At 42.8% G+C, this 72,089-nt stretch overlaps 1 protein-coding gene across 2 annotated transcripts; it reads right to left on the reverse strand.

Annotated features, from left to right (window-relative positions):
* Nucleotides 1-15,201: 15,201 nt before the first annotated feature.
* LOC128655738 (spindlin-Z-like) lies at nt 15,202-16,051 on the reverse strand. Of its 2 annotated transcripts, XM_053709312.1 has the most exons (2): nt 15,754-16,051; nt 15,202-15,450 (listed from the first exon to the last, which is right to left on the reverse strand). In XM_053709312.1, exons 1-2 carry the CDS (start codon nt 15,988-15,990, stop codon nt 15,202-15,204), a joined length of 486 nt encoding a protein of 161 aa, XP_053565287.1. In that variant the 5' UTR covers nt 15,991-16,051. The 2 variants fall into 2 exon arrangements, with proteins under 2 accessions (XP_053565287.1, XP_053565285.1); XM_053709310.1 differs by having other exon boundaries at nt 15,202-16,051.
* Nucleotides 16,052-72,089: the final 56,038 nt, after the last annotated feature.

Genomic DNA, 72,089 nt, shown 5'->3' on the forward strand with positions numbered 1-72,089 from the left:
GTGTAATTTTTTTTCATTTTCTATCAGGCCAGTGTCACACAGCATATACTCTGGTTCATTGCTCTGTGCCAGCCAGCAGCCACCAGTGTTAATATCCGTTTATAACATTATTTTAAATTGAAAAAATATATATATATATATTTTGCTAGTGTAATCTAATTACATTTACTATCAGGCCTGTGTCTGTCAGGCTCACTCAGCATTAATATACCTCATTTTTTTTTCAGTCTTTTGGTTAATTGGTCTGTGCCAGGCAGCCACCCAGCACTCATATCTATTCTTCTTCACCTTAATTTTAATATAAAAAAAAAAAGTTTAAATTTGTTTGCTAGTGTAATCTAATATAATTTTCTATCCGGCCTGTGTGTTTTGCTGACATACAGAGCCTACTGTGTATACTTGCTGCCCTCCCTAGTCTATGAGCCACGACTCATATGTGTTTAACCTTTTTTTAATCCCCCCCCCCAAAAAATAATTTCAATCATTTTTCTAGTGTAATCTAATAGTATTTTCTATCAGGCGTGTGTGTATCCGACTTACAGAGCCTACTGTTTTTAATAGCTGCCCTTCCAAGGCTATCAGCCACGACTCATATGTATGTGCTTAACCTTTTTCTTTAAATTTCCAAAAAAAAGTCTTTAAATCATTATGCTAGTGTAATCTAATTGTATTTTCTATCAGGCCTGTGTCTAACTGTCTATCTGACTTACACAGCATACTGTTGTTAATTGCTGCCCTACGTAGCAGCCAGCCAGTGCGACCACTCATAGAGTCATATGTGCATTGCACTTCTTAACATAATTTTAATATTAAAATCTAAAATTTTAAAATATTTTGCTAGTGTAATCTAACTTAATTTTCTATCAGGCCTGTGTTTTTGTCACGTACACAGCATACTGTGTTAAATTGCTGCCCTACCTACCATCCACGACTCATATCTGCCAGCCTGTGTGCCAGGCCCAACTAGCCAATTAGTGGCACCAATCACAATTCTTGTAACAGTATATAAAAAAATAAAAATCACAATTTTTTGGACCGCAAATATTCAGTCTCCTAGTGCCATTGAATTGCATTTACCTCCTGCCTGCCACTGCCAGCCTTTTGTTCCAGGCCGTCTTGCCAACTATTTACACCAATCATAATTGTTGTCACAGACAGTATAGTTATTAATTAAAATTAAAAAAAAAATGATTGTTGATCTTAATCCTCAGTTTGCTCGTGCCCTAGAATTGCACTTTTCTACTGCCTTCCAAGCCTGTGTGCCAGGCCTAGTTGAAAAATATTTACACCAATCATATTTGTTGTGACAGTATTCTTAATAATTAAAAATTTAAATTGTTGGTAATAGTTGTTGAGAATCCTCAGTTTGCTGGTGCCATTGAATAGCACTTTCCTCCTGCCTTGCAGCCTGCTGTGAGCCAGGCCCACCTAGCCAATTGTTGCCAGCAATCATATTTCTTTTAACAGTATTGCAAAAATTGTCAATCATCACTGTTTTGACTGTCAGTAATCAGTCTCCTAGTGTCCTTGAATTGCATCTACCTCCTGCCTGCCAGCCTTTTGTGCCAGGCCGTCTTGCCAACTATTTACACCAATCATAATTTTTTGTCACAGTATAGTTACTAATTAAAATTAAAAAATACTTGATTGTTGATGATCTTAATCCTCAGTTTGCTTGTGCCCTAGAATTGCACTTTTCTACAGCCTTCCAAGCCTGTGTGCCAGGCCTACTTGAAAAATATTTACACCAATCATATTTGTTGCGACAGTATTCTTAGTAATTAAAAATTAAAATTTTTGTTAATAGTTGTTATGAATCCTCAGTTTGCTGGTGCCAGTGAATAGCACTTTCCTGCTGCCTTGCAGCCTGCTGTGTGCCCGGCCCACCTAGCCAATTATTGCCAGCAATCATATTTCTTTTAACAGTATTGCAAAAATTGTCAATCATCACTGTTTTGACTGTCAGTAATCAGTCTCCTAGTGTCCTTGAATTGCATTTACCTCCTGCCTGCCAGCCTTTTGTGCCAGGCCGTCTTGCCAACTATTTACACCAATCATAATTGTTTTCACAGTATAGTTACTAATTAAAATTAAAAAATTCTTGATTGTTGATGATCTTAATCCTCAGTTTGCTCGTGCCCTAGAATTGCACTTTTCTACTGCCTTCCAAGCCTGTGTGCCAGGCCTACTTGAAAAATATTTACACCAATCATATTTGTTGTGACAGTATTCTTAGTAATTAAAAATTAAAATTTTTGTTAATAGTTGTGAATCCTCAGTTTGCTGGTGCCAGTGAATAGCACTTTCCTCCTGCCTTGCAGCCTGCTGCGTGCCCGGCCCACCTAGCCAATTATTGCCAGCAATCATATTTCTTTTAACAGTATTGCAAAAATTGTCAATCATCACTGTTTTGACTGTCAGTAATCAGTCTCCTAGTGTCCTTGAATTGCATTTACCTCCTGCCTGCCAGCCTTTTGTGCCAGGCCATCTTGCCAACTATTTACACCAATCATAATTGTTGTCACAGTATAGTTACTAATTAAAATTAAAAAATTCTTGATTGTTGATGATCTTAATCCTCAGTTTGCTCGTGCCCTAGAATTGCACTTTTTTACTTCCTTGCAAGACTGTGTGCCAGGCCTACTTGAAAAAAATTTACACCAATCATATTTGTTGTGACAGTATTCTTAATAATTAAAAATTAAATTTTTTGTTAATAGTTGTTGTGAATCCTCAGTTTGCTGGTGCCATTAAATAGCACTTTCCTCCTGCCTTGCAGCCTGCTATGAGCCAGGCCCACCTAGCCATTTGTTGCCAGCAATCATATTTCTTTTAACAGTATTGCAAAAATTATCAATCATCAGTGTTTTGACTGTCAGTAATCAGTCTCCTAGTGTCCTTGAATTGCATCTACCTCCTGCCTGCCAGCCTTTTGTGCCAGGCCGTCTTGCCAACTATTTACACCAATCATAATTTTTGGTCACAGTATAGTTACTAATTAAAATTAAAAAATTCTTGATTGTTGATGATCTTAATCCTCAGTTTGCTCGTGCCCTAGAATTGCACTTTTCTACAGCCTTCCAAGCCTGTGTGTCAGGCCTACTTGAAAAATATTTACACCAATCATATTTGTTGTGACAGTATTCTTAATAATTAAAAATTAAAATTTTTGTTAATAGTTGTTGTGAATCCTCAGTTTGCTGGTGCCATTGAATAGCACTTTAATCCTGCCTTGCAGCCTGCTGTGAGCCAGGCCCACCTAGCCATTTGTTGCCAGCAATCATATTTCTTTTAACAGTATTGCAAAAATTATCAATCATCACTGTTTTGACTGTCAGTAATCAGTCTCCTAGTGTCCTTGAATTGCATCTTCCTCCTGCCTGCCAGCCTTTTGTGCCAGGCCGTCTTGCCAACTATTTACACCAATCATAATTTTTGGTCACAGTATAGTTACTAATTAAAATTAAAAAATTCTTGATTGTTGATTATCTTAATCCTCAGTTTGCTCGTGCCCTAGAATTGCACTTTTCTACAGCCTTCCAAGCCTGTGTGCCAGGCCTACTTGAAAAATATTTACACCAATCATAGTTGTTGTGTCAGTATTCTTAATAATTAAAAATTAAAATTGTTGGTAATAGTTGTTGAGAATCCTCAGTTTGATGGTGCCATTGAATAGCACTTTCCTGCTGCCTTGCAGCCTGCTGTGAGCCAGGCCCACCTAGCCAATTGTTGCCAGCAATCATATTTCTTTTAACAGTATTGCAAAAATTGTCAATCATCCCTGTTTTGACTGTCAGTAATCAGTCTCCTAGTGTCCTTGAATTGCATCTACCTCATGCCTGCCAGCCTTTTGTGCCAGGCCGTCTTGCCAACTATTTACAACAATCATAATTTTTGGTCACAGTATAGTTACTAATTAAAATTAAAAAATTCTTGATTGTTGATGATCTTAATCCTCAGTTTGCACGTGCCCTAGAATTGCACTTTTCTACTGCCTTCCAAGCCTGTGTGCCAGGCCTACTTGAAAAATATTTACACCAATCATATTTGTTGTGACAGTATTCTTAGTAATTAAAAATTTAAATTTTTGTTAATAGTTGTTGTGAATCCTCAGTTTGCTGGTGCCAGTGAATAGCACTTTCCTCCTGCCTTGCAGCCTGCTGTGTGCCCGGCCCACCTAGCCAATTATTGCCAGCAATCATATTTCTTTTTACAGTATTGCAAAAATTGTCAATCATCACTGTTTTGACTGTCAGTAATCAGTCTCCTAGTGTCCTTGAATTGCATTTACCTCCTGCCTGCCAGCCTTTTGTGCCAGGCCATCTTGCCAACTATTTACACCAATCATAATTGTTGTCTACTGCCTGCCACTCTGTTTGCTAGGCCCAGCTATCCAATTAGTGCCAGCAATCATATTTCTTTTAACAGTATTGCAAAATTTGTCAATCATCACTGTTTTAACTGTCAATCTGCAGTCTACTAGTGCCCTTGAATTGCATTTTCCTCCTGCCTGCGTGCCTGTGTGCCAGTCCCAACTAGCCAATTAGTGCCACCACTCATATTTATTGTAACAGGATTGGAATTTTTGTTAATCATAACTGTTTTGACTGTGATTCTTCAGTCTCCTAGTGCCATTGAATTGCAGTTTCCTTTCTCCCAGCATGTGTGCCAGACAGGCCCATTTGCCAACTAGTGCCAAACAATCATATTTGTTGCCACAGTACTTGTAATATTTTAAAAAAATTAACAATTTGTGATTTTTAAAACATCTGTCTTTTTTGTTGTTGTCAGTCTCACAGCGTATACTGTGCCCACTTTCACAGTGCCACCACTCAATTGGTGTAATAGTATTGTTAGTGTCTATTTAAAAAAATGACAGGCAGAGGCAGGCCACCCCGCAGGTTCCGTGGTCGTGGTGCTGTGATTCCTTTAGACCCTACAAATATGCACATTGTTCAGACGCCGGGTGCCAGGGGGGACGCAAAAACTTCTGAGGAGGACCTAGTTGAATGGCTAACACAGGACACCCAATCTTCTTCAGCTTCCACTGCTAGTCCTCCTAACCTTGACGCACCATCTAAGTCCAGCTGTGCTTTGGGCAGGTCTCAAGTGACCAGTGCCACTCCCCTGCCTGTCGCCACCACCAACACTAGCACCAGAGCCGCTTCACTTGATCTGTAACAGGAGTTATTGACACATCATTTTGAAGAAATGAGTGATGCGCAACCATCATTGACAGAGGATGTAGATAATAGTGATCAGTCTCAGTCAGGCAGCATTACCGACATGGAGGTACGGTGTGATGATGATGATGATGATGTTGTACCCGCTGCTGCTTCCTTTCTTGATGTTTCAGATACAAATGAAGCGGTTGATGATGATGTGTCGGTGGATGTCACGTGGGTGCCTGCTAGAAGAGAAGAAGAAGAGGGGGAAAGTTCAGATGGGGAGACAGAGAGGAGGAGGAGGAGGAGGAGAAGACAATTTGGAAGCACGGGGAGGTCGTCTCAAGGAGCTAGTGGCACAGTCAGACAGCATGCATCGTCACCAGGGGTCAGCCAGACAGCACGCCGACGCCCATCAACGCATGCTGTTGCCACCACCAGAATGCCGTCATCGCAGAGCTCAGCAGTGTGGCATTTTTTTTGTGTGTCTGCCTCTGACAACAGCGATGCCATTTGCAACCTGTGCCAAAAGTAACTGAGTTGTGGGAAGTCCAACAGCCACCTAGGTACAACTGCTTTGCGAAGGCACATGATCTCCCATCACAAAGGCCGATGGGAAGAACACATGAGTAGAAGCAGCACACAAAGTGAAAGCCGCCCTCCTCCTCCTGCTCCATCATCTTCAGCCACGTCAACCAGTGCTGTCCTCATTGCCCCCTCTCAACCATCCTCCACTCAGTCTCTCTTACGTAGCAGTTCCTGGTCATCTGCCCACAGTCAGGTGTCTGTCAAGGACATGTTTGAGCGTAAGAAGCCAATTTCTCAAAGTCACCCCCTTGCCCGGCGTCTGACAGCTGGCTTGTCTGAACTCTTAGCCCGCCAGCTTTTACCATACAAGTTGGTGGAGTCTGATGCTTTCAAAAAAATTGTATCTATTGGGACACCGCAGTGGAAGGTACCTGGCAGAAATTTCTTTTCACAAAAGGCAATCCCAAACCTGTACTCTGTTGTGAGAAAGGAAGTTATGGCATGTCTGGCACACAGCGTTGGGGCAAGGGTCCATATGACCACGGATAGCTGGTCTGCAAAGCATGGTCAGGGCAGGTATATCACCTACACTGCGCATTGGGTAAACCTGCTGACTTCTGACAAGCATGGAATGCGTGGCTCTGCAGAAGAGTTGATGACACCGCCACGACTTGCAGGCAGGCCTGCTGCTACTTCCTCTACTCCTCCTACTCCATCCTCTTCCATAACCTCTTCCTCGGCTGAGTCCTCTTCAACTTCTGCGTCTTGCTCCACATCTATGGCACCCCCCAGCTCCCCAGGTACTATGCTACATCCCGGGTACGGCAGTGTCACGCCGTCTTGGGGTTGACTTGCCTGAAAGCGGAGAGTCACACCACACCAGCACTCCTGACCGCCCTGAACGCACAGGTGGATCAGTGGCTGACTCCGCACCAACTGGAGATTGGCAAGGTTGTTTCTGACAATGGAAGTCATTTGGTGGCAGCATTGAAATTGGGCAAGTTGACACATGTGCCGTGCATGGCACATGTGTGTAATCTAATTGTACAATGATTTGTCCATAAGTACCCAGGCTTACAGGACGTCCTGAAGCAGGCCAGGAAGGTGTGTGGCCATTTCAGGCGTTCCTACACGGCCATGGCGCACTTGTCCGATATCCAGCGTCGAAACAACCTGCCAGTGAGGCGCTTGATTTGCGACAGCCCGACACGGTGGAATTCAACACTCAGGGGCCTAGATTTAGAGTTCGGCGGTAGCCGTCAAAACCAGCGTTAGAGGCTCCTAACGCTGGTTTTGGCCGCCCGCTGGTATTTGGAGTCAGTGATTAAAGGGTCTAACGCTCACTTTTCAGCCGCGACTTTTCCATACCGCAGATCCCCCTACGCCATTTGCGTAGCCTATCTTTTCAATGGGATCTTCCTAACGCCGGTATTTAGAGTCGTTTCTGCAGTGAGCGTTAGAGCTCTAACGACAAGATTCCAGCCGCCTGAAAATAGCAGGAGTTAAGAGCTTTCTGGCTAACGCCGGTTTATAAAGCTCTTAACTACTGTACCCTAAAGTACACTAACACCCATAAACTACCTATGTACCCCTAAACCGAGGTCCCCCCACATCGCCGCCACTCGATTAAAATTTTTAACCCCTAATCTGCCGACCGCCACCTACGTTATACTTATGTACCCCTAATCTGCTGCCCCTAACACCGCCGACCCCTGTATTATATCTATTAACCCCTAACTTGCCCCCCACAACGTCGCCGCAAGCTACTTAAAATAATTAACCCCTAATCTTCCGACCGCAAATCGCCGCCACCTACGTTATCCCTATGTACCCCTAATCTGCTACCCCTAACATCGCCGACCCCTATGTTATATTTATTAACCCCTAATCTGCCCCCCTCAACGTCGCCGACACCTACCTACACTTATTAACCCCTAATCTGCCGAGCGGACCTGAGCGCTACTATAATAAAGTTATTAACCCCTAATCCGCCTCACTAACCCTATCATAAATAGTATTAACCCCTAATCTGCCCTCCCTAACATCGCCGACACCTACCTTCAATTATTAACCCCTAATCTGCCGACCGGAGCTCACCGCTATTCTAATAAATGGATTAACCCCTAAAGCTAAGTCTAACCCTAACACTAACACCCCCCTAAGTTAAATATAATTTTTATCTAACGAAATAAATTAACTCTTATTAAATAAATAATTCCTATTTAAAGCTAAATACTTACCTGTAAAATACATCCTAATATAGCTACAATATAAATTATAATTATATTATAGCTATTTTAGGATTAATATTTATTTTACAGGCAACTTTGTAATTATTTTAACCAGGTACAATAGCTATTAAATAGTTAAGAACTATTTAATAGTTACCTAGTTAAAATAATAACAAATTTACCTGTAAAATAAATCCTAACCTAAGATATAATTAAACCTAACACTACCCTATCAATAAAATAATTAAATAAACTACCTACAATTACCTACAATTAACCTAACACTACACTATCAATAAATTAATTAAACACAATTGCTACAAATAAATACAATTAAATAAACTATCTAAAGTACAAAAAATAAAAAAGAACTAAGTTACAGAAAATAATAAAATATTTACAAACATAAGAAAAATATTACAACAATTTTAAACTAATTACACCTACTCTAAGCCCCCTAATAAAATAACAAAGCCCCCCAAAATAAAAAATTCCCTACCCTATTCTAAAATACAAATATTACAAGCTCTTTTACCTTACCAGCCCTGAACAGGGCCCTTTGCGGGGCATGCCCCAAGAATTTCAGCTCTTTTGCCTGTAAAAAAAAACATACAATACCCCCCCCCCAACATTACAACCCACCACCCACATACCCCTAATCTAACCCAAACCCCCCTTAAATAAACCTAACACTAATCCCCTGAAGATCTTCCTACCTTGTCTTCACCATACCAGGTTCACCGATCCGTCCTGGCTCCAAGATCTTCATCCAACCCAAGCGGGGGTTGGCGATCCATAATCCGGTGCTCCAAAGTCTTCCTCCTATCCGGCAAGAAGAGGACATCCGGACCGGCAAACATCTTCTCCAAGCGGCATCTTCTATCTTCTTCCATCCGATGACGACCGGCTCCATCTTGAAGACCTCCAGCGCGGATCCATCCTCTTCTTCCGACGACTAGACGACGAATGACGGTTCCTTTAAGGGACGTCATCCAAGATGGCGTCCCTCGAATTCCGATTGGCTGATAGGATTCTATCAGCCAATCGGAATTAAGGTAGGAATTTTCTGATTGGCTGATGGAATCAGCCAATCAGAATATAGTTCAATCCGATTGGCTGATCCAATCAGCCAATCAGATTGAGCTCGCATTCTATTGGCTGTTCCGATCAGCCAATAGAATGCGAGCTCAATCTGATTGGCTGATTGGATCAGCCAATCGGATTGAACTATATTCTGATTGGCTGATTCCATCAGCCAATCAGAAAATTCCTACCTTAATTCCGATTGGCTGATAGAATCCTATCAGCCAATCGGAATTCGAGGGACGCCATCTTGGATGACGTCCCTTAAAGGAACCGTCATTCGTCGTCTAGTCGTCGGAAGAAGAGGATGGATCCGCGCTGGAGGTCTTCAAGATGGAGCCGGTCGTCATCGGATGGAAGAAGATAGAAGATGCCGCTTGGAGAAGATGTTTGCCGGTCCGGATGTCCTCTTCTTGCCGGATAGGAGGAAGACTTTGGAGCACCGGATTATGGATCGCCAACCCCCGCTTGGGTTGGATGAAGATCTTGGAGCCAGGACGGATCGGTGAACCTGGTATGGTGAAGACAAGGTAGGAAGATCTTCAGGGGATTAGTGTTAGGTTTATTTAAGGGGGGTTTGGGTTAGATTAGGGGTATGTGGGTGGTGGGTTGTAATGTTGGGGGGGGGTATTGTATGTTTTTTTTTACAGGCAAAAGAGCTGAAATTCTTGGGGCATGCCCCGCAAAGGGCCCTGTTCAGGGCTGGTAAGGTAAAAGAGCTTGTAATATTTGTATTTTAGAATAGGGTAGGGAATTTTTTATTTTGGGGGGCTTTGTTATTTTATTAGGGGGCTTAGAGTAGGTGTAATTAGTTTAAAATTGTTGTAATATTTTTCTTATGTTTGTAAATATTTTATTATTTTCTGTAACTTAGTTCTTTTTTATTTTTTGTACTTTAGATAGTTTATTTAATTGTATTTATTTGTAGCAATTGTGTTTAATTAATTTATTGATAGTGTAGTGTTAGGTTAATTGTAGGTAATTGTAGGTAGTTTATTTAATTATTTTATTGATAGGGTAGTGTTAGGTTTAATTATATCTTAGGTTAGGATTTATTTTACAGGTAAATTTGTTATTATTTTAACTAGGTAACTATTAAATAGTTATTAACTATTTAATAGCTATTGTACCTGGTTAAAATAATTACAAAGTTGCCTGTAAAATAAATATTAATCCTAAAATAGCTATAATATAATTATAATTTATATTGTAGCTATATTAGGATTTATTTTACAGGTAAGTATTTAGCTTTAAATAGGAATCATTTATTTAATAAGAGTTAATTTATTTCGTTAGATAAAAATTATATTTAACTTAGGGGGGTGTTAGTGTTAGGGTTAGACTTAGCTTTAGGGGTTAATACATTTATTAGAATAGCGGTGAGCTCCGGTCGGCAGATTAGGGGTTAATAATTGAAGGTAGGTGTCGGCGATGTTAGGGAGGGCAGATTAGGGGTTAATACTATTTATGATAGGGTTAGTGAGGCGGATTAGGGGTTAATAACTTTATTATAGTAGCGCTCAGGTCCGCTCGGCAGATTAGGGGTTAATAAGTGTAGGCAGGTGTCGGCGACGTTGTGGGGGGCAGATTAGGGGTTAATAAATATAACATAGGGGTCGGCGATGTTAGGGCAGCAGATTAGGGGTACATAGGGATAACGTAGGTGGCGGCGGTTTACGGAGCGGCAGATTAGGGGTTAAAAGTGTAATGCAGGGGTCAGCGATAGCGGGGGCGGCAGATTAGGGGTTAATAAGTGTAAGGTTAGGGGTGTTTAGACTCGGGGTACATGTTAGAGTGTTAGGTGCAGACGTAGGAAGTGTTTCCCCATAGGAAACAATGGGGCTGCGTTAAGAGCTGAACGCTGCTTTTTTGCAGGTGTTAGGTTTTTTTTCAGCTCAAACAGCCCCATTGTTTCCTATGGGAGAATCGTGCACGAGCACGTTTTTGATGCCGGCCGCGTCCGTAAGCAACTCTGGTATCGAGAGTTGCATTTGCGGTAAATATGCTCTACGCTCCTTTTTTGGAGCCTAACGCAGCATTTGTTTGAACTCTCGATACCAGAGTTAAATTTATGGTGCGGCCAGAAAAAAACCCGCGGAGCGTTAACAGCCCTTTTACCGCCGAACTCCAAATCTAGGCCCTAATGTTTGACCGCCTGCTCCAACAAGAAAAAGCTGTTAATGAGTATTTGTATGACCGGGGTGCTAGGCCAGCCTCTGGGGAGCTGGGGATATTTTTTCCAAATTACTGGACGCTCATGCGCAATGCCTGTAGGCTCATGCGTCCTTTTGAGGAGGTGACAAACCTTGTCAGTCGCACCGAAGGCACCGAAAGCACCATCAGCGACATCATACCATTTGTTTTCTTCCTGGAGCGTGCCCTGCGAAGAGTGCTGGATCAGGCAGTAGATGAGCGTGAAGAGGAAGCGGGAGAGTTGTGGTGTCCATCACCCCCACAAACAGCCGAATCAGCATCGCTTGCTGGACCTGCGGCAACGCAGGAAGAGGATTTTGAGGAAGAGGAGTCAGAGGAGGAATGTGGCTTTGAGGAGGAGGAGGAAGACCAAGCACAACTGGCATCCCAGGATGCTCGTTGTTGTCACCTCTTTGGTACCCGTGGTGTTGTACGTGGCTGGGGGGAAGAAGATACCATCAGTGAGATCAGTGAGGAGGAGGAACGGGACATGATTAGCTCAGCATCCAACCTTGTTTAAATGGGTTCTTTCATGCTGTCGTGCCTGTTGAGGGACCCTCGTATAAAAAAGCTGAAGGAGAATGACCTGTACTGGGTGTCCACGCTCCTCGACCCCCGGTATAAGCATAAAGTGCCTGAAATGTTACCAAATTCCCGCAAGTCGGAAAGGATGGAGCATTTTCATAATAAATTAAAAACTATGCTTTACACAGCGTATAAGGGTGATGTCACAGCACCACGGGAATATAACAGGGGAAGAGATGAAATTAATCCTCCTCCTCCCACGACCACGGCGGCAAGGACTGGACGCTTTCCTGACGTCTTGTTGATGGAGGACATTCGTACCTTTTTAACTCCCATGCACCATCAGAGCCTTTCAGGATCCAGCCTTAGAGAAAGACTCAACCGACAGGTAGCAGACTACCTAGCTTTAACTGCGGATCTCGACACTCTCAGGAGCGATGGACCCCTTGACTACTGGGTGTGCAGGCTGGACTTGTGGCCTGAGCTATCCCAATTTGCAATGGAATTTCTGGCCTGCCCCGCTTCAAGTGTCCTGTCCGAAAGGACTTTCAGTGCAGCAGGAGGTTTTGTCACTGAGAAGAGAAGTCGCCTAGGTCAAAAAAGCCTTGACTATCTCACTTTTATAAAAATGAATGAGGGCTGGATCCCGAAGGGACTGACATTGGGCGATACATTTGAATAAAAAAGGCCTGATGATGAGATGAGCTGGCTTGGGCTACAACTGGTACACAGGCTGGCCTTTTTTTTTGGTTATAAAGCCGGAGAACTTGCTTGACTTATCCGCCAACAACTAGTGTTCAAGCCACAAGCTTTTAGGGCACTTGTTACATTTTTTAAAAACATAAATTTTTCTGGCCGCTGCTACAGCAGTTGCTACAACAATACCCAATTTTTTAAACTGTTACGAATTGTACAACTTAGCATTAGCTAACCACTCATATCTGGTGGACCATTAAATTTAACGCAAAATGCCACAAATTTGAAGGAGGAGGACCGACCAAGCATCTTTATCCGTCTCTTGTTGCTCTAAATTATCTCCGTGTTCCATCTATGCCATACCTGTACTCTATTGTGCAAAAGGGTGGCATATGTGGTGTTTCATGCTGTTGTGCCTGTTGCGGGTCGTGGCCCATGGTATAAAAAGGCTGAAGGAGAATGACCTGTAATGGGTGGCCCATCAAATTTTTAGAAAAATGTTCCTGGTTCCTCTCAATTATCTCTGGGTTTCTAAAATGGATGCCATACCTGTACTCGCTTGTGCAAAAGGATGGCATATGTGGTGGTGTTTCCTGCAGTAGTTTCTGTTGAGGGTGCTGGACCCTCTTATAAAAAAGCTGAGGGAGAACGACCTGGAGTGGGAGTCCAAGCATGATTTTTGGGGCTATTTCACTTTTCAATAAAATTATCTGTGGGTTTCTAAAATCAATGCCATACCAGTACTCTATTGTTCAAAAGGATGCCATATGTTCTCTTTCCTGCTGGTATTTTGTTTGAGGGTCCTGGACACTCTTATAAAAAGGACTAAGGAGAAAGAGGTGTACTGGGTGTCCACTCAATTTTTTTTTCTATTTCACATTTGCCAAAAATTATCTCTGGGTTTGTAAAATCAATGCTGTACCTGTACTCTATTGTTCAAAAGGATGCCATACGTCCTCTTTCCTGATGGTCTTTTTTTTTAGGGTCCTGGACCCTCTTATAAAAAGGCAGAAGGAGAAAGAAGTGTACTGGGTGTCCATCGAATCATTTGTTTGATTCAAATTCCCGGTTGCAACAAATTATCTCCGGGTTTCTAAAATCAATGCCTTTCCTGTAATCTAATTTTCAAAAGGATGCCATATGTCCTCTTTCCTGCTGCTGGTTTTGTGTAGGGTCCTGTAGCCTCTGCTAAAAAAAGGCCTAAGGATAAATAAGTGTACTGGGTGTCTAATCAATCTTTTTTTAGATTTCACAATTGCAACAAATTATCCCAGGGTTTCTAAAATCAATGCCTTTCCTGTAATCTATTAGTCACAAGGATGCCATATGTCCTCTTTCATGCTGTTGTTTCTGTTGAGGCTCCGGGAGCCTTTTCTAAAAAGGCCTAAGGATAAAGAAGTGTACTGGGTGCATAATCTATGTTTTTTTAGATTTCACGGTTGCAACTAATGATCTCTGTGTTTCTAAAATCAATGCCTTTTATGTAATCTAATTTTCAAAAGGATGCCATATGTCCTCTTTCATGCTGCTGGTTTTGTGGAGGGTCCTGGAGCCTCTGCTAAAAAGGCCTACGGATAAAGAAGTGTACTGGGTGTATAATCTATGTTTTCTTAGATTTCACGGTTGCAACTAATGATCTCTGTGTTTCTAAAATCAATGCCTTTCCTGTAATCTAATTTTCAAAAGGATGACATATGTCCTCTTTCCTGCTGCTGGTTTTGTGGAGGGTCCTGGAGCCTCTGCTAAAAAAAGACCTAAGGATAAATAAGTGTACTGGGTGTCTAATCAATCTCTTTTTAGATTTCACGGTTGCAACAAATTATCCCAGGGTTTCTAAAATCAATGCCTTTCCTGTAATCTATTAGTCACAAGGATGCCATATGTCCTCTTTCATGCTGTTGTTTCGGTTGAGGCTCCGGGAGCCTCTGATAAAAAGGCCTAAGGATAAAGAAGTGTACTGGGTGTATAATCTATGTTTTTTTAGATTTCACGGTTGCAACTAATGATCTCTGTGTTTCTAAAATCAATGCCTTTCCTGTAATCTAATTTTCAAAAGGATGCCATATGTCCTCTTTTTTTTTTTTTTGCTGAATAATCGTTTTTACTGGGATGGGATAAAAAAAAAATGGAAATAAGTTGTCAATTGTTGTACTATAACAAGATTTCTGACAAAACAGGTACAAAAAGTAACAAAATATTATGAATCAGAAAATTGTAACAAGAGGGACCAAAGAAAAAAAAAGACCCTACATCACTGGGCAGCTGGATAACTGAACTGCAGCACCACAATCCCCACATTATAAGACATAAGTAATACTGGGAAAAATACTTTTACTTGAAATACATACTGATAACTATGTTAAAGTAGTTAGATATACCAAACTGGACTTGTATTGATGAGGAATTAGTGCTTAAGAAATACAACAATTACATTTTTATAACCTTTTTTCCCCCCACTTTGAAAATTTACAGAATTCGCCCAGTTTGTCTCTTGCATCCATGCTTCTTTTGTTTGAATTCACCACTACTAGATCAGTTTCCTTCTAAAGGATAAATTCCATTATGAAAAATGAGTTGTAATTCACAGAACGTGGTTTGTTTCCTTTTGATGTGGAATTTTTTTTTTTGTTCTTAGCAACAAAACTGCGTTACTTCCTTTAAGGGGTTGCGGGCTTGCCTGGAATCTGAAGTGTCACATAATTGGACAGAAGTGGACAAGTTTGTCTACATATTTTACATTTAATAAATCCACCTGTTTGGCAATAAGTAAAATATTACATCTACGATGTCTTCACCAAATCGTAGACATAAATATGGAAATCGTCATCAAATTTTAAGCAATAAACAGAGGGTTTGGCTTCCACTTGGTGTATTACCATGCCAGTCCTTTTTGAGCCATCTTCTTTGGCATACTCCACTTGCTTTCCTACAAGGCTGTCCACAATTTCTCCTGGTTCTCTTTCTGCTGGAGGGGAATCATTAGAGTCTGGCATGATGCGGAGATCTCCTTCTTCGTAGTCATCTAATAGCTGATACATATATAAAACTGGGTCCTTCTTGTAGGTTATATAAAACCATGTGTTCATTATGGGAGCTCTTGCTAAGACCATTCCTCTACACTCATCCTTAGAACCATCTTCTGTTTCAAACATGTGTTCAACAGCTTTACCAATCATTGTGTCTGCCAAGTGAGCATCACTAATTCGAGATGAAGCAACTCTATCTGGAAGAACTTCAAGAGCAGACACTCGCTTGTCCTTGTGGAGTTCTAGTCCATAGACACAATCAAATCCATCATATTTAATAAGATAAAGGGATGGGTTGACTGGCACTTGATTCAATTCAGTTCCTTTCCATTGTGTTATTGGGCCACTACCTTCTTTCCAACCATGCTGTATTCTGCAACCTACAATATTCCTCTGGGGCTGGGAAATTGGTTTGCTTGGACCAACATTATTTCGATGCTTCTTGTGAGAAGTCCTTTTTTTCATCATACTGGCAGACACACCTGCATGTGCTGCATCACCTCTGGCTCTCTGACCTGCTGCCTTTCCGAATGGGGTCTTCATTCATCTGTGTATAAAAGGGCAGCAAAGCTGCCAAACTAGGGTAAAAATCCTATTCCTCCAATTTCCCTTTTTGTTCCAGTCTATACAAAGAAACTGTGTCCTTTTAGTCCACCATCCAAGCAAGATTTCTGTGTTTCAATCCACAGCAAGTGGTTCCGATGTCAGGCTACTCCAACCTGAAGAGTGCTGCATAGACGTAACATTCAGGTTACTACACAGTCCCTCCAGTCCTTGCAATTTGTTGTAGTACTCTGTCTCAATGATATATTTTTTTTTTTTTAGTGTCCTAACCTCCTCCCTTTTTTCTGCCTGCCTTATCTGTCATAGGTTTTGTCGGCAGCACTAACAGCAACTCCCGCCTCAAGCTCTCCTGCTGAACTTCCAGACCCGGCCCATACCCTCACATTCCAGTTCCTTGTTTTCCTTAGTCTTTGGAACCCCTCCCCCCACTACATTTCCTCTGCCAGATCCATATGTCCTCTTTCATGCTGCTGGTTTTGTGGAGGGTCCTGGAGCCTCTGCTAAAAAGGCCTAAGGATAAAGAAGTGTACTGGGTGTATAATCTAATTTTTTTTAGATTTCACGGTTGCAACTAATGATCTCTGTGTTTCTAAAATCAATGCCTTTCCAGAAATCTATTTTTCTAAAGGATGCCATATGTCCTCTTTCCTGCTGCTGGTTTTGTTGAGGGTCCTGGAGCCTCTGCTAATAAGGCCTAAGGATAAATAAGCGTACTGTGTGTCTAATCCATTTTTTTTAGATTTCCCGGTTGCAACAAATTATCTCTGGGTTTCTCAAATCAATGCCTTAAATGTAATCTATTGTTCAAAAGGATGCCATATGTCCTCTTTCCTTTTTTTTTTTTTTTTTTTTTCTCGGTATTTTTGTTTATTTTAGAAAATGTAATGCACTTATAGTTTCACTAAGATTATGACTTTGCACACTGCCATTTTCCATGCAGCATTTTGACATGTCGTGTGATATGACTAGAAGATTGAAGAATGGTATGTTTTGAATCTGCTGAGCATAATACAAAAAAAATAAAATAATTTAACTTGAGTTAATAACTGAAGCATGACTTCAGGAGTCAGGTGTGGTCGTAGGTAGTGGTTGTTGTTAGCAGATTATTTTTATTGCAAATTTCAATTGCCACAGCGTGCATAAAATGTGCGTCACTAGTCCAAATCTTACCTTTTTATTATCATTTAGGGGTGTCCGGCGCCATATTGGAAAGGCAAAAAACATGTCTCCGTACCCGTTGATATAAGGGGTGACTAGTGCTTTTACCAGGCTCCTCTTGGATAGCCCCAGAAAGTGTGACTATGAATCCCAAAAAGAAAATTAAATTAAGGTTGAAAACTAACTTCAAAGTAACTTGTAAGACCTGGAGCTCCTAAAACACACGTCCTACCGCAACAGCTATAGGCTCCGTCCCCCCAAATCTTACCTTTTTAATGCCAATTGATATTGCCACAGCTGGAACAACAGTAAATAACATGTGCATCACCACAGTCTCCGAAGATGTTTTCGGATGTATACAAAAACACTGATAAAGTATTCCTTTCGGGGCGCAAAGAGATGGCTACCGGAACACTCCAGGAACTTCCCAAAAGTCGCTGTCTTGTGTTTCTGGTGATGTTGGAGACATCTGGGTAGTGTAAAGGGAGGCCCAAAATCCTCTCCATCTCTGTGCACCACAGGACAGGACGTCCTTGTCATCCATAAGCACATGAAATTGCTTGCATTTTCCTTGGTTCAAGAAGTTCAGCTTTTGTGGTGATAGTACAGAATTAAATAAACTTTGGTTTCCTACCATACTCAAGACAATCTTGTAGTTCAAGCTTCAGACTTGCTGTGGGAAACAGTGGCCTGTCCATACCAGGAAGATGATTTAGACACAAGTAATGGGCTCTGATTGCAGGTGACACATGTTTATCGTCAATCATCAAAGGGGTTGCGTGCAGAATATGGCTGATGGCCCCTTATTCACATGTTTGTCCAGAGCCACAACATTTGCAAACAGCCAGAAGAAAGGTCGGTTCTCACCAGCCTTAAGTTGAGCTTCAATTACCAAATGCTGATATTCAAAAAATAGACAAACAGTGCCTTAAAAAACACATTTGCAATATGGATTCACCAGAGCAAGGTCATTGCAAGTACTTCCCACGATAACAAAATTAAAATGCCACAACTCCGCAATCTTCCCCTTCACATTATTATTGTCACACTACATTGTACTCCTATGCCCACCTCCCTGCTCTTGTTTTTGTTGAGGGTCCTGGAGCCTCTGCTAAAAAGGCCTATGGATAAATAAGTGTACTGGGTGTCTAATCAATGTTTTTTTCTATTTCCCGGGTCATATAAATGATCTCTGGGATTCTAAAATCAATGCCTTTCCTGTAATCTATTATTCAAAAGGATGACATATGTCCTCTTTCATGCTGTTGTTTCGGTTGAGGCTCCGGGACCCTCTTATTAAAAAGGCCTGAGGATAAATAAGTGTACTGGGTGTCTAATCAATGTTTTTTTCTATTTCCCGGGTCATATAAATGATCTCTGCGATTCTAAAATCAATGCCTTTCCTGTAATCTATTATTCAAAAGGATGACATATCTCCTCTTTCATGCTGTTGTTTCGGTTGAGGCTCTGGGACCCTCTTCTTAAAAAGGCCTGAGGATAAATAAGTGTAACGGGTGTCTAATCAATGTTTTTTTCTATTTCCCGGGTCATATAAATGATCTCTGGGATTCTAAAATCAATGCCTTTCCTGTAATCTATTATTCAAAAGGATGACATATCTCCTCTTTCATGCTGTTGTTTCGGTTGAGGCTCCGGGACCCTCTTATTAAAAATGCCTGAGGATAAATAAGTGTAACGGGTGTCTAATCAATGTTTTTTTCTATTTCCCGGGTCATATAAATGATCTCTGGGATTCTAAAATCAATGCCTTTCCTGTAATCTATTATTCAAAAGGATGACATATCTCCTCTTTCATGCTGTTGTTTCGGTTGAGGCTCCGGGACCCTCTTATTAAAAAGGCCTAAGAATAAATGAGTGTACTGGGTGTCTAATCAATGTTTTTTTCTATTTCCCGGGTCATATAAATGATCTCTGGGATTCTAAAATCAATGCCTTTCCTGTAATCTATTATTCAAAAGGATGACATATCTCCTCTTTCATGCTGTTGTTTCGGTTGAGGCTCTGGGACCCTCTTATTAAAAAGGCCTGAGGATAAATAAGTGTAACGGGTGTCTAATCAATGTTTTTTTCTATTTCCTGGGTCATATAAATGATCTCTGGGATTCTAAAATCAATGCCTTTCCTGTAATTTATTATTCAAAAGGATGACATATCTCCTCTTTCATGCTGTTGTTTCGGTTGAGGCTCCGGGACCCTCTTATTAAAAAGGCCTGAGAATAAATGAGTGTACTGGGTGTCTAATCAATGTTTTTTTCTATTTCCCGGGTCATATAAATGATCTCTGGGATTCTAAAATCAATGCCTTTCCTGTAATCTATTATTCAAAAGGATGACATATCTCCTCTTTCATGCTGTTGTTTCGGTTGAGGCTCCAGGACCCTCTTATTAAAAAGGCCTAAGAATAAATAAGTGTACTGGGTGTCTAATCAATGTTTTTTTCTATTTCCCGGGTCATATAAATGAGCTCTGGGATTCTAAAATCAATGCCTTTCCTGTAATCTATTATTCAAAAGGATGACATATGTCCTCTTTCATGCTGTTATTTCGGTTGAGGCTCCGGGACCCTCTTATTAAAAAGGCCTGAGAATAAATAAGTGTACTGGCTGTCTAATCAATGATTTTTTCGATTTCCCGGGTCATATAAATGATCTCTGTGATTCTAAAATCAATGCCTTTCCTGTAATCTATTATTCAAAAGGATGACATATGTCCTCTTTCATGCTGTTGTTTCGGTTGAGGCTCCGGGACCCTCTTATTAAAAAGGCCTGAGGAAAAATAAGTGTACTGGGTGTCTAATCAATGTTTTTTTCTATTTCACGGTTGCAAATAATGATCTGTGGGTTTCTAAAATCAATGCCTTTCCTGTAATCTATTATTCAAAAGGATGACATATGTCCTCTTTCATGCTGTTTTTTCGGTTGAGGCTCCGGGACCCTCTTATTAAAAAGGCCTGAGGATAAATAAGTGTACTGGGTGTCTAATCAATGTTTTTTTCTATTTCCCGGTTGCAAATAATGATCTGTGGATTTCTAAAATCAATGCCTTTCTTGTAATCTATTATTCAAAAGGATGACATATGTCCTCTTTCATGCTGTTGTTTCGGTTGAGGCTCCGGGACCCTCTTATTAAAAAGGCCTGAGGAAAAATAAGTATACTGGGTGTCTAATCAATGTTTTTTTTCTATTTCACGGTTGCAAATAATGATCTGTGGGTTTCTAAAATCAATGCCTTTCCTGTAATCTATTATTCAAAAGGATGACATATGTCCTCTTTCATGCTGTTGTTTCGGTTGAGGCTCCGGGACCCTCTTATTAAAAAGGCCTGAGGATAAATATGTGTACTGGGTGTCTAATCAATGTTTTTTTCTATTTCCCGGTTGCAAATAATGATCTGTGGATTTCTAAAATCAATGCCTTTCTTGTAATCTATTATTCAAAAGGATGACATATGTCCTCTTTCATGCTGTTGTTTCGGTTGAGGCTCCGAGACCCTCTTATTAAAAAGGCCTGAGGAAAAATAAGTATACTGGGTGTCTAATCAATGTTTTTTTTCTATTTCACGGTTGCAAATAATGATCTGTGGGTTTCTAAAATCAATGCCTTTCCTGTAATCTATTATTCAAAAGGATGACATATGTCCTCTTTCATGCTGTTGTTTCGGTTGAGGCTCCGGGACCCTCTTATTAAAAAGGCCTGAGGAAAAATAAGTATACTGGGTGTCTAATCAATGTTTTTTTTCTATTTCACGGTTGCAAATAATGATCTGTGGGTTTCTAAAATCAATGCCTTTCCTGTAATCTATTATTCAAAAGGATGCCATATGTCCTCTTTCATGCTGTTGTTTCAGTTGAGGCTCCGGGAGCCTCTTATAAAAAGGCCTAAGGATAAAGAAGTGTTCTGGGTGTCCAATCAATGTTTTTTTTTATTTCACAGTTGCAAAAAAATGATCTATGGCTTTGTAAAATCTATGCCTTACCTGTCATCTATTGTTCAAAAGGATGCCATATGTCCTCTTTCCTGCTGTTGTTTTTGTTGGGGGTCCGGAACACTATTCTAAAAAGGCCGAAGGAGAATGACCTGTACTGTACTGGGTGTCAAATCATGTTTTTGTTTTCAATTTCACGGTTCATATTAAATATCGCCGTGTAACTAAAATCATACCTGTACTCGGTTGTTCAAAAGGATGGCATATGTGGTGTTTCATTCTGTTGTGGTTGTTGAGGGTCATGGCCGTGGGACAGCGTATAAAACGGCTGAAGGAGAACAACCTGTACAGCCTTGCTCCTCTTTTTAGGCAGGCCAGCTCTTTGCATACATGCCCACAGACTCTGTAACGCATGCCTCTTTTAGGGAGAGGTGCAGCCATAATGCAGGGTCAGAACCTCTGCCTGCAACTGTTATACTCGATTTTGCGAAAGGAAGTAAGCTTACCATGGTTCCCTGCATGCACGTATTGTTGTTATATTTTGGTGAGGGTAATCATGATGGCCATGTAGACCACCACCACTGAGAGTCCTGGAAGTAACAGGGATGAGATGAAAGAGCTAAGAATAGTAGAACTTGAAACAACAGAGTTAGCCATGGGTGTTAGTGCAAAACCGCTTGGCTTTTTTTTGGCTTTGGGTGTGGCTATTCATGCAGGCCATATAGAGCTGCCACCATTCGGTGTTGTATCAGCTATTAAACTAATAAGAACAGTACTACCAAAATACAGCCAATGAAGGGCCTTAGGAAGACTGAGCCAAGGTTGGATTGTAGTATTTGGTTAGGCTAATCATGATGGCCATGTAGACCACCACCACCGAGAGTCCTGGAAGTAACAGGGATGAGATGAAAGAGCTAAGAATAGTAGAACTTGAAACACCAGAGTTAGCCATGGGTGTTAGTGCAAAACCGCTTGGCTTTTTTTTGGCTTTGGGTGCGGCTATTCATGCAGGCCATATAGAGCTGCCACCATTCGGTGTCGTATCAGTTATTAAACTAATAAGAACAGTACTACCAAAATACAGCCAATGAAGGGCCTTAGGAAGACTGAGCCAAGGTTGGATTGTAGTATTTGGTTAGGCTAATCATGATGGCCATGTAGACCACCGAGAGTCCTGGAAGTAACAGGGATGATGAGATGAAAGTGCTAAGAATAGTACTACTTGAAACAACAGAGTTAGCCATGGGTGTTAATCCAAGACTGCTTGGATTTATTTTTGTTTTGGGTGTGGCTAATCATGCAGGCCATATAGAGCTGCCACCATTCGGTGTTGTATCAGCTATAAAAATAATAAAAACTGTACTATCAAAATACAGACAATGAAGGGCCTATGAAGACTGAGCAAAGGTTGGATTGTAGTATTTTGTTCGGCTAATCATGATGGCCATGTAGACCACCCGTAACAGGGATGAAAGTGCTAAGAATAGTACTAATTGAAACAACCGAGTTAGCCATGGGTGTTAGTCTAAGACCACTCAGCTTTTTTTTTGGGTTTGGGTGCAGCTAATCATGAAGGCCAGATAGACCTGCCACCATTTGGTGTTGTAACAGGTATTAAACTGCAAAGAACAGTACTACTTAACACAACCTACTTACCATGGGTCCCAGAACATATGTTTGGTTATTATATTTTGTAAGGGTAATCATGAAGCCATATAGACCTCCACCGATAGGGTGAGTATGAGTAACAGCTATTAAAATGCGAAGGACATTACTAATTAACACAACATAGTTACCATGGGTCGCAGACCAAGAGCAGATGTCTTATTATTATATTTTGTGTGGGTAATCATCCAGGCCGTATAGACCTCACCAAATAGGGGGAGTTACAGAGATTAAAGTGCTAAGAATGGTAGTACTTAAAACACAACCTAGTTAAAATTGGTACCAGACCGCATGTCTTATTATTATATTTTTTCAGGGTAAACAGGCAGGCCATATAGAACACCCCCGATAGGGGGGGGGGAACAGGGATTAAAGTGCTAAGAAAAGTACTAATTAACACAAGCTAGTTGGGTCCAAGAACGCATGTTTAATTATTAGACTTTATTAGGGTAATTATATATCTAACAAATCTATCTATTTCTCTTCTATCGATTCTATCTAACTATCAATCTATGTATATCTATCTATCCTATCTATCAATCTATCTTCTGTCCGGGATGTTTTGAGACAGCCACTTTGGGAATGATAGTTGATTTAGGCCCATTATGGCTTAAAAGCAGACTCTGCATAAACTATGTAATTTTCCATGGGAGTTTTGCCAGGGATCCCCCTCCAGCATGCGACAGTCCAGGTGTTAGTACCCTTGAAACAACTTTTCCATCACTATTGTGGCCAGAAAGAGTCCTTGTAGGTTTTAAAGTTTGCCTGCCTATTGAATTCAATGGCGGTTCGCTACATCACTATTAATAAATCCATTTTATGGGGCATCGTTTTTTAGAATAGGGTTTTTTTTCTTTTTGCAAAAGAACTAAGTCACTAATGCCCTTTTCAGGGAATCTTTTTAGGATAGTTTTTTAATGTTTTATTCTTTGGGGGTAACTTTGGTTTAAGGAAAGAGTTTTTTTATGCAAAAGAGATAATCGCTTAAACTAGGGCACTGCCCAACAAATCCCCTTTTCAAGGCAATTTTTAGAGTAGGTTTTAGTGTTTAGTTTTTTTTTTTTATTTTGGAGTGTTTTTTAAGGGGACTTTAGTTTTAGGATAGGTCTTACTGGTTGTTGTTGTTTTTTTTGTAATGGTAGTTTTTTATTTTTTTAATAATAGATTTTGCACAAATGAAGATTAAAAAAGGAATGAATGCAAAATCATTTTTAAATGATGAATAAAGTGTATTGCAATGATTTGTTTTAATTTTACTCTACAATTTAGTGCTTTATCTATTACAAAAATGATTTAACATCCCTTTAAAGTTAGATCTATTTTGTTTTGGGGTCAATTTATTAAAGTCTGGCAGACATGATACGCTGTAGCGTATCATGTCTGCCAGACATCGCTGAATGCGGACAGCATACGCTGTCTGGATTCAGCATTGCACAAGCAGTTCTAGTGAACTGTTGTGCAATACCGCCTCCTGCAGATTTGTGGCCAATCGGCCGCTAGCAAGGGGTTGTCGATCAGCCCAATCGTATAGGATCGGCGGATTACTGTACACAGCCTCAGAGGTGGTGTATGAGTTAAGGAGCAGCAGTCTATAGACCGCTGATTCTTAATTCCTGTTTCTGGCAAGCCTAAAGGCTCGCACGGAAACAGGGTGAATTGGCCCAATTCGGCAATAATAAATTGACCCCTTAGTCTCAACAAGACATTTACTTGTCATGAAAGCTGCACTGTTATAGGTTGCTATTTATATAAAGAAATCCTAACCCCATGCACTTTTCAGAAAGACCAAACCTAAAAGTTGATCACTATCATTAGATCATCAGCTTTTTCTGATAGCAATCCGAATTTTCTATACTGTACTGTGAAATTTTATCCCCTTAAATGTGTTACCAATTATCCATTTACCTGCTGTAATGCATTGAGAGAGAGAGAGAGAGAGAGAGAGAGTGTGTGTGTGTGTGTGAGAGAGAGAGAGAGGCACATTAAGGAAAAGAAATTGTAGTGCCCCTTTAACAACAATTTCTTATTTATTAAAAGATAGCCCAAAACGTTTTCAATTTTAACATTGGTTTTGAATATAGGAAAAACAAAGTGAAATTATCCCTTCTATTTTTGATGATATGAGAAAGTAACATTATCAAATAGATGCAAAGGCCCATATTTATCAAGCTCCGAACGGAGCTTGAAGGGCTGTGTTTCTGGCGAGTCTTCAGACTCGCCAGAAACACAAGTTATGAAGCAGCGGTCTAAAGACCGCTGCTCCATAACCCTGTCCGCCTGCTCTGAGCAGGCGGACAGGAATCGCCGGAAATCAACCTGATCGAGTACGATCGGGTTGATTGACAGCTCCCTGCTGGCGGACGATTGGCTGCGAGTCAGCAGGGGGCGGCGATGCAACAGCAGCTCTTGTGAGCTGCTGGTGCAATGTTAAATGCCGAGAGCGTATTGCTCTCCGCATTTAGCAAGGTCTTGCGGACCTGATCCGCACTGTCGGATCAGGTCCGCAAGACCTTTGATAAATAGGGGCCAAAGGCTGCTTGCTACTTGCGTAAATGATAATATTAGAAAAATCAATAAACCTTCAAACACACATGCCCACTAATCTGATAATGTCCTGTGTTCAATTTCTTTAGAGAAAAGTACACTCAAATATATACACAAACATATATGGTTTTTGCAGCACAACAGTTAATTGTACACATCACATATGAGCATCGTCACACATTACTAAAGATAGATACCTTGGATACATGTGTTGTCAACTGTAGCCCCAAAATGATTGATCACTGTAATGGACTTTGGTGCTTTCTATTAGATCATTTACTGCCAGTCATCTCGTATCAGCTGAACTTGCTTTACCACACTCCAGGAGAGATTAAGATATTTGCTAATATTGTATATTACATGTTGTATATATGATTTTAGATTAACCCCTACCCGCCGCTAGGACGTTCCATGCCATCCTAACTGCACTGGGCTTTATCCCCCTTAGGACTGCATGGAACTTCCTAGCCGTTTGGCTGTCCTGAATCCAAAGAAGCTTCCAAAATTTGATCACATGCTGGAGGGCGTGCCTAGCATCATAGGCACTCCCCCCTGACTCAATCCTATCACTGAAATCAGGTGATCACATGAATGATTGTGTTTTTTTCAATTTTTACTTATTTTACTTTGGAACATGGCCACGGTAACTGTATGTCCAAACTTAGTTTTATTTTAACAAAGCAGGTGCACTGTCTCTTTAAGTACAGCAATTTTAAAGCAGCCAGCAAAACAATGCATATAAATAAAAAGCCTACAACTGTCAGGAGCCTACCTATACATAGAGTTTACCTTACTAATGCTAAACTGTCCGAATAACCTGAACCCAGTTTAGTACTTCACAGAAATAGCATATGCAAACTACAAAGCAAATCAAAACAGTGTGTCTCTTTACAGGCAGTCAGTCATGCTAACTGGTCTCCAGCCTCTCTTTCATTCTGGAAACAGCCTGCTCCATGAGACACATACTTTTCCTAGAGAGCTGCTTATAAAGGCCTGAGCTAACTTAATAGCGAGCAGCTGTGAAACTGACCCAACAGATTTAACTCTTTAGTAGCATGGAAAAATTGCTCTCTCTAACCGCCTGCTAAAGTACAAACCTTCTTATCACATATCCCATTCCCCAGCTGGACACTGGGGTGAAGCAGCTATAGTGTCTGTAAATATGTGCAACCCAGATAGTGCATCAGCAATACCATATAAAAGACCAGCCTGGTGTTTCACCACAAAACAAAAAGGCTAAGGAGACAAGAACCACCTTGTGATCCTTAAATTCCTCTCCCTGTTGTTGTGCATCCACATCATGACCAGGGTGAATCACCTGCCCAGTAAATAGTACCTAAGAGTTTCTGTAGCTAAACATTCCTTTTCTATTGTGGAAATACACTGCTCACGGGGTAAAGGTTTTCTACTTAGATACAGAACTGAATGATCATCCTTCTCTACGTATTATGAGAGTACAGCCCCCAAACCAACATCAGAGGCATCTGTTTGCAAACAGAATTCTTTGTTTAAATCTGGAGCCATGAGAGCAGGTTTTTGACAGAGTGCAGAGCGAAGATCTGCAAAAGATTCCCCAGCCTTGCTGTGCCATCTCACTGTATGAGGACTTTTTGCTTTAGTAAGATCAGTGAGGGGAGCAGCTCTTGTAGCAAAGTGAGGAATAAATAGTCGGTAAAAACAGACAATTCGCAGAAAAGCTCTAACCTGTTTGTTCCTGAGTGACCTAGGCCATCTTTGAATTGCTCCTATCTTGTCTATTTGGGGTTTCACAACTCCCCTACCAACAGTATAACCTAAGTATGTAGCCTCAGCCAAGCCAATGGTACACTTTGATTGGATTGGCTGTTAACCTTTCTAAAGGTTTCTATTACAGCCTCTACTTTTTGTAGATTAGAATCCTAATCTGGATTGTGAATAATGACATCATCCAAATATGCAGCAACATATTGTGCATGAAGTCGGAGTAACTTATCTATAAACCATTGAAATGTTGCTGGAGCTCCATGGAGGCAATGGAGGCCAAACTGAATCTGAAGTAGCAAAGGCTGTTTTCTCTTTAGAGCACTCAGACAACTGTATCTGCCAATAACCTTTAGTGAGGTCCAAAGTAGAGAGGAATCTGGCTAGTCTTTCTACAAGCTCATCTACCTGTGGCATAGGGTAAGCATTAAACTTTGATATCTCATTTAATTTTCTGAAATCATTGCAGAACCTAATAGAACCAGAAGGTTTGGGTACTAACTCAATTGAGCTAGACCAGTTACTGAGAGATTCCTCAATCACCCTAAGCTCAAGCATTTGGTAATTATGGATCCTTTGTCTGGTCACATACAAAGCTAACATTAGAAGTATCCAAAATACATGGGTTACTCTAACTAGTTACCCTTTCTATTTCAGTTACATATTGTTGATATTCTTCTAATATCTCTGACTCAGTGCACTGGGTTGCCACACCTCTGCTAGAACGTTATCCCCTTTCATTTACCAAAACCTCAGATAAAGCTTAATTAAATGTTTTACTGGTAATGTCGACATTCCTGTTTGATTTTACACCTTTTTGGTCATAGGAAGAAATTTTCCTGAGTTCCGTTCCCTAATTTATTTTCAATTGTCCTCATAACATGAAAAAACAAAAAGTAATTCCGTGGACAAAAGCCTCCATTTCATCTGGGATTTTGTCCTCAGAATTACTTTTTTTTTTTTTTTTCATATTTTGAGGACAATTGAGAATGAATTAGGGACTGGAACTCAGGAATATGTCTTCCTATGACCAATGGCTATGGCAACTGAGGTAAAACCACTGCTGAGATTTAAACTTCTATACCCTTAATAAATACCTATATTTTTAGCAGTGGGATATTGTACAGTGCACCCATGGATAAACAAGCCCCCACTGTTTTATGTTTTTGTAGCTGAGAAGGCTCAACAAAGTCTCCTGACACCAAGTTCAGAGTGCTGCCAGAGACCACCAATGCTTCTGTGTCTTTTTTATTTAAACAGACTGAAATTCTGAAAGTAGGCACACCTTCTAGGCATATAAGTCCACAAAAGTCTTAGAGGTTTTCCCATAGTCTACACTGCATCTGTTCTGACATATTCAGGCATCTTGCACTGAAATGCCCCTTTTAACCACACTCATTGATTGTGTTTTCTCCAAAATGCTCTTCCTTTACAAAAGCATAGTCTCTCTCTGCTTTCCAGGGACATGTTTCTGTTACAGGCCTCTGAATTTTACTAAGTGACAGTCTTGAAATGGACAAGAGTGTCTGATCCATTCTTGGATGGCACAACAGATGCTTTCTCTAGGTCCTTAGCAGATAAGTATATTTCCACTTGCACCACCATGGTGTCATATGTATTAGGGTTTCCTTGCCCAACCCATTTGCAAAGGACACATAGAAGTTATTTCAGATATCTGTCAAGTACTAAGGTTTCTGTGCAGGATTTTGCTTCTCTGGTCTGAGCCACTTTCTTGCCAGAATCAGATCAAACATCTGAGATTGAGGAGCCTTACTCTCATTAAAATGGCAGTTATAGAAACATTGGGCTCAAACTGTAGTTGTCACACCAATTTGAGCTAGGATTTCAGCCTTAAGTTTGGTGTAATCAGCAGCAGCCTCTTCTTCTAGTTCATAATAAGCCTTCTGGGCCTCACCAAGGAGGAAGTGATCAATTATTCCTGCTCATTGCTCAGGTGGCCATGATTCATGGATGGCTGTGCATTCAAACACTAACAGATAGGCCACTACATTGTCCTCTGATGTAATTTCCTGTAAGCAGCTGCTACCCTGCATTATGCTTACAGCTCCTGGGTAGTAATAAGGTCTGCAATCTTTTTCAGCATTTCATGGTCCCTTTTGTTAGCCTCATTTAAGGTCCCAATTTTTATAACTAAAGAGACTGCAGCCTGTTGGTTGGTTTCTTGCTGTACTGTGGTAGCTTATAGCAGAGCCTTCATAATATCCTTCATGTTTAGCGTGTACTGTTACTTTAGGGTTTCCCCTACAGAAAAGTGTGCCACAAATCCTACCACTGCCACCAACTTGTAGTAAGTTCAATGAAAAAACAGTCTCAATGGCAATATATGGTAACTGTATTTTTAAACATAGTTTTATTCAGTCAAAAAAGTATTTTTGACATTACAGGTGCACTGTCTCTTTAAGTACATCAATTTTAAAGCAGCCAACAAAACAAAGCATACAAATAAAAGCCTACTCCTCTCAGGAGTAGGGTTGCCACCTCAGCAATGTTTTCCTGGACACTACACTTATAAGTTACACATGCTGCAGGGTATGCAGGGAGTAACAAGTGCAAATCATGTTCCCCTCTGCACACCCTGCAGCATGTGTAACTCATAAGTGCCCAGAAAAACATGGCCTAGCTGGCAACCCTAGTCAAGAGTGAGCCTATCTATACATAGAGTTTCCCTTACTAATGATAAAATGGCCAGCTAACCTAAACCCAATTTAGTACTTCACAGAAATTGCATATTCCAAATACAAAGCAAATCAAAACAAGTTTGTCTCACCAGTGTGTCTCTTTAAAGACAGTCAGTCATGCTAACAGGTCTCCAGCCTCTCTTTCACTCTGGAAACAGCCTGTTCCCTGAGACACATACTGTTCATAGAGAGCTACTCTTTAGTAGCAGGAAATAAATGCTCTTTCTAACTGCCTGCTAATGTACATACCTTCTCTCATCCTGTTACAGTATATATGTATGTATGTGTGCACATGCATATGAACACATATAAACTATACATATACACAACACATAACTTTTAACTTGTAATATGAGCACTGTTTAGCGAGGCTGAGCTATCCATTGAAAGTATAGGGCAAGCTAAAGAGATGTTGGCCCCGTTAAGCATTCTCTGGTTATTCACTTTTACCATGGACCATAATACCAGATTGTAGGCCTTTGTTTTTGGATTAGGAAATCAGGAGATCACCAGTCAGGAAATCAGGAGATTATCAATTCTATTGTAATAGAAATTATTTAAAATTACACAGTACCCAGGGGTTCACTTCTAATTTTGTGTCTGCGCTGTAACAATATGTAAATATATAACATGAAAAACTTAGTTATAGCAGATAATGTGGGTTTCTGGAGCTAAAGGCAAATTTAATTTGTGAGTAAAGCAGTGGAGTCACAGAACCTTTCACAGTGACCTGTATATCAAGAAGTCGCAGGACCTGTCACAGTGGTCTGTATATCAAGGAGTCGCAGGACCTGTCACAGTGGCCTGTATATCAAGGAGTCGCAGGACCTGTCACAGTGGCCTGTATATCAAGGAGTCGCAGGACCTGTCACAGTGGCCTGTATATCAAGGAGTCGCAGGACCTGTCACAGTGACCTGTATATCAAGGAGTCGCAGGACCTGTCACAGTGGCCTGTATATCAAGGAGTCACAGAATCTGTCACAGTGACCTGTATATCAAGAAGTCGCAGGACCTGTCACAGTGGCCTGTATATCAAGGAGTCGCAGGACCTGTCACAGTGGCCTGTATATCAAGGAGTTACAGAACCTGTCACAGTGGCCTGTATATCAAGGAGTCGCAGGACCTGTCACAGTGGCCTGTATATCAAGGAGTCGCAGGACCTGTCACAGTGGCCTGTATATCAAGGAGTCGCAGAACCTGTCACAGTGGCCTGTATATCAAGGAGTCGCAGGACCTGTCACAGTGGCCTGTATATCAAGGAGTCGCAGGACCTGTCACAGTGGCCTGTATATAAAGGAGTCACAGGACCTGTCACAGTGGCCTGTATATCAAGGAGTCGCAGGACCTGTCACAGTGGCCTGTATATCAAGTAGTCGCAGGACCTGTCACAGTGGCCTGTATATCAAGGAGTCGCAGGACCTGTCACAGTGGCCTGTATATCAAGGAGTCGCAGGACCTGTCACAGTGGCCTGTATATCAAGGAGTCACAGGACCTGTCACAGTGGCCTGTATATCAAGGAGTCACAGGACCTGTCACAGTGGCCTGTATATCACGGAGTCGCAGGACCTGTCACAGTGACCTGTATATCAAGGAGTCGCAGGACCTGTCACAGTGGTCTGTATATCAAGGAGTCACAGGACCTGTCACAGTGACCTGTATATCAAGGAGTCACAGGACCTTTCACAGTGACCTGTATATCAAGGAGTCGCAGGACCTGTCACAGTGGCCTGTATATCAAGGAGTCACAGAATCTGTCACAGTGACCTGTATATCAAGAAGTCGCAGGACCTGTCACAGTGGCCTGTATATCAAGGAGTCGCAGGACCTGTCACAGTGGCCTGTATATCAAGGAGTCGCAGGACCTGTCACAGTGGCCTGTATATCAAGGAGTCGCAGGACCTGTCACAATGGCCTGTATATCAAGGAGTCGCAGGACCTGTCACAGTGGCCTGTATATCAAGGAGTCGCAGGACCTGTCACAGTGGCCTGTATATCAAGGAGTCGCAGGACCTGTCACAGTGGCCTGTATATCAAGGAGTCGCAGGACCTGTCACAGTGGCCTGTATATCACGGAGTCGCAGGACCTGTCACAGTGTCCTGTATATCAAGGAGTCACAGGACCTGTCACAGTGGCCTGTATATCACAGAGTCGCAGGACCTGTCACAGTGGCCTGTATATCAAGGAGTGGCCTGTATATCAAATATTTATATTTGGGAAATATATAATTGGAAGTTTGTATTGTAACAGTAATTCCGGATTCTGCAACAATGTGTATTTTTGTTATTTCTTATGATTGACTCCCAGAGCATATTGGCTAAAGAAGGGAACATTTTCTATTGAAAGTTTTCATAAACAGATTTGTGCACTTGATCATCTTTGATATCTATTGGGATTTTTTTGTAAGCACTTCCATATAACTTTCTCTATACATTTTTTTTGGTTCTGCATGCTCTATGTGTTTAACTGTGAGAATATATTTAGCATCTAAATAAAATTGGCAGCTTCATTTCATAATACAAACATAGGAGCTGAGCAGCACCTTTTCAAACCCTCCTTTTATTATTTTATATACAGTGGGGAAAAAAAGTATTTAGTCAGTCACCAATTGTGCAAGTTCTCCAACTTAAAAAGATGAGAGATGCCTGTAATTTTCATCATAGGTATACCTCAACTATGAGAGACAAAATGTGGAAACAAATCCAGACAATCACATTGTCTGATTTGGAAAGAATTTATTTGCAAATTATAGTGGAAAATAAGTATTTGGTCAAAATCAAAAGTTCATCTCAATACTTTGTTATATATCCTTTGTTGGCAATGACAGAGGTCACACGTTTTCTGTAAGTCTTCACAAGGTTGTCACACACTGTTGCTGGTATGTTGGCCCATTCCTGCATGCAAATCTCCTCTAGAGCAGTGATGTTTTGGGTCTTTCGCTGGGCAACACAGACTTTCAACTCCCTCCAAAGGTTTTCTATGGGGTTGAGATCTGGAGACTGGCTAGGCCACTCCAGGACCTTGAAATGCGTCTTACGAAGCCACTCCTTCGTTGCCCGGGCGGTGTGTTTGGGATCATTGTCATGCTGAAAGACCCAGCCACGTTTCATCTTCAATGCCCTTGCTGATGGAAGGAGGTTTGCACTCAAAATATCATGATACATGGCCCCATTCATTCTTTCATGTACACGGATCAGTCGTCCTGTTCCCTTTGCAGAGAAACAGCCCCAAAGCATGATGTTGCCACCCCCATGCTTCACAGTAGGTATGGGGTTCTCTCTCCTCCAAACACAACAAGTTGTGTTTCTACCAAACAGTTCTACTTTGGTTTCATCTGACCATATGACATTCTCCCAATCAGCTTCTGGATCATCCAAATGCTCTCTAGCATACTTCAGACGGGCCCAGACATGTACTGGCTTAAGCAGGGGGACACGTCTGGCACTGCAGGATCTAAGTCCCTGGCGGCATAGTGTGTTACTGATGGTAGCCTTTGTTACGTTGGTCCCAGCTCTCTGTAGGTCATTCACTAGGTCCCCTGTGTGGTTCTGGGATGTTTACTCACCATTCTTGTGATCATTTTGACCCCACGGGGTGAGATCTTGCATGGAGCCCCAGATAGAGGGAGATTATCAGTGGTCTTGTATGTCTTCCATTTTCTAATTATTACTCCCACAGTTGATTTCTTCACACCAAGTTGCTTGCCTATTGCAGATTCAGTCTTCCCAACCTGGTGCAGGTCTACAATTTTGTTTCTGGTGTCCTTCGACAGCTCTTTGGTCTTCACCATAGCGGAGTTTGGAGTGTGACTGTTTGAGGTTGTGGACAGTTGTCTTTTATACTGATAACAAGTTCAAACAGGTGCCATTAATACAGGTAATGAGTGGAGGACAGAGGAGCCTCTTAAAGAAGAAGATACAGGTCTGTGAGAGCCAGAAATCTAGCTTGTTTGTAGGTGACCAAATACTTATTTTCCACCATAATTTGCAAATAAATTCTTTCCAAATCAGACAATGTGATTGTCTGGATTTGTTTCCACATTTTGTCTCTCATAGTTGAGATATACCTATGATGAAAATTACAGGCCTCTCTCAATTTCTTAAGTGGGAGAACTTGCACAATTGGTGGCTGACTAAATACTTTTTTGCCCCACTTTATATGAATATTTATTTATAAATACTTAGAACATATTCCCCGATGTGAAAAACATTAGAACATAAAATATTTACAGTAAATACTTAGTTAAACACTTTATTAAATATGAATATTGTAGAAATATGGTTTTAATAGTTTTTAGCTACTTGACTGCAAAGGGCTCCAATGCACACACACACCCATATATATACACACACACATTTGTTATTTGCTACATATAATACCCGTTGATGCAATTTTTTTATTCATGCTTCACTAGCTCATAAGTGCTTGATTATAATATGACAGCGGTTTAGATTGTTAAATAATTTATTTCTGCATTTATAGTCCAATTAAGTTAGTTTATTAGATGCAATCCGCATCTTATCCACATGTATGTTTATTTTCAATTGCCTGTATACGTTACCTATATCCTTTAAAGTTGTGTACAATGTTTTTATTTTTAGCTTTGACATTTGACCAGTGCGGGCATCCGTAGTGCCCTTCACGCATGCGCTGTAACTGATGGGGGACGCTGCGTCTCTGCACGCACTTTAGGCAGAGATGTCCACTGGTTGAGAGAGTATATAGTGTGGTGAGTAGAATTTTTTCATTTATACTGTAACTGAGGACGGGGGCAACCCCAAAAATGTTTATACAATAAATGTATTTGTTTGATTAAATCTGGAGGAGTGTTTTACCTAAATCTGCAACACTGTTATTCAATTTGAGGAGCACCACGGTGGTTGTGATTGCTAAAGCGTGCTGGGCTCATCTGCTTTGGAATATTTTTGTTTAGCCTACAGCACCTACTTACACAAACAACTTTAATCCTTTGGATACTGACTTTTCTTTGTTTGCACAATGTTATTATTGCTACTTGCAATATGTCACAGTCCGGCACTAGTGAAGCTGGCTCTACTATCAGTGTGGACAGTGGAGGAAGTGACAGACACAGATGCTATTAAAGGGGCAGACATCTTCAACTTTACTTAGGATGATGCGGTTAGAATCCGCTTTGATGAGGTTTCTATAGGTACATGGAGGGATCCGCCTGAACAACTTTACAACCAGTTATTAAAACGAAAGAAACGCTGCATAGATTTTAAATTACATGGCTGCTACGTATCCCAATACCACAGGAAGATGTTCATTCCCAAGGGATTCAGAATTAAAAACATCCCCTCCATAGAACGCAATAATCCCACATTTTGTAAAAAATGGTGTGCAATTTTGAACAAATGTTCATTGGACCTGGTCCTACTAGTGATAGAAGAAGTAAGCCTGACCTTACAACAACTAGAGGGTGAAATTACCATGTTTGAACAAAAGCATTTATCCAAAATGGAGGATGATGATTGGCTAATTAAGCTTAAACAGCAGCTGGATACCTATGAGAATGACCTCATAAGCTTTAAATAAAGGAAATGGGATGCAGTGGTCTATGACTATAAGTAATAGAGAGTGTATAAATGGCAATCAGGCTATAACACAGAAACAAGACCCCCCCTATCGCCAAAGACGTCACAGGGTATTCAAACCAAGAAACCTTGCAACTGTGGATAGTTTGGACAACAGTTCAGATAATGAACAAGACGGCACTTCCAACACGGATAACAGGGACAACACCAACCTACAGATGGATGGAATGGCTACCCATTATAAAAATGGGGAGCGAGGTGGACAAGACGGACAAGGAGGGGGGTTACACATGTAAGGGGAAGACCCCCATGGACCTGGAGAAGAAATCGCCAGTAAACATCATGAACCTGAGTGACCACCTACTGACCCCTATGGAGGAGAGAGTGTTACAGAAGGGTTTCACCTTTGTTACTACAGCACGATTTGATAGCTTTTCTTTTAAGGTTGATGAGTACAAGTTTCAGAGGACATAGAAACTTAAAGAAATTTTTGGTGATTCACACAGGGAGATTCAAAAATTCAAACGGCGTTCCATGTTTGAATCAAAAAGCACCAATCCTAGCATACAAATTTTTATCAGGATAGTTGATACGGAATTGAAAGAGCATGTCAACAGCAAAGCCACAATTGGGAGACAGAATTTCACCAATGATTAAAGAAATGCCTTGGAGGATTTAAAAAATAATCCACGTATAGTCATCAGGGAGGCGGACAAAGGAGTAGCAATTGTCCTGCAAAATTATAAAGACTAAAAGAATGAGATTTTATCTCATTTCAATGACACCATGACGTATAAGAAATTAGGAGGCGACCCGACTAAAACCTTCAAAAAGGAGATTGACCAAAATATATCACTCCTGGTCTCACAGACATACATCTCCAAAGAGCTTGGTGACTATCTCACAGTGTATTTTCCCATAGTACCAGTCCTCTACACGCTACCCAAGGTACATAAGCACCAGACTAAGCCCCCTGGCAGACCTATTGGATCAGCCAGGGGTTCAATTCTTCAACCTCTTGCTACCTTTGTTGATAGCATCTTACAACCTTTGGTCATGCACTGTCCATTGTTCTTATTGGATTCTATCCAACTGAGATACTTCAGAAGTGTAATAACCTGGGAGCTGGTGACATCCTGGTTACTTTGGATGTCACCAGTCGTTACACTGTTATACCCCATGATGGGGGGATTAGAGCCATCAACATGCATCTTGAAAAACAACCGTATATTGGACCGCCAACATAAGCAATATTGGAATTACTGAAATTTTGTCTACAGTACAACTATTTCAAATTCGAGATAGATTACTACCTGCAAACCTCTGGCACTGTAATGGGGTCCAATGTGGCCCCATCCTATGCCAACCTGTATATGGCCCTATTTGAACAGGAGGAAACAACACTATTTTATTATCCCAGGATACTTCTATTTAGGCGCTATATTGATGACCAATTCATCATTTGGCATGGGTCAGCAGAAGATTTGGAAACCTGGTTTAACCTTTTGAATCATGAAAATGAACATCTAAAATTCAAAATGACATCAAGTGATGTGAGTGTCGATTTTTTTGGATCTGAGGATCTCCATGACAGGATCTGGTTTGACCACATTACTTTTCAGTAAAACCACAGTTCGGAATTCTATCCTGGAGGCAACTAGCTGTCATCCTCCCAGTCTCAAAAAAGTTCTTCCAATGTCACAATTTAAGAGGGTGGTGAGGAACAACACCAATAATGACAACAAACTATCACAACTTCAGGACATGCATTCCAAGTTTTCTGAAAGGGGTTATAAAGCGGCCCAGCTGAACCAGTCAGAGGCATTAACTAACGGCTAGATTTAGAGTTGGGCGGTAGCCGTCAAAACCAGCGTTAGAGGTTCCTAACGCTGGTTTTTACCGCCCTCTGGTATTTGGAGTCAGTCAGGAAAGGTTCTAACGCTCACTTTGCAGCCGCGACTTTTCCATACCGCAGATCCCCCTACGCCATTTGCGTATCCTATCTTTTCAATGGGATCTTTCTAACGCTGGTATTTAGAGTTGTGGCTGAAGTGAGCGTTAGAAATCTAACGACAAAACTCCAGCCGCAGAAAAAAACAGTAGTTAAGAGCTTTCTGGGCTAACGCCGGTTTATAAAGCTCTTAACTACTGTGCTCTAAAGTACACTAACACCCATAAACTACCTATGTACCCCTAAACCGAGGCCCCCCCACACCGCCGCCACTCTATTACATTTTTTTAACCCCTAATCTGCCGCTCCGTACACCGCCGCCAACTACATTATCCCTATGTACCCCTAATCTGCTGCCCCTAACATCGCCGACACCTACATAATATTTATTAACCCCTAATCTGCCCCCCCCAACGTCGCCGCTACCTTACCTACACTTATTAACCCCTAATCTGCCGACCGAACCGCACCGCTACTATAATAAATGTATTAACCCCTAATCCGCCTCACTCCCGCCTCAATAACCCTATAATAAATAGTATTAACCCCTAATCTGCCCTCCCTAACATCGCCGACACCTAACTTCAAACATTAACCCCTAATCTGCCGACCGGAGCTCACCACTATTCTAATATATTTTTTAACCCCTAAAGCTAAGTCTAACCCTAACACTAACACCCCCCTAAGTTAAATATAATTTTTATCTAACTAAATAAATGAACTATTATTAAATAAATTAATCCTATTTAAAACTAAATACTTACCTGTAAAATAAACCCTAATATAGCTACAATATAAATTATAATTATATTGTAGCTATTTTAGGATTAATATTTATTTTACAGGCAACTTTGTAATTATTTTAACCAGGTACAATAGCTTTTAAATAGTTAATAACTATTTAATAGTTACCAAGTTAAAATAATTACAAAATTACCTGTAAAATAAATCCTAACCTAAGTTACAATTAAACCTAACACTACACTAGCAATAAATAAATTAAATAAAATACCTACAATTGTCTACAATTAAATCTAACACTACACTATCAATAAATTAATTAAATACAATACCTACAAATAAATACATTTAAATAAACTAACTAAATTACAAAAAATAAAAAAGAACTAAGTTACAAAAAATAAAAAAATATTTACAAACATTAGAAAAATATTACAACAATTTTAAACTAATTACACCTACTCTAAGCCCCCTAATAAACTAACAAAGCCCCCCAAAATAAAAAAAATGCCCTACCCTATTCTAAATTAAAAAAGTTCAAAGCTCTTTTACCTTACCAGCCCTGAAAAGGGCCCTTTGCGGAGCATGCCCCAAAGAATTCAGCTCTTTTGCCTGTAAAAAAAAAACATACAATACCCCCCCCCCCAACATTACAACCCACCACCCACATACCCCTAATCTAACCCAAACCCCCCTTATATAATATACTGTGTATGTGTGTGTATATATATATATATATATATATATATATATATATATATAGGCTCCTTTCAACAGCTCAGCCCACCGGTGTCAGCTGCGTGCCTGGGTGCAGAAATATCAAGAAATATCCACTCAAACAAATGCACTCTCAGGGCTTTCAAAGATTGAATAACAAAGGTTATTTTTATTGAAACGTTTTCGGGTATATACTACCCTTCATCAGCTGATGAAATATATGTTAATATTTGTTTTACTGTATATTTATTGTACATATTTCACATTACAATGTTCTTTACTTACAGGACAATGTACTTTCTATTCTTAAATACATATTTCTATAAATATATTTGTATATACCTATACCTGCATATCTATTCCTAAAGATATATGGGTATAGATATGTATTTTACATGAACAGTATCAGAGAGATATGGAAAAAAATATTTAATATTAAAAAGTGTATTATTTTCTATCAGCTAGATTATAAATGTTGCGGTACGGCTTTCAACACTGAAAATGGCAATTCCAGCGTAATTCCAGGAAAGCATATTACGGGTCGTGTCGGTATAGCTATACCACAAGCATTTTATCCTGTAACACAAAATCCATTCCGCATTAAAAAAAATGAAGTTTTTGTGTGGGATTTTCATGGCGCCGGTATTACAGGTTGTGTTTTCAGGCTAAAATGCTTGCGTTACAACATATACCGACACAATCCATACCGTCATCTGAGAGCAGCAATTATGGATTCTGGGAAACAAAAATGTTTCACAAAACTCATAACTAAACTGTTACAAAGTACACTAAAACCCATAAACTACCTATAAACCCCTAAACCGCTGCCCTCCCACATCACAAACACTATATTAAACTTATTAACCCCTAATCTGCTGCCCACTCATGTTGCGACTATTAAATAAACCTATTAACCCCTAATCTGCCTCCCACCCACATCGCCAACACTATAATAAAGCTATTAGCCTCTAATCTGCCGCTCCCCGACATCACCGATAGTATAATAAACCTATTAACCCCTAAACCTCTGGCCCCAACATTGCAAAACACTAAATTATGCAAAACAGAATGAGAAGCAGTCTGCCAGGAACGAACAGCAGCATCAATAGCTTGTTCTATGGCCCGGTTGCCACCTGGTAGTAGCTTCTTTCTGCCCAATTGTGCTTTTCACAGAGGAAAACTTTCCTGTAGTATATCAGTCTGATCCCGCCGACATGGTCAGTCCAGCCCCGAAATACCAGGCAATTCTCCTCTGAACAAGGAACATGACAACCCCAGACGATCGTTTCGGCCTCCTTTGGGCCTCGTCAGTGAGGTGCAGCCATATCCCTCTAAGCACATTGGGCAAGGAGTCCACGTCTGGTTTCCCCCATCACCCTTAGGGAGAGTATCCCCAGGGTCATATTTACATATGCAAAACAGAATGAGAAGCAGTCTGCCAGGAACGAACAGCAGCATCAATAGCTTGTTCTATGGCCCGGTTGCCACCTGGTAGTAGCTTCTTTCTGCCCAATTGTGCTTTTCACAGAGGAAAACTTTCCTGTAGTATATCAGTCTGATCCCGCCGACATGGTCAGTCCAGCCCCGAAATACCAGGCAATTCTCCTCTGAACAAGGAACATGACAACCCCAGACGATCGTTTCGGCCTCCTTTGGGCCTCGTCAGTGAGGTGCAGCCATATCCCTCTAAGCACATTGGGCAAGGAGTCCACGTCTGGTTTCCCCCATCACCCTTAGGGAGAGTATCCCCAGGGTCATATTTACATATGCAAAACAGAATGAGAAGCAGTCTGCCAGGAACGAACAGCAGCATCAATAGCTTGTTCTATGGCCCGGTTGCCACCTGGTAGTAGCTTCTTTCTGCCCAATTGTGCTTTTCACAGAGGAAAACTTTCCTGTAGTATATCAGTCTGATCCCGCCGACATGGTCAGTCCAGCCCCGAAATACCAGGCAATTCTCCTCTGAACAAGGAACATGACAACCCCAGACGATCGTTTCGGCCTCCTTTGGGCCTCGTCAGTGAGGTGCAGCCATATCCCTCTAAGCACATTGGGCAAGGAGTCCACGTCTGGTTTCCCCCATCACCCTTAGGGAGAGTATCCCCAGGGTCATATTTACATATGCAAAACAGAATGAGAAGCAGTCTGCCAGGAACGAACAGCAGCATCAATAGCTTGTTCTATGGCCCGGTTGCCACCTGGTAGTAGCTTCTTTCTGCCCAATTGTGCTTTTCACAGAGGAAAACTTTCCTGTAGTATATCAGTCTGATCCCGCCGACATGGTCAGTCCAGCCCCGAAATACCAGGCAATTCTCCTCTGAACAAGGAACATGACAACCCCAGACGATCGTTTCGGCCTCCTTTGGGCCTCGTCAGTGAGGTGCAGCCATATCCCTCTAAGCACATTGGGCAAGGAGTCCACGTCTGGTTTCCCCCATCACCCTTAGGGAGAGTATCCCCAGGGTCATATTTACATATGCAAAACAGAATGAGAAGCAGTCTGCCAGGAACGAACAGCAGCATCAATAGCTTGTTCTATGGCCCGGTTGCCACCTGGTAGTAGCTTCTTTCTGCCCAATTGTGCTTTTCACAGAGGAAAACTTTCCTGTAGTATATCAGTCTGATCCCGCCGACATGGTCAGTCCAGCCCTGAAATACCAGGCAATTCTCCTCTGAACAAGGAACATGACAACCCCAGACGATCGTTTCGGCCTCCTTTGGGCCTCGTCAGTGAGGTGCAGCCATATCCCTCTAAGCACATTGGGCAAGGAGTCCACGTCTGGTTTCCCCCATCACCCTTAGGGAGAGTATCCCCAGGGTCATATTTACATATGCAAAACAGAATGAGAAGCAGTCTGCCAGGAACGAACAGCAGCATCAATAGCTTGTTCTATGGCCCGGTTGCCACCTGGTAGTAGCTTCTTTCTGCCCAATTGTGCTTTTCACAGAGGAAAACTTTCCTGTAGTATATCAGTCTGATCCCGCCGACATGGTCAGTCCAGCCCCGAAATACCAGGCAATTCTCCTCTGAACAAGGAACATGACAACCCCAGACGATCGTTTCGGCCTCCTTTGGGCCTCGTCAGTGAGGTGCAGCCATATCCCTCTAAGCACATTGGGCAAGGAGTCCACGTCTGGTTTCCCCCATCACCCTTAGGGAGAGTATCCCCAGGGTCATATTTACATATGCAAAACAGAATGAGAAGCAGTCTGCCAGGAACGAACAGCAGCATCAATAGCTTGTTCTATGGCCCGGTTGCCACCTGGTAGTAGCTTCTTTCTGCCCAATTGTGCTTTTCACAGAGGAAAACTTTCCTGTAGTATATCAGTCTGATCCCGCCGACATGGTCAGTCCAGCCCCGAAATACCAGGCAATTCTCCTCTGAACAAGGAACATGACAACCCCAGACGATCGTTTCGGCCTCCTTTGGGCCTCGTCAGTGAGGTGCAGCCATATCCCTCTAAGCACATTGGGCAAGGAGTCCACGTCTGGTTTCCCCCATCACCCTTAGGGAGAGTATCCCCAGGGTCATATTTACATATGCAAAACAGAATGAGAAGCAGTCTGCCAGGAACGAACAGCAGCATCAATAGCTTGTTCTATGGCCCGGTTGCCACCTGGTAGTAGCTTCTTTCTGCCCAATTGTGCTTTTCACAGAGGAAAACTTTCCTGTAGTATATCAGTCTGATCCCGCCGACATGGTCAGTCCAGCCCCGAAATACCAGGCAATTCTCCTCTGAACAAGGAACATGACAACCCCAGACGATCGTTTCGGCCTCCTTTGGGCCTCGTCAGTGAGGTGCAGCCATATCCCTCTAAGCACATTGGGCAAGGAGTCCACGTCTGGTTTCCCCCATCACCCTTAGGGAGAGTATCCCCAGGGTCATATTTACATATGCAAAACAGAATGAGAAGCAGTCTGCCAGGAACGAACAGCAGCATCAATAGCTTGTTCTATGGCCCGGTTGCCACCTGGTAGTAGCTTCTTTCTGCCCAATTGTGCTTTTCACAGAGGAAAACTTTCCTGTAGTATATCAGTCTGATCCCGCCGACATGGTCAGTCCAGCCCCGAAATACCAGGCAATTCTCCTCTGAACAAGGAACATGACAACCCCAGACAATCGTTTTGGCCTCCTTTGGGCCTCGTCAGTGAGGTGCAGCCATATCCCTCTAAGCACATTGGGCAAGGAGTCCACGTCTGGTTTCCCCCATCACCCTTAGGGAGAGTATCCCCAGGGTCATATTTACATATGCAAAACAGAATGAGAAGCAGTCTGCCAGGAACGAACAGCAGCATCAATAGCTTGTTCTATGGCCCGGTTGCCACCTGGTAGTAGCTTCTTTCTGCCCAATTGTGCTTTTCACAGAGGAAAACTTTCCTGTAGTATATCAGTCTGATCCCGCCGACATGGTCAGTCCAGCCCCGAAATACCAGGCAATTCTCCTCTGAACAAGGAACATGACAACCCCAGACGATCGTTTCGGCCTCCTTTGGGCCTCGTCAGTGAGGTGCAGCCATATCCCTCTAAGCACATTGGGCAAGGAGTCTGGACTGACCTTACTTGGCGGGATCAGACTGATATACTTCAGGAAAGTTTTCTTCTGTGAAAAGCACACTGGTCTAAAAGAGGCTGCTTCCGGGTGGTAAATCGCCATAGAACAAGCCACTGAGCTGTTGTTCGTTCCTGGTAGAGCGCTTCTCTCTTTGTATGCAAATTATTATGACCCTGGGGAAGTCTCCCTATGGGTGATGGGGGAAACCAGACGTGGACTCCTTGCCCAGTGTGCTTAGAGGAATGTGGCTGCACCTCACTGACGAGGCCCATAGGAGGCCGAAACGATCGTCTGGGGTTGTCATGTTCCTTGTTCAGAGGAGAATTGCCTGGTATTTCGGGGCTGGACTGACCTTACTTGGCGGGATCAGACTGATATACTTCAGGAAAGTTTTCTTCTGTGAAAAGCACACTGGTCTAAAAGAGGCTGCTTCCGGGTGGTAAATCGCCATAGAACAAGCCACTGAGCTGTTGTTCGTTCCTGGTAGAGCGCTTCTCTCTTTGTATGCAAATTATTATGACCCTGGGGAAGTCTCCCTATGGGTGATGGGGGAAACCAGACGTGGACTCCTTGCCCAGTGTGCTTAGAGGAATGTGGCTGCACCTCACTGACGAGGCCCATAGGAGGCCGAAACGATCGTCTGGGGTTGTCATGTTCCTTGTTCAGAGGAGAATTGCCTGGTATTTCGGGGCTGGACTGACCTTACTTGGCGGGATCAGACTGATATACTTCAGGAAAGTTTTCTTCTGTGAAAAGCACACTGGTCTAAAAGAGGCTGCTTAAGGGTGGTAAATCGCCATAGAACAAGCCACTGAGCTGTTGTTCGTTCCTGGTAGAGCGCTTCTCTCTTTGTATGCAAATTATTATGACCCTGGGGAAGTCTCCCTATGGGTGATGGGGGAAACCAGACGTGGACTCCTTGCCCAGTGTGCTTAGAGGAATGTGGCTGCACCTCACTGACGAGGCCCATAGAAGGCCGAAACGATCGTCTGGGGTTGTCATGTTCCTTGTTCAGAGGAGAATTGCCTGGTATTTCGGGGCTGGACTGACCTTACTTGGCGGGATCAGACTGATATACTTCAGGAAAGTTTTCTTCTGTGAAAAGCACACTGGTCTAAAAGAGGCTGCTTCCGGGTGGTAAATCGCCATAGAACAAGCCACTGAGCTGTTGTTCGTTCCTGGTAGAGCGCTTCTCTCTTTGTATGCAAATTATTATGACCCTGGGGAAGTCTCCCTATGGGTGATGGGGGAAACCAGACGTGGACTCCTTGCCCAGTGTGCTTAGAGGAATGTGGCTGCACCTCACTGACGAGGCCCATAGGAGGCCGAAACGATCGTCTGGGGTTGTCATGTTCCTTGTTCAGAGGAGAATTGCCTGGTATTTCGGGGCTGGACTGACCTTACTTGGCGGGATCAGACTGATATACTTCAGGAAAGTTTTCTTCTGTGAAAAGCACACTGGTCTAAAAGAGGCTGCTTCCGGGTGGTAAATCGCCATAGAACAAGCCACTGAGCTGTTGTTCGTTCCTGGTAGAGCGCTTCTCTCTTTGTATGCAAATTATTATGACCCTGGGGAAGTCTCCCTATGGGTGATGGGGGAAACCAGACGTGGACTCCTTGCCCAGTGTGCTTAGAGGAATGTGGCTGCACCTCACTGACGAGGCCCATAGGAGGCCGAAACGATCGTCTGGGGTTGTCATGTTCCTTGTTCAGAGGAGAATTGCCTGGTATTTCGGGGCTGGACTGACCTTACTTGGCGGGATCAGACTGATATACTTCAGGAAAGTTTTCTTCTGTGAAAAGCACACTGGTCTAAAAGAGGCTGCTTCCGGGTGGTAAATCGCCATAGAACAAGCCACTGAGCTGTTGTTCGTTCCTGGTAGAGCGCTTCTCTCTTTGTATGCAAATTATTATGACCCTGGGGAAGTCTCCCTATGGGTGATGGGGGAAACCAGACGTGGACTCCTTGCCCAGTGTGCTTAGAGGAATGTGGCTGCACCTCACTGACGAGGCCCATAGGAGGCCGAAACGATCGTCTGGGGTTGTCATGTTCCTTGTTCAGAGGAGAATTGCCTGGTATTTCGGGGCTGGACTGACCTTACTTGGCGGGATCAGACTGATATACTTCAGGAAAGTTTTCTTCTGTGAAAAGCACACTGGTCTAAAAGAGGCTGCTTCCGGGTGGTAAATCGCCATAGAACAAGCCACTGAGCTGTTGTTCGTTCCTGGTAGAGCGCTTCTCTCTTTGTATGCAAATTATTATGACCCTGGGGAAGTCTCCCTATGGGTGATGGGGGAAACCAGACGTGGACTCCTTGCCCAGTGTGCTTAGAGGAATGTAGCTGCACCTCACTGACGAGGCCCATAGGAGGCCGAAACGATCGTCTGGGGTTGTCATGTTCCTTGTTCAGAGGAGAATTGCCTGGTATTTCGGGGCTGGACTGACCTTACTTGGCGGGATCAGACTGATATACTTCAGGAAAGTTTTCTTCTGTGAAAAGCACACTGGTCTAAAAGAGGCTGCTTCCGGGTGGTAAATCGCCATAGAACAAGCCACTGAGCTGTTGTTCGTTCCTGGTAGAGCGCTTCTCTCTTTGTATGCAAATTATTATGACCCTGGGGAAGTCTCCCTATGGGTGATGGGGGAAACCAGACGTGGACTCCTTGCCCAGTGTGCTTAGAGGAATGTGGCTGCACCTCACTGACGAGGCCCATAGGAGGCCGAAACGATCGTCTGGGGTTGTCATGTTCCTTGTTCAGAGGAGAATTGCCTGGTATTTCGGGGCTGGACTGACCTTACTTGGCGGGATCAGACTGATATACTTCAGGAAAGTTTTCTTCTGTGAAAAGCACACTGGTCTAAAAGAGGCTGCTTCCGGGTGGTAAATCGCCATAGAACAAGCCACTGAGCTGTTGTTCGTTCCTGGTAGAGCGCTTCTCTCTTTGTATGCAAATTATTATGACCCTGGGGAAGTCTCCCTATGGGTGATGGGGGAAACCAGACATGGACTCCTTGCCCAGTGTGCTTAGAGGAATGTGGCTGCACCTCACTGACGAGGCCCATAGGAGGCCGAAACAATCGTCTGGGGTTGTCATGTTCCTTGTTCAGAGGAGAATTGCCTGGTATTTCGGGGCTGGACTGACCTTACTTGGCGGGATCAGACTGATATACTTCAGGAAAGTTTTCTTCTGTGAAAAGCACACTGGTCTAAAAGAGGCTGCTTCCGGGTGGTAAATCGCCATAGAACAAGCCACTGAGCTGTTGTTCGTTCCTGGTAGAGCGCTTCTCTCTTTGTATGCAAATTATTATGACCCTGGGGAAGTCTCCCTATGGGTGATGGGGGAAACCAGACGTGGACTCCTTGCCCAGTGTGCTTAGAGGAATGTGGCTGCACCTCACTGACGAGGCCCATAGGAGGCCGAAACGATCGTCTGGGGTTGTCATGTTCCTTGTTCAGAGGAGAATTGCCTGGTATTTCGGGGCTGGACTGACCTTACTTGGCGGGAGCAGACTGATATACTTCAGGAAAGTTTTCTTCTGTGAAAAGCACACTGGTCTAAAAGAGGCTGCTTCCGGGTGGTAAATCGCCATAGAACAAGCCACTGAGCTGTTGTTCGTTCCTGGTAGAGCGCTTCTCTCTTTGTATGCAAATTATTATGACCCTGGGGAAGTCTCCCTATGGGTGATGGGGGAAACCAGACGTGGACTCCTTGCCCAGTGTGCTTAGAGGAATGTGGCTGCACCTCACTGACGAGGCCCATAGAAGGCCGAAACGATCATCTGGGGTTGTCATGTTCCTTGTTCAGAGGAGAATTGCCTGGTATTTCGGGGCTGGACTGACCTTACTTGGCGGGATCAGACTGATATACTTCAGGAAAGTTTTCTTCTGTGAAAAGCACACTGGTCTAAAAGAGGCTGCTTCCGGGTGGTAAATAGCCATAGAACAAGCCACTGAGCTGTTGTTTGTTCCTGGTAGAGCGCTTCTCTCTTTGTATGCAAATTATTATGACCCTGGGGAAGTCTCCCTATGGGTGATGGGGGAAACCAGACGTGGACTCCTTGCCCAGTGTGCTTAGAGGAATGTGGCTGCACCTCACTGACGAGGCCCATAGGAGGCCGAAACGATCGTCTGGGGTTGTCATGTTCCTTGTTCAGAGGAGAATTGCCTGGTATTTCGGGGCTGGACTGACCTTACTTGGCGGGATCAGACTGATATACTTCAGGAAAGTTTTCTTCTGTGAAAAGCACACTGGTCTAAAAGAGACTGCTTCCGGGTGGTAAATCGCCATAGAACAAGCCACTGAGCTGTTGTTCGTTCCTGGTAGAGCGCTTCTCTCTTTGTATGCAAATTATTATGACCCTGGGGAAGTCTCCCTATGGGTGATGGGGGAAACCAGACGTGGACTCCTTGCCCAGTGTGCTTAGAGGAATGTGGCTGCACCTCACTGACGAGGCCCATAGAAGGCCGAAACGATCGTCTGGGGTTGTCATGTTCCTTGTTCAGAGGAGAATTGCCTGGTATTTCGGGGCTGGACTGACCTTACTTGGCGGGATCAGACTGATATACTTCAGGAAAGTTTTCTTCTGTGAAAAGCACACTGGTCTAAAAGAGGCTGCTTCCGGGTGGTAAATCGCCATAGAACAAGCCACTGAGCTGTTGTTCGTTCCTGGTAGAGCGCTTCTCTCTTTGTATGCAAATTATTATGACCCTGGGGAAGTCTCCCTATGGGTGATGGGGGAAACCAGACGTGGACTCCTTGCCCAGTGTGCTTAGAGGAATGTGGCTGCACCTCACTGACGAGGCCCATAGAAGGCCGAAACGATCGTCTGGGGTTGTCATGTTCCTTGTTCAGAGGAGAATTGCCTGGTATTTCGGGGCTGGACTGACCTTACTTGGCGGGATCAGACTGATATACTTCAGGAAAGTTTTCTTCTGTGAAAAGCACACTGGTCTAAAAGAGGCTGCTTCCGGGTGGTAAATCGCCATAGAACAAGCCACTGAGCTGTTGTTCGTTCCTGGTAGAGCGCTTCTCTCTTTGTATGCAAATTATTATGACCCTGGGGAAGTCTCCCTATGGGTGATGGGGGAAACCAGACGTGGACTCCTTGCCCAGTGTGCTTAGAGGAATGTGGCTGCACCTCACTGACGAGGCCCATAGGAGGCCGAAACGATCGTCTGGGGTTGTCATGTTCCTTGTTCAGAGGAGAATTGCCTGGTATTTCGGGGCTGGACTGACCTTACTTGGCGGGATCAGACTGATATACTTCAGGAAAGTTTTCTTCTGTGAAAAGCACACTGGTCTAAAAGAGGCTGCTTCCGGGTGGTAAATCGCCATAGAACAAGCCACTGAGCTGTTGTTCGTTCCTGGTAGAGCGCTTCTCTCTTTGTATGCAAATTATTATGACCCTGGGGAAGTCTCCCTATGGGTGATGGGGGAAACCAGACGTGGACTCCTTGCCCAGTGTGCTTAGAGGAATGTAGCTGCACCTCACTGACGAGGCCCATAGGAGGCCGAAACGATCGTCTGGGGTTGTCATGTTCCTTGTTCAGAGGAGAATTGCCTGGTATTTCGGGGCTGGACTGACCTTACTTGGCGGGATCAGACTGATATACTTCAGGAAAGTTTTCTTCTGTGAAAAGCACACTGGTCTAAAAGAGGCTGCTTCCGGGTGGTAAATCGCCATAGAACAAGCCACTGAGCTGTTGTTCGTTCCTGGTAGAGCGCTTCTCTCTTTGTATGCAAATTATTATGACCCTGGGGAAGTCTCCCTATGGGTGATGGGGGAAACCAGACGTGGACTCCTTGCCCAGTGTGCTTAGAGGAATGTGGCTGCACCTCACTGACGAGGCCCATAGGAGGCCGAAACGATCGTCTGGGGTTGTCATGTTCCTTGTTCAGAGGAGAATTGCCTGGTATTTCGGGGCTGGACTGACCTTACTTGGCGGGATCAGACTGATATACTTCAGGAAAGTTTTCTTCTGTGAAAAGCACACTGGTCTAAAAGAGGCTGCTTCCGGGTGGTAAATCGCCATAGAACAAGCCACTGAGCTGTTGTTCGTTCCTGGTAGAGCGCTTCTCTCTTTGTATGCAAATTATTATGACCCTGGGGAAGTCTCCCTATGGGTGATGGGGGAAACCAGACATGGACTCCTTGCCCAGTGTGCTTAGAGGAATGTGGCTGCACCTCACTGACGAGGCCCATAGGAGGCCGAAACAATCGTCTGGGGTTGTCATGTTCCTTGTTCAGAGGAGAATTGCCTGGTATTTCGGGGCTGGACTGACCTTACTTGGCGGGATCAGACTGATATACTTCAGGAAAGTTTTCTTCTGTGAAAAGCACACTGGTCTAAAAGAGGCTGCTTCCGGGTGGTAAATCGCCATAGAACAAGCCACTGAGCTGTTGTTCGTTCCTGGTAGAGCGCTTCTCTCTTTGTATGCAAATTATTATGACCCTGGGGAAGTCTCCCTATGGGTGATGGGGGAAACCAGACGTGGACTCCTTGCCCAGTGTGCTTAGAGAAATGTGGCTGCACCTCACTGACGAGGCCCATAGGAGGCCGAAACGATCGTCTGGGGTTGTCATGTTCCTTGTTCAGAGGAGAATTGCCTGGTATTTCGGGGCTGGACTGACCTTACTTGGCGGGATCAGACTGATATACTTCAGGAAACTTTTCTTCTGTGAAAAGCACACTGGTCTAAAAGAGGCTGCTTCCGGGTGGTAAATCGCCATAGAACAAGCCACTGAGCTGTTGTTCGTTCCTGGTAGAGCGCTTCTCTCTTTGTATGCAAATTATTATGACCCTGGGGAAGTCTCCCTATGGGTGATGGGGGAAACCAGACGTGGACTCCTTGCCCAGTGTGCTTAGAGGAATGTGGCTGCACCTCACTGACGAGGCCCATAGAAGGCCGAAACGATCGTCTGGGGTTGTCATGTTCCTTGTTCAGAGGAGAATTGCCTGGTATTTCGGGGCTGGACTGACCTTACTTGGCGGGATCAGACTGATATACTTCAGGAAAGTTTTCTTCTGTGAAAAGCACACTGGTCTAAAAGAGGCTGCTTCCGGGTGGTAAATTGCCATAGAACAAGCCACTGAGCTGTTGTTTGTTCCTGGTAGAGCGCTTCTCTCTTTGTATGCAAATTATTATGACCCTGGGGAAGTCTCCCTATGGGTGATGGGGGAAACCAGACGTGGACTCCTTGCCCAGTGTGCTTAGAGGAATGTGGCTGCACCTCACTGACGAGGCCCATAGGAGGCCGAAACGATCGTCTGGGGTTGTCATGTTCCTTGTTCAGAGGAGAATTGCCTGGTATTTCGGGGCTGGACTGACCTTACTTGGCGGGATCAGACTGATATACTTCAGGAAAGTTTTCTTCTGTGAAAAGCACACTGGTCTAAAAGAGACTGCTTCCGGGTGGTAAATCGCCATAGAACAAGCCACTGAGCTGTTGTTCGTTCCTGGTAGAGCGCTTCTCTCTTTGTATGCAAATTATTATGACCCTGGGGAAGTCTCCCTATGGGTGATGGGGGAAACCAGACGTGGACTCCTTGCCCAGTGTGCTTAGAGGAATGTGGCTGCACCTCACTGACGAGGCCCATAGGAGGCCGAAACGATCGTCTGGGGTTGTCATGTTCCTTGTTCAGAGGAGAATTGCCTGGTATTTCGGGGCTGGACTGACCTTACTTGGCGGGATCAGACTGATATACTTCAGGAAAGTTTTCTTCTGTGAAAAGCACACTGGTCTAAAAGAGGCTGCTTCCGGGTGGTAAATCGCCATAGAACAAGCCACTGAGCTGTTGTTCGTTCCTGGTAGAGCGCTTCTCTCTTTGTATGCAAATTATTATGACCCTGGGGAAGTCTCCCTATGGGTGATGGGGGAAACCAGACGTGGACTCCTTGCCCAGTGTGCTTTGAGGAATGTGGCTGCACCTCACTGACGAGGCCCATAGGAGGCCGAAACGATCGTCTGGGGTTGTCATGTTCCTTGTTCAGAGGAGAATTGCCTGGTATTTCGGGGCTGGACTGACCTTACTTGGCGGGATCAGACTGATATACTTCAGGAAAGTTTTCTTCTGTGAAAAGCACACTGGTCTAAAAGAGGCTGCTTCCGGGTGGTAAATCGCCATAGAACAAGCCACTGAGCTGTTGTTCGTTCCTGGTAGAGCGCTTCTCTCTTTGTATGCAAATTATTATGACCCTGGGGAAGTCTCCCTATGGGTGATGGGGGAAACCAGACGTGGACTCCTTGCCCAGTGTGCTTAGAGGAATGTGGCTGCACCTCACTGACGAGGCCCATAGGAGGCCGAAACGATCGTCTGGGGTTGTCATGTTCCTTGTTCAGAGGAGAATTGCCTGGTATTTCGGGGCTGGACTGACCTTACTTGGCGGGATCAGACTGATATACTTCAGGAAAGTTTTCTTCTGTGAAAAGCACACTGGTCTAAAAGAGGCTGCTTCCGGGTGGTAAATCGCCATAGAACAAGCCACTGAGCTGTTGTTCGTTCCTGGTAGAGCGCTTCTCTCTTTGTATGCAAATTATTATGACCCTGGGGAAGTCTCCCTATGGGTGATGGGGGAAACCAGACGTGGACTCCTTGCCCAGTGTGCTTAGAGGAATGTAGCTGCACCTCACTGACGAGGCCCATAGGAGGCCGAAACGATCGTCTGGGGTTGTCATGTTCCTTGTTCAGAGGAGAATTGCCTGGTATTTCGGGGCTGGACTGACCTTACTTGGCGGGATCAGACTGATATACTTCAGGAAAGTTTTCTTCTGTGAAAAGCACACTGGTCTAAAAGAGGCTGCTTCCGGGTGGCAAATCGCCATAGAACAAGCCACTGAGCTGTTGTTCGTTCCTGGTAGAGCGCTTCTCTCTTTGTATGCAAATTATTATGACCCTGGGGAAGTCTCCCTATGGGTGATGGGGGAAACCAGACGTGGACTCCTTGCCCAGTGTGCTTAGAGGAATGTGGCTGCACCTCACTGACGAGGCCCATAGGAGGCCGAAACGATCGTCTGGGGTTGTCATGTTCCTTGTTCAGAGGAGAATTGCCTGGTATTTCGGGGCTGGACTGACCTTACTTGGCGGGATCAGACTGATATACTTCAGGAAAGTTTTCTTCTGTGAAAAGCACACTGGTCTAAAAGAGGCTGCTTCCGGGTGGTAAATCGCCATAGAACAAGCCACTGAGCTGTTGTTCGTTCCTGGTAGAGCGCTTCTCTCTTTGTATGCAAATTATTATGACCCTGGGGAAGTCTCCCTATGGGTGATGGGGGAAACCAGACATGGACTCCTTGCCCAGTGTGCTTAGAGGAATGTGGCTGCACCTCACTGACGAGGCCCATAGGAGGCCGAAACAATCGTCTGGGGTTGTCATGTTCCTTGTTCAGAGGAGAATTGCCTGGTATTTCGGGGCTGGACTGACCTTACTTGGCGGGATCAGACTGATATACTTCAGGAAAGTTTTCTTCTGTGAAAAGCACACTGGTCTAAAAGAGGCTGCTTCCGGGTGGTAAATCGCCATAGAACAAGCCACTGAGCTGTTGTTCGTTCCTGGTAGAGCGCTTCTCTCTTTGTATGCAAATTATTATGACCCTGGGGAAGTCTCCCTATGGGTGATGGGGGAAACCAGACGTGGACTCCTTGCCCAGTGTGCTTAGAGGAATGTGGCTGCACCTCACTGACGAGGCCCATAGGAGGCCGAAACGATCGTCTGGGGTTGTCATGTTCCTTGTTCAGAGGAGAATTGCCTGGTATTTCGGGGCTGGACTGACCTTACTTGGCGGGATCAGACTGATATACTTCAGGAAACTTTTCTTCTGTGAAAAGCACACTGGTCTAAAAGAGGCTGCTTCCGGGTGGTAAATCGCCATAGAACAAGCCACTGAGCTGTTGTTCGTTCCTGGTAGAGCGCTTCTCTCTTTGTATGCAAATTATTATGACCCTGGGGAAGTCTCCCTATGGGTGATGGGGGAAACCAGACGTGGACTCCTTGCCCAGTGTGCTTAGAGGAATGTGGCTGCACCTCACTGACGAGGCCCATAGAAGGCCGAAACGATCGTCTGGGGTTGTCATGTTCCTTGTTCAGAGGAGAATTGCCTGGTATTTCGGGGCTGGACTGACCTTACTTGGCGGGATCAGACTGATATACTTCAGGAAAGTTTTCTTCTGTGAAAAGCACACTGGTCTAAAAGAGGCTGCTTCCGGGTGGTAAATCGCCATAGAACAAGCCACTGAGCTGTTGTTTGTTCCTGGTAGAGCGCTTCTCTCTTTGTATGCAAATTATTATGACCCTGGGGAAGTCTCCCTATGGGTGATGGGGGAAACCAGACGTGGACTCCTTGCCCAGTGTGCTTAGAGGAATGTGGCTGCACCTCACTGACGAGGCCCATAGGAGGCCGAAACGATCGTCTGGGGTTGTCATGTTCCTTGTTCAGAGGAGAATTGCCTGGTATTTCGGGGCTGGACTGACCTTACTTGGCGGGATCAGACTGATATACTTCAGGAAAGTTTTCTTCTGTGAAAAGCACACTGGTCTAAAAGAGACTGCTTCCGGGTGGTAAATCGCCATAGAACAAGCCACTGAGCTGTTGTTCGTTCCTGGTAGAGCGCTTCTCTCTTTGTATGCAAATTATTATGACCCTGGGGAAGTCTCCCTATGGGTGATGGGGGAAACCAGACGTGGACTCCTTGCCCAGTGTGCTTAGAGGAATGTGGCTGCACCTCACTGACGAGGCCCATAGGAGGCCGAAACGATCGTCTGGGGTTGTCATGTTCCTTGTTCAGAGGAGAATTGCCTGGTATTTCGGGGCTGGACTGACCTTACTTGGCGGGATCAGACTGATATACTTCAGGAAAGTTTTCTTCTGTGAAAAGCACACTGGTCTAAAAGAGGCTGCTTCCGGGTGGTAAATCGCCATAGAACAAGCCACTGAGCTGTTGTTCGTTCCTGGTAGAGCGCTTCTCTCTTTGTATGCAAATTATTATGACCCTGGGGAAGTCTCCCTATGGGTGATGGGGGAAACCAGACGTGGACTCCTTGCCCAGTGTGCTTTGAGGAATGTGGCTGCACCTCACTGACGAGGCCCATAGGAGGCCGAAACGATCGTCTGGGGTTGTCATGTTCCTTGTTCAGAGGAGAATTGCCTGGTATTTCGGGGCTGGACTGACCTTACTTGGCGGGATCAGACTGATATACTTCAGGAAACTTTTCTTCTGTGAAAAGCACACTGTTCTAAAAGAGGCTTCTTCCGGGTTGTAAATCGCCATAGAACAAGCCACTGAGCTGTTGTTCGTTCCTGGTAGAGCGCTTCTCTCTTTGTATGCAAATTATTATGACCCTGGGGAAGTCTCCCTATGGGTGATGGGGGAAACCAGACGTGGACTCCTTGCCCAGTGTGCTTAGAGGAATGTGGCTGCACCTCACTGACGAGGCCCATAGGAGGCCGAAACGATCGTCTGGGGTTGTCATGTTCCTTGTTCAGAGGAGAATTGCCTGGTATTTCGGGGCTGGACTGACCTTACTTGGCGGGGTCAGACTGATATACTTCAGGAAAGTTTTCTTCTGTGAAAAGCACACTGGTCTAAAAGAGGCTGCTTCCGGGTGGTAAATCGCCATAGAACAAGCCACTGAGCTGTTGTTCGTTCCTGGTAGAGCGCTTCTCTCTTTGTATGCAAAACACTAAATTAAACTATTAACCCATAAACCTAACACCCCCTAACTTAAAATTGAACAGCCAATAGGATTTCAGAAGTTCTCATTCTATTGGCTGATTTGAATTTGAAGAATCGAATCAACCAATAGGAATGCAAGGTATGCCATTTTGAAATGGCTACTTTGCATTCAATTTCAGTGTGTGGGAGTGACCGTTTGAAGAGGACGCTCCACACAGGATGGGATCAGCTTCCAGGATAGCTCTGCTCCACGCCGCCGGGATGAAGATAGAAGACGTCCCCAAGATGGATGAAGGTGTCGTCGCCTGGATGAAGACTTCTCGCCGCCTGGATGAAGACTTCTCGCCGCCTGGATGGAGAGGGATGTCTGGACTTCAGGAACCATGAGTAGTCATTCTGGGGTTAGTGCTAGGTTTTTTTCTCTTTTTTTTTTCTTTCAGATTAGGGCTTTAGGCTTTTGAAAAAGAGCTGAATGCCCTTTTAAGGGCAGTGAAAAAGAGCAGAATGCCCTTTTAAGGGCAATGCCCATACAAATGTCCTACATACAAATTTATTTGAGGGGGCTTTTTTATTTTTATAAGGCTATTAGATTAGGTGTAATTGTTTTTATTTTTGATAATTTCGTTTATTATTTTTTGTAAGCTTAGTGTTTTTTTATTTTTTGTAATTTAGTGTTTATTTTTTGTAATTTTAGATTTTTTAATTTTTTTTCGTAGTGTTAGTTTTTTTAAATTTGTAATTTAGATTTTTTAATTGGTTGTATTTTTTTATTTTATTAGAATAGTAATGTTAGGTTAATTTATAGTTTGTTAGGTTTATTTTTATTTCACAGGTAAGTTTTTATTTATTTTAAGATAGTTATATTGTAATTTTTATTTAAAGTTAGGGCGTGTTAGGTTTAGGGGTTAATAGTTTAATTTAGTGTTTTGCTATGTTGGGGGCTGGAGGTTTAGGGGTTAATAGGTTTACTTAGTAGCAGAGATGTGGGGGGTCGGAGGTTTAGGGGTTAATAGGTTTGTTTAGTGGCCGCGATGTGGGAGGCCGAAGGTTTAGGGATCAATAGGTTTATTTAGTGGTGGCGATGTGGGAGGCCGGAGGTTTAGGGGTTAATAACTTTATTATAGTGTCAGCAATGTCGGGGAGCAGCGGATTAGGGGTTAATTGCTTTATTATAGTGTCAGCGATGCCGGGGAGCGGCGGAATAGGGGTTAATAACTGTATTTAGGTGTTGGCGATGTCTGGAGCGGCTGAATAGGGGTTAATACATTTTATTAGTGTTGGTGATGTCTGGAGTGGCAGATTAGGGGTGTTTAGACTTGGGGTTATGTTAGGGTGTTAGGTTTAAACTTAACTTTTTTCCCCCTAGACATCAATGGGGTTGCGTTACGGAGATTTTTCATTCCGCACTTCAGGTGTTAGTTTTTTTCTAACACCCTCTCCTCATTGATGTCTATGGGGGAAAGCGTGAACGAGCACGTCAAATCAGCCCTTGGCTTTTGTGCGGTATGGAGCTTAACGTCACCATATCACATCTACAAGTAGGCTTTTCGGTAACTCGTAATGACAGCGCTATGGAGAGTGAAAAAACGCAACTTTTTTGGCATTAGTTTCGCACCCTGTTTAGCGGAAAACTCGCAATTTTGGTGTATGTGAATAACATAGGAATGTAAAACATGCATTTTGCGCTTTACGTATATTTAAAGGGACACTGAACCCAATTTTGTTCTTTTGTGATTCAGATAGAGCATGCAATTTTAAGCAGCTTTTTAATTTACTCCTATTATCAAATTTTCTTAATTCTCTTGGTATCTTTATTTGAAATACAAGAATGTAAGTTTAGATGCTGGCCCATTTTTGATGAACAATCTGGGTTGTTCTAGCTGATTGGTGGTTACATTCACCCACCAATAAACAAGTGCTGTCCAGGGTCTGAACAAAAAAATAGCTTAGATGCCTTCTTTTTCAAATAAAGATAGCAAGAGAACGAAGAAAAATTGATAATAGGAGTAAATTAGAAAGTTGCTTAAAATTGCATGTTCTATCTGAATCACAAAAGAAAAAAATTTGGGTTCAGTGTCCCTTTAACAAATTAATAAAAATGAATGAACATACTGTAATAGAATATTTCAAAGCATGTTTATTCATTTTTAATAATTTATATTAATTTTTATTAATATTTATTATGTAATATTTCAATAACGCACCTTAAGAATGTCATGTGAGCTAACCTGACCGCGTTAAGATGTAAATTGAGAAATGTGATGCCCAAAACACATATTTTACATTCCTATGTTCTTCACATAGGCCTAGATTTAGAGTTGGGCGGTAGCCGTCAAAACCAGCGTTAGAGGCTCCTAACGCTGGTTTTTACCGCCCTCTGGTATTTGGAGTCAGTCAGGAAAGGGTCTAACGCTCACTTTCCAACTGCGACTTTTCCATACCGCAGATCCCCTTACGTCATTTGCGTATCCTATCTTTTCAATGGGATCTTTCTAACGCCGGTATTTAGAGTCGTGGCTGAAGTGAGCGTTAGAAATCTAATGACAAAACTCCAGCCGCAGAAAAAAGTCAGTAGTTAAGAGCTTTCTGGGCTAACGCCGGTTCATAAAGCTCTTAACTACTGTGCTCTAAAGTACACTAACACCCATAAACGACCTATGTACCCCTAAACCGAGGTCCCCCCACATCGCCGACACTCGATTACATTTTTTTAACCCCTAATCTGCCGACCACCACCTACGTTATCCTTATGTACCCCTAATCTGCTGCCCCTAACACCGCCGACCCCTATATTTATTAACCCCTAATCTGCCCCCCTCAATGTCGCCTCCACCTGCCTAAACTTATTAACCCCTAATCTCCCGAGCGGACCGCACCGCTACTATAATAAAGTTATTAACCCCTAATCCGCCTCACTCCCGCCTCAATAACCCTATAATAAATAGTATTAACCCCTAATCTGCCCTCCCTAACATCGCCGACACCTAACTTCAATTATTAACCCCTAATCTGCCGACCGAATCTCGCCGCTACTGTAATAAATGGATTAACCCCTAAAGCTAAGTCTAACCCTAACACTAACACCCCCCTAAATTAAATATAATTTAAATCTAACGAAATAAATTAACTCTTATTAAATAAATTATTCCTATTTAAAGCTAAATACTTACCTGTAAAATAAACCCTAATATAGCTATAATATAAATTATAATTATATTATAGCTATTTTAGGATTTATATTTATTTTACAGGCAACTTTGTAATTATTTTAACCAGGTACAATAGCTATTAAATAGTTAAGAACTATTGAATAGCTAAAATAGTTAAAATAATTACAAAATTACCTGTAAAATAAAGCCTAACCTAAGTTACAATTAAACCTAACACTACACTATCAATAAATTAATTACATAAAATACCTACAATTATCTACAATTAAACCTAACACTACACTATCAATACATTAATTAAATACAATATCTACAAATAAATACAATGAAATAAACTAACTAAAGTACAAAAAATAAAAAAGAACTAAGTTACAAAAAATAAAAAAATATTTACAAACATTAGAAAAATATTACAACAATTTTAAACTAATTACACCTACTCTAAGCCCCCTAATAAAATAACAAAGACCCCCAAAATAAAAAAATGCCCTACCCTATTCTAAATTACAAAAGTTCAAAGCTCATTTACCTTACCAGCCCTGAAAAGGGCCCTTTGCGGGGCATGCCCCAAAGAATTCAGCTCTTTTGCCTGTAAAAAAAAAAACATACAATACCCCCCCAAAATTACAACCCACCACCCACATACCCCTAATCTAACCCAAACCCCCCTTAAATAAACCTAACACTAAGCCCCTGAAGATCTTCCTACGTTGTCTTCACCTCACCGGGTTCACCGATCGGTCCAGAAGAGGGTCCGAAGTCTTGATCCAAGCCCAAGCGGGGGGCTGAAGAGTGATGTCCATCCTCGGGCTGAAGTCTGGATCCAAGCGGCAAATGAAGAAGTCCATCTTCGGGAAGAAATCTTCATCCTATCCGGGCAGAAGAGGACATCCGGACCGGCAAACATCTTCATCCAAGCCGCATCTTCTATGTTGTTCCATCGGATGACGAGCGGCTGATCTTGAAGACCTCCGGCGTGGATCCATCCTCTTCGTTCGATGTCCAACTGAAGAATGAAGGTTCCTTTAAGGGACGTCATCGAAGATGGCGTCCCTCAAATTCCGATTGGCTGATAGGATTCTATCAGCCAATCGGAATTAAGGTAGGAAAATTCTTATTGGCTGATGGAATCAGCCAATCAGAATCAAGTTCAATCTGATTGGCTGATCCGATCAGCCAATCAGATTGAGCTTGCATTCTATTGGCTGATCGGAACAGCCAATAGAATGCGAGCTCAATCTGATTAGCTGATTGATTCCATCAGCCAATCGGAATTCAAGGGACGCCATCTTGGATGACGTCCCTTAAAGGTACCTTCATTCTTCAGTTGGACGTCGAACGAAGAGGATGGATCCACGCCGGAGGTCTTCAAGATCAGCCGCTCGTCATCCGATGGAACAACATAGAAGATGCGGCTTGGATGAAGATGTTTGCCGGTCCAGATGTCCTCTTCTGCCCGGATAGGATGAAGATTTCTTCCCGAAGATGGACTTCTTCATTTGCCGCTTGGATCCAGACTTCAGCGCGAGGATGGACGTCACTCTTCAGCCCCCCGCTTGGGCTTGGATCAAGACTTCGGACCCTCTTCTGGACCGATCGGTGAACCCGGTGAGGTGAAGACAAGGTAGGAAGATCTTCAGGGGCTTAGTGTTAGGTTTATTTAAGGGGGGTTTGGGTTAGATTAGGGTTATGTGGGTGGTGGGTTGTAATGTTGGGGCGGGGTATTGTATGTTTTTTTTTACAGGCAAAAGAGCTGAATTCTTCAAAGGGCCCTTTTAAGGGCTGGTAAGGTAAAAGAGCTTTGAACTTTTGTAATTTAGAATAGGGTAGGGCATTTTTTTATTTTGGGGGTCTTTGTTATTTTATTAGGGGCTTAGAGTAGGTGTAATTAGTTTAAAATTGTTGTAATATTTTTCTAATGTTTGTAAATATTTTTTTATTTTTTGTAACTTAGTTTTTTTTTATTTGTTGTACTTTAGTTAGTTTATTTAATTGTATTTATTTGTAGGAATTGTATTTAATTTATTTATTGATAGTGTAGTGTTAAGTTTAATTGTAGATAATTGTAGGTATTGTATTTAATTAATTTATTGATAGTGTAGTGTTAGGTTTAATTGTAACTTAGGTTAGGATTTATTTTACAGGTAATTTTGTAATTATTTTAACTAGGTAACTATTAAATAGTTCTTAACTATTTAATAGCTATTGTACCTGGTTAAAATAAATACAAAGTTGCCTGTAAAATAAATATTAATCCTAAAATAGCTATAATATAATTATAATTTATATTGTAGCTATATTAGGGTTTATTTTACAGGTAAGTATTTAGCTTTAAATAGGAATAATTTATTTAATAAGAGTTAATTTATTTCGTTAGATTTAAATTATATTTAATTTAGGGGGGTGTTAGGGTTAAAGTTAGACTTAGCTTTAGGGGTTAATAAATTTATTAGAGTAGCGGTGAGCTCCTGTCGGCAGATTAGGGGTTAATACTTGAAGTTAGGTGTCGGCAATGTTAGGGAGGGCAGATTAGGGGTTAATACTATTTATTATAGGGTTATTGAGGCGGGAGTGAGGCGGATTAGGGTTAATACATTTATTATAGTAGCGCTCAGGTCCGGTCGGCAGATTAGGGGTTAATAAGTGTAGTTAGGTGGAGGCGACGTTGGGGGCGGCAGATTAGGGGTTAATAAATATAATATAGGGGTCTGCGGTGTTAGGGGCAGCAGATTAGGGGTACATAGGGATAATGTAGGTAGCGGCGGTTTACGGAGCGGCAGATTAGGGGTTAATAATAATATGCAGGGGTCAGCGATAGCAGGGGTGGCAGATTAGGGGTTAATAAGTGTAAGGTTAGGGGTGTTTAGACTCGGGGTACATGTTAGAGTGTTAGGTGCAGACGTAGGAAGTGTTTCTCCATAGGAAACAATGGGGCTGCGTTAGGAGCTGAACGCGGCTTTTTTGCAGGTGTCAGGTTTTTTTTCAGCTCAAACAGCCCCATTGTTTTCTAATGGGGGAATCGTGCACGAGCACGTTTTTGAAGCTGGCCGCGTCCGTAAGCACCGCTGGTATCGAGAGTTGAAGTTGCGGTAAATATGCTATACGCTCCTTTTTTGGAGCCTAACGCAGCCATTCTGTGAACTCTAAATACCAGCGGTATTTAAAAGGTGCGGCCAGAAAAAAGCATGCGTAGCTAACGCACCCCTTTGGCCGCAAAACTCTAAATCTAGGCGATAGAAAATATTGTACTTTTTATTATTAAATATATATTTATATATATATATATATATATATATATATCTGATACACGTCATGTAAATACATACCTATACCTATATATCTATAGGAATAGATATGCAGTTATAGGTATATACACATGTAAAGAAATATGTATTTAAGAATAAAATGGACATCCTATAGGGATGTGCAATTGTTTTCGGAAGAATAAAAGAAAATAACAAAAATTGCATTTTTGTTATTTTCTTTGCATATCAAAGACGCAACCATCAGTAAATGAAAATGAAACATTGACGAAAATAATTGTGCATTGTTTTCTTTTGCATTTTCGTTTTTCCATTTTCGGATGCTGCTTTTTTTTATGCAGGCAGGCTTTAGCCAATGAATGAAAAACAGGAAGAAGCAGTGAATAGATTGACAGGTTCTATCAGCCCGTCAGTGGACGCTTGTTTAGTTTTCTGCCTATTCAGCATTCTCAAGGGGACGGATTGAAGTCAAAGAGGGAATTTTAAGTTGCTGCCTAATGTTTTAAGCCTCAGACCCGTGTGCATCAGTGTGCTAGCAGTACCTGTGTGTGCTGTGCAACCTCACTGAGAGACATTTGCTATTTTTTGCCTGCTTTAAAGAGATTAGAAGAATATAATATATATAGTGATGTCGCGAACTGAAAATTTTCCGTTAACGAACTGTGAACGCGAACGTCCGCAACTGTTCGCGAACGGGCGAACCGGGTGAACCGCCATTGACTTCAATAGGCAGGCGAACTTTAAAGGGCTGTGGCGATGCATAGGAGTTAAAAAGCTCTGCATGTTCTCCATCAACAACACGTCTGTAAAGCGTCCTGTCCTTGCCGGCGTGGTCATGGGAGTCGGAGGATTACTTTCAGCTCTTCCCCTGTTAGATTCACGTTGTGCTGTGACATCACCCTTATACGCTGTGTAAAGCATACTTTTTAATTTATTTTGGAAATGCTGCATCCTTTCCGACTTGTGGTAATTTGGTAACATTTCTGGCACTTTATGCTTATATCGGGGGTCTAGTAGCGTGGACACCCAGTACAGGTCATTCTCCTTCAGCTTTTTTATACGAGGGTCCCTCAACAGGCACGACAGCATGAAAGACCCCATTTGCACAAGGTTGGATGCCGAGCTACTCATGTCCCGTTCCTCGTCCTCTGTGATGTCACTGAAGGTATCTTCTTCCCCCCAGCCACGTACAACACCACGGGTACCAGATAGGTGACAACGAGCACCCTGGGATGCCTGTTGTGGTTGGTCTTCCTCCTCCTCCTCAAAGCCACATTCCTCCTCTGACTCCTCTTCCTCACAATCCTCTTCCAGCGTTGCTGCTGCTCCAGCAAGCGATGCTGATAAGGCTGTTTCTGGTGGTGATGGTGACCACAACTCTTCCTCTTCACGCTCATCTACGGCCTGATCCAGCACTCTTCGCAGGGCACGCTCCAGGAAGAAAACAAATGGTATGATGTCACTGATGGTGCCTTCGGTGCGACTGACAAGGTTTGTCACCTCCTCAAAAGGATGCATGAGCGTCCAGTAACGTGGCAAAAAAATTCCCAGCTCCGCAGAGGCTGTCCTAGCACCCCGGTCATACAAATACTTGTTAACGGCTTTTTCTTGTTGGAGCAGGCGGTCGAACATTAGGAGTGTTGAATTCCAATGTGTCGGGCTGTCACAAATCAAGCGCCTCAATGGCATGTTGTTTCGCCGCTGGATATCGGAAAAGTGCGCCATGGCCATATAGGAACGCCTGAAATGGCCACACACCTTCCTGGCCTGCATCAGGATGTCCTGTAAGCCTGGGTACTTATGCACAAAGTGTTGTACGATCAGATTACACACATGTGCCATGCACGGCACATGTGTCAACTTGCCCAATTTCAATGCTGCCACCAAATTACTTCCGTTGTCAGAAACCACTTTGCTGATCTCCAGTTGGTGCAGAGTCAGCCACTGATCCACCTGTGCATTCATGGCGGACAGGAGTGCTGGTCCGGTGTGACTCTCTGCTTTCAGGCAAGTCAACCCCAAGATGGCGTGACACTGCCGTATCTGGGATGTGGAATAATACCTGCGGAGCTGGGGGGGTGCCGTTGATGTGGAGCAAGACACAGCAGCAGAAGAGGACTCAGCCGAGGAGGTTATGGAAGAGGATGGAGTAGGAGGAGTTGAGGAGGTGGCAGCAGGCCTGCCTGCAAGTCGAGACTGTGTCACCAACTTCTCCTCTGCAGAGCCACGCATTCCATGCTTGGCAGCCGTCAGCAGGTTTACCCAATGCGCCGTTTAGGTGATATACCGGCCCTGACCATGCTTTGCAGACCAGCTATCAGTGGTCAGATGGACCCTTGCCCCAACACTGTGTGCCAGACATGCCATTACTTCCTTTCGCACAATCGAGTACAGGTTGGGGATTGCCTTTTGTGAAAAGAAATTTTGGCCGGTTAACTTCCACTGCGGTGTCCCAATAGCTACAAATTTTTTGAACGCCTCAGACTCCACCAGCTTGTATGGTAAAAGCTGGCGGGCTAAGAGTTCAGACAAGCCAGCTGTCAGACGCCGGGCAAGGGGGTGACTTTGTGACATTGGCTTCTTACGCTCAAACATGTCCTTGACAGACACCTGACTGTGTGGCGGATGGTTGAGAGGGGGCAAGGAGGACAGCAGTGGTTGACGTGGCTGAAGATGCTGGACCAGGAGGAGGATGGTGGCTTTGAGTTTGTGTGCTGCTTCTACTCATGTGTTGATTCCATAGGCATTTGTGATGTGCGATCATGTGCCTTCGCAAAGCAGTTGTACCTAGGTGGGTGTTGGACTTCCTATGACTCAGTTTCTTTTGGCACAGGTTGCAAATGGCATCGCTGTTGTCAGAGGCAGACACAAAAAAAATGCCACACTGCTGAGCTCTGCGATGACGGCATTCTGGTGGTGGCAACAGCATGCGTTGATTGGCGTGCTGTCTGGCTGACCCCGGGTGCCGATGCATGCTGTCTGACTGTGCCACTAGCTCCTTCCGAACGACCTCCCCCTGCTTCCAACTCGTCTCCTCCTCCTCCTCTCTGTCTCCCCATCTTAACTTTCCCCCTGTTCTTCTACTCTTCTAGCGGGCACCCACGTGACATCCACGGACGCATCGTCATCATCAACCGCTTCAGTTGTATCTGATAAATCACCAAAGGAAGCAGCAGTGGGTACAACATCATCATCATCACACCGTACGTCCATGTCTGTAATGCTGCCTGACTGAGACATATCACTGTTATCTACATCCTCTGTCAATGATGGTTTCGCATCACTCATTTCTTCCAACTGATGTGTAAATAACTCCTCTGACACATCAAGTGAAGCGGCTGTGGTGCTAGTGTTGGTGGTGGCGGCAGGCGGGCGAGTGGTAACTTGAGAGGTGCCCGAAGATAAGCTGGAGGAGGATGGTGCGTCAAGGTTCAGAGCGGAAGCTATAGAAGATTGGGTGTCCTGTGTTAAAAAGTCAACTATTTCCTCAGGATTTTTCGAGTTCATGGGACGTGGCCTCTGTACATTGGGCATTATTCTATGGCCAAAGGGAATCACAGCACCACGACCACGACGGCACCTGCGGGGTGGCCTACTTCTGCCTGTCATTTTTTTTTAAATGTACACTTACACTACTATTAAACAAGATATGAGTGGTGGCACTGGGCAAGTGGGCACAGTATACGCTGTGAGCCTGACACAAAAAAGCAGACTGATGTTTCACAGTCCAAAAAGTTTTTATTTTTTTAAATGTACACTTACACTACTATTAAATAAGATATGAGTGGTGGCACTGGGCAAGTGGGCACAGTATACGCTGTGAGCCTGAAACAAAAAAGCAGACTGATGTTTCACAGTCCAAAAAGTTTTTATTTTTTTAAATGTACACTTACACTACTATTAAACAAGATATGAGTGGTGGCACTGGGCAAGTGGGCACAGTATACGCTGTGAGCCTTACACAAAAAAGCAGACTGATGTTTCACAGTCCAAAAAGTTTTTATTTTTTTAAATGTACACTTACACTACTATTAAACAAGATATGAGTGGTGGCACTGGGCAAGTGGGCACAGTATACGCTGTGAGCCTGACACAAAAAAGCAGACTGATGTTTCACAGTCCAAAAAGTTTTTATTTTTTTAAATGTATACTTACACTACTATTAAACAAGATATGAGTGGTGGCACTGGGTAAGTGGGCACAGTATACGCTGTGAGCCTGACACAAAAAAGCAGACTGATGTTTCACAGTCCAAAAAGTTTTTATTTTTTTAAATGTACACTTACACTACTATTAAACAAGATATCAGTGGTGGCACTGGGCAAGTGGGCCCAGTATAAGCTGTGAGCCTGAAACAAAAAAGCAGACTGATGTTTCACAGTCCAAAAAGTTTAATTTTTTTTTTAAATGTACACTTACACTACTATTAAACAAGATATGAGTGGTGGCACTGGGCAAGTGGGCACAGTATACGCTGTGAGCCTTACACAAAAAAGCAGACTGATGTTTCACAGTCCAAAAAGTTTTTATTTTTTTAAATGTACACTTACACTACTATTAAACAAGATATGAGTGGTGGCACTGGGCAAGTGGGCACAGTATACGCTGTGAGCCTGACACAAAAAAGCAGACTGATGTTTCACAGTCCAAAAAGTTTTTATTTTTTTAAATGTATACTTACACTACTATTAAACAAGATATGAGTGGTGGCACTGGGTAAGTGGGCACAGTATACGCTGTGAGCCTGACACAAAAAAGCAGACTGATGTTTCACAGTCCAAAAAGTTTTTATTTTTTTAAATGTACACTTACACTACTATTAAACAAGATATCAGTGGTGGCACTGGGCAAGTGGGCCCAGTATAAGCTGTGAGCCTGAAACAAAAAAGCAGACTGATGTTTCACAGTCCAAAAAGTTTAATTTTTTTTTTAAATGTACACTTACACTACTATTAAACAAGATATGAGTGGTGGCACTGGGCAAGTGGGCACAGTATACGCTGTGAGCCTGATACAAAAAAGCAGACTGATGTTTAACAGTACAAAAAGTTTTTATTTTTTTAAATGTACACTTACACTACTATTAAACAAGATATGAGTGGTGGCACTGGGCAAGTGGGCACAGTATACGCTGTGAGCGTGACACAAAAAGGCAGACTGATGTTTCACAGTCCAAAAAGTTTTTTTTTTTTTAAATGTACACTTACACTACTATTACACAAGATATGAGTTGTGGCACTGGGCAAGTGGGCCCAGTATAACCTGTGAGCCTGACACAAAAAAGCAGACTGATGTATCACAGTCCAAAAAGTTTTTTTTGTTTTTAAATGTACACTTACACTACTATTAAACAAGATATGAGTGGTGGCACTGGGAAAGTGGGCACAGTATACGCTGTGAGCCTGACACAAAAAAGCAGACTGATGTTTGACAGTACAAAAAGTTTTTATTTTTTTAAATGTACACTTACACTACTGTTACACCAGATATGAGTGGTGGCACTGGGCAAGTGGGCACAGTATACGCTGTGAGTCTGGCACACACGTTGGCAGGCAGGCAACTGCAATTAGATTACACAAGCAGACTGATGTTTCACAGTCAAAAAAGTTTTTTTTTTTTTAATTATTTACACTACTGTTACACCAGATATGAGTGGTGGCACTGGGCAAGTGGGCCTGGCACACACGCTAGCAGGCAGGCAACTGCAATTAGATTACACTAGCAGACTGATGTTTCACAGTCAAAAAAGTTACACTAGCAGACTGATGTTTCACAGTCAAAAATGTTTTTTTTTTTTTATTATTTACACTACTGTTACACCAGATATGAGTGGTGGCACTGGGCAAGTGGGCCTGGCACACACGCTGGCAGGCAGGCAACTGCAATTAGATTACGCTAGCAGACTTATGATTCACATTAAAAAAAGTTTTTTTTTTAAAATTATTTACACTACTGTTACACCAGATATGAGTGGTGGCACTGGGCAAGTGGGCCTGGCACACACGCTAGCAGGCAGGCAACTGCAATTAGATTACACTAGCAGACTGATGTTTCACAGTCAAAAAAGTTTTTTTTTTTTAATTATTTACACTACTGTTACACCAGATATGAGTGGTGACACTGGGCAAGTGGGCCTGGCACACACGCTGGCAGGCAGGCAACTGCAATTAGATTACACTAGCAGACTGATGTTTCACAGTCAAAAAAGTTTTTTTTTTTAATTATTTACACTACTGTTACACCAGATATGAGTGGTGGCACTGGGCAAGTGGGCCTGGCACACACGCTAGCAGGCAGGCAACTGCAATTAGATTACACTAGCAGACTGATGTTTCACAGTCAAAAAAGTTTTGTTTTTTTAATTATTTACACTACTGTTACACCAGATATGAGTGGTGACACTGGGCAAGTGGGCCTGGCACACACGCTGGCAGGCAGGCAACTGCAATTAGATTACACTAGCAGACTGATGTTTCACAGTCAAAAAAGTTTTTTTTTTTAATTATTTACACTACTGTTACACCAGATATGAGTGGTGGCACTGGGCAAGTGGGCCTGGCACACACGCTGGCAGGCAGGCAACTGCAATTAGATTACACTAGCAGACTGATGTTTCACAGTCAAAAAAGTGTTTTTTTTTTATTATTTACACTACCGTTACACCAGATATGAGTGGTGGCACTGGGCAAGTGGGCCTGGCACACACGCTAGCAGGCAGGCAACTGCAATTAGATTACACTAGCAGACTGATGTTTCACAGTCAAAAAAGTTTTTTTTTTAAATTATTTACATTACTGTTACACCAGATATGAGTGGTGGCACTGGGCAAGTGGGCCTGGCACACACGCTGGCAGGCAGGCAACTGCAATTAGATTACACTAGCAGACTGATGTTTCACAGTCAAAAAAGTGTTTTTTTTTATTATTTACATTACTGTTACACCAGATATGAGTGGTGGCACTGGGAAAGTGGGCCTGGCACACACGCTAGCAGGCAGGCAACTGCAATTAGATTACACTAGCAGACTGATGTTTCACAGTCAAAAAAGTTTTTTTTTTTTAATTATTTACACTACTGTTACACCAGATATGAGTGGTGGCACTGGGCAAGTGGGCCTGGCACACACTCTGGCAGGCAGGCAACTGCAATTAGATTACACTAGCAGACTGATGTTTCACAGTCAAAAAAGTTTTTTTTTTTTTAATTATTTACATTACTGTTACACCAGATATGAGTGGTGGCACTGGGCAAGTGGGCCTGGCACACACGCTAGAAGTCAGGCAACTGCAATTAGATTACACTAGCAGACTGATGTTTCACAGTCAAAAAGTTTTTTTTTTAAATTATTTACACTACTGTTACACCAGATATGAGTGGTGGCACTGGGCAAGTGGGCCTGGCACACACGCTGGCAAGCAGGCAACTGCAATTAGATTACACTAGGAGACTGATGTTTCACAGTCAAAAAAGTTTTTTTTTTTATTATTATTATTTACACTACTGTTACACCAGATATGAGTGGTGGCACTGGCCAAGTGGGCCAGACACACACGCTGGCAGGCAGGCAACTGCAATTAGATTACACTAGCAGACTGATGTTTCACAGTCAAAAAATTTTTTTTTTTAAATTATTTACACTACTGTTATACCAGATATGAGTGGTGGCACTGGGCAAGTGGCTTGGCAGGCAAGCAACTGCAATTAGATTACACAGGGAAAAAAAATGATGTTCTAGCCCTAAAAATGACTTTTTGGGGTGCTGTCCTTACAGCAGAGATCAGATGAGTCCTTCAGGACTGTAGTGGACACTGAATACACTAGCCTGGCTATCAATTTCCCTATAAAATCACCAGCAGCTACACTGCCCCTCCTCTCACTAAGAATGTAGCTTCCTAATGAATCTAAAATGGCTGCTGTCCAGGAGCTGGGAGGGTCTGGGAGGTAGTGTCTGCTGCTGATTGGCTGGAATGTGTCTGCAGACTGTGAGAAACAGGGTCAAAGTTTACTCAATGATGACGAATAGGGGGCAGATCGAACATCGCATATGTTCGCCCGCCGCGGTGACTGCGAACAAGCTATGTTCACGGGAACTATTCGCCGGCGAACTATTCGCGACATCACTAAATATATATACTAAGTTAATTAATTATTAATTAAAAAAACAAGTTCTCTTTTTTTTTTTTAACTAAGTTATAGTGATGTCCCGAACTGTTCGCCCGCGAACCTTTCACAGTGAACTTAGCTTGTTCGCATTCGTCGCTGCGGGCGAACACATGCAATGTTCGATCCGCCCCCTATGTGTCATCATTGAGGAAACTTTTACCCTGTATGTCACAGCCTTCTGACACATTAGAGCCAATCAGCATCAGACACTCCCTTACAGACCCTCCCAGCTTCTTGGCAGCAGCCATTTTAGACTCACAGGTATTAAAATGCTAAGAAGAGTACTACTTAACACAACCTAGTTACCATGGGTCCCAGACCGCATGTCTTGTTATTATATTTTGTAAGGGTAATCATGCAGGCCATATAGACCTCCACCGATAGGGTGAGTAACAGGTATTAAAATGCTACAGACAGTACTACTTAACACAACATAGTTACCATGGGTCCCAGAACGCATGTGTTGTTATTATATTTTGTTAGGGTAATCATGCAGGCCATATAGACCTCCTCCGACAGGGTGAGTAACAGGTATTAAAATGCTAAGAACAGTACTACTTAACACAACCTAGTTACCATGGGTCCCAGACCCAGAGCAGATGTCTTATTATTATATTTTGTATGGGTAATCATGCAGGCCATATAGACCTCCCCCGATAGGGGGAGTTACAGAGATTAAAGTGCTAAGAATAGTACTACTTAAAACACAACCTAGTTAACATGGGTCCCAGACCGCATGTCTTATTATTATATTTTGTCAGGGTAATCAGGCAGGCCATATAGACCTCCCCCGATAGGGGGGGGGGGGGGTAACAGGGATTAAAGTGCTAAGAAAAGTACTAATTAATACAAGCTAGTTACCATGGGTCCAACACCGTGTGTCTTGTTGTTATACTTTGTCAGGGTAATCATGCAGGCCATATAGACCTCCCCTGATAGGGGGAGTAACAGGGATTACAGTTCTAAGAATAGTACTACTTAACACAACCTAGTTACCATGGGTCCCAGACCAGATGTTTTCTTGTTATACTTTGTCAGGCTAATCATGCAGGCCATATAGACCTCCACCAATAGGGGGAGTTACAGGGCTGAAAGTGCTAAGAATAGTACTACTTAACACAACCTAGTTACCATGGGTCCAAGACGGCATGTTTAATTATTATACTTTGTAAGGGTAATTATATATCTAACAAATCTATCTATTTCTTTTCTATCGATTCTATCTAACTATCAATCTATGTATATCTATCTATCCTATCTATCTATCTATCTATCTATCTATCTATCTATCTATCTTCTGTCCGGACTGTTTTGAGACAGACACTTGTGTTTTTGACAAATTTGAAGTAGGAGGACAGACCAATCATCTTCTTCCATCTCCCGGTTCCAAAAATGAAGGCCATATAGACCTCCCCCGATAATGGTAGTAACAGGTTGTAGTAAACTGCTAAGAATAGTACTACTTAACACACCATGGGTCACAGACCGCATGTCTTATTGTTATACTCTGTCAGGGAAATTATATATATTTCAAATCTATTTATTTATTTATTTATTTATCAAATCGATCGAACTATCAAACGTATCTATCAAATGTAGATTGCATCTATTGATCGATGTAATTCGTATCTATAAAATGTATATTACATATTTTGGTTGATGTCATTCGTATATATAAAATGTATATTGCATCTTTGATTCGATAACATTCGTATCTATCAAATGTATATTGCATCTATTGATCGATGTAATTCGTATCTATCAAATGTATATTGCATCTATTGATCTATGTAAATTGTATTGATCATATGTATATTGCATCGATTGAGCTATGTAATCTATGTATCTATCTATCTATCTATCTATCTATCTATCTATCTATCTATCTATCAAATCTATCTCGTGGTTGTGCAAATGGACTGTTTGCGGTTGTTTGTGGTGCGTTACACTTGGAGTTTGCTCTGTCACTGTGAAGCGGCCGTAACCCTTACACTACCTGATAGATACGACATCATAACAGATGTTTTAAAGCATGTTATTGCAAACAATTTGGGAATGTTATGTGATTTAGGCCCTTTATGGGTTAAAAGCAGACTCTGCATAAACTATGTAATTTTCCATGGGAGTTTTGCCAGGGATCCCCCTCCAGCATGCCACAGTCCCGGTGTTAGTCCCCTTGAAACAACTTTTCCATCACTATTGTGGCCAGAAAGAGTCCTTGTAGGTTTTAAAGTTCGCCTGCCTATTGAAGTCAATGGCGGTTTGCGACATCACTACTAAGTTATATTACATTCTTAAATTGCTGTTAGGCTGCTGGTGGACTGGTTGTGTCTCTTAAAGGGACATATTTGTTTTCAGCACTAAGTTAATATTTAAAAAAAAAAAAGTAAGTTCTCAATTTTAGTGTTTTATTATAAAGTTGATTACTTACTAACAACCTAGATTCCAAGTTTTGCGCTATAGAGGGTGCGAAATGAACGCAATAAAAGTTGCGTTATTTCACCCTTCATAGCGCTGCCATTGCAAGTTTTTGAAAA

This window comes from Bombina bombina, chromosome 4 (genome assembly GCF_027579735.1).
Source record: "Bombina bombina isolate aBomBom1 chromosome 4, aBomBom1.pri, whole genome shotgun sequence".
NCBI classification, from domain to species: Eukaryota; Metazoa; Chordata; class Amphibia; order Anura; family Bombinatoridae; genus Bombina; species Bombina bombina.

Bases quoted from the DNA above. Each gene is read 5' to 3' on its own strand.
- LOC128655738 (XM_053709310.1), bottom strand. From the start codon at position 15,990: ATGAAGACCCCATTCGGAAAGGCAGCAGGTCAGAGAGCCAGAGGTGAT.